The following is a 69,645-nucleotide window of genomic DNA, read 5'->3' on the forward strand; positions in this document are numbered from 1 at the left end:
AGTGTCTGTTTTAAGGCATGAGCCGCAGATTAAATAACATAACACTGATTAAGAGCTTGGATGAAGAAGTTGTAGGGTTTTTACAACAGTTTCAAGAATCAGTCTTTATTTATTTATTCTTGAGTAACTTTACTGATTTATAGTGTAGTGCGTAAGGCAATATCTCATTTGAGTGAGGGGCACCAACCCTTCATGCAGGTCACTCTCTGTGAGAATAGTTCATATTTTCCCTCCAGTTTGGAGAAAGATTATTTTATCATATGTTAGTTCAGCAGTGTCAACCAATCCTCTAATTCTAGAGTTATTGAGACGCATTAGCGACACCAGGGGTATTGTTTTTCGCAGCAACGATGATGCATAATACCATGACAAAAGCCATTATTGAAACAAGTAAACTATTAGAAGTGCTAATGGGAAATGTTTTGTGAATATGCATTTATGCCATCAGAAAGCCATACATCATATTATATTTTTGTACGCCTTGTGGGTACATGGAGAATTTATATTTATTTAATGCAACGTTGTGGGATTTCCATGTCCTGTTCATAATACGGTAATCATTACAATATTAATTGAGCATTTTATGCTCAAAGGAGGGAGTGTCATGATTATACAGATATGTTGATTTCAGTGACGTTGTAGTTAATAAATAATAACATGTAGTCAACAATAGGTCATAAAACAACAAGAGGTATGCCGAAGCTTGGGCCTTCTCCAAGGAGGGAGTGGTCCAGTTTTAGATATTAGACAAATAGAAGTGGATGAATATGTCAGAACTCTGAGTAATATTATGCAAGTTTTGTCTACACAGCAGGCTAGGAAAACTACAGAGATACCAGACGAGAAACCAGAAGAGACTCCTGTTCGGCCAGGTGATTGGGTGAGGGTGAAGTTCACAAAAGACAGTGGGCTTATCCCCGGTGGACGGAAGCGTGAAAAGTTGTAACAAACTTCACACGCGCTCCGGTTTAAAAGGTAAAGAAAAAGGAGCAAATTGACACCACCTCACACATTGTCACCCTTCACTTCCAGAACATTATTGGGAGTTAGGACTGATTTGGCAGAGCTGGAACAAAACAATAAATAGAAATAAGATAAAGATAGAAACAGCTCAAAAGACAAATTGTCTATAGATTGTACATTAATGTGAAAACCTATTTTTTTGTTTTACATCTGAAAAAGAGTCCAATTTTTTGTATGTTATTTTTGGACTCATTATTTAAATTCTGTAACTGACACAACCAGGGATAAAATAGAGATGATGACGAGAACAAAGCCAAACCAATTGTGGGGTCCCCTAGGGATAAGAGTCGGAATAGCATTGTTGATTGTGCTCATTACACTTGGCACCTTGTTGGTTGGATGGGGAGTACAATATCAAGTAAAACATGGAACCATTAGTTCACTCATAGAGAATGCCCACATCACTAACAAGACTCCAGCTGTGTTTCACAGACTTTCACTTATCCCCAGAGCCAAAAGATCAGCTGAGCAACAAGAGGAGGAGTTAGAAATACTCGTTCCCAAACAAGAGGCGATTATAATCAAGATGATTCACCCCCCCCCTATATGCAGTTCTTGTATCAAATGATGAGATGGGTTTAAGTGATCGGGATATGTAAGTGATGGGGATTTACAGATTAGGGGAATCTCTAAATACACTGGATCCATGTTTTAGTCTGTACCAGAAACACCCCCTGTTAAGTTTATGAACAACCGACCGGTGACCTGAGTAGAATTATTGAAAATGATAACAGTTGAAACAGGCTACTAACCCAAAAGTACAGCTTTGTACGTACAAACTCTATGAACCAAATTTCCTAGCAGACAGTGGCGACATTGCAGATATGTCCAGTCACCAAAGTTACTTATGTTCTAAATAACAGTGAGATTTAAGTGATGGAGAAAATATGGAGACGTTCTTTTATAGTGTGTGAAATATGTGGTGCTTGAAGCATCTAGGTATTTAAATTTATGGAAGAAAGTGGTTTCCTGAAAGAGTTAATTGGAGTAAACATGTTACAGTGGGTGAAAACAATGTTTAGGGATATGGTACAATTATTAGAAAACATAAACTGGGCTTAGATGACATTTAACATCAAAGAAAGATAGTATGGTTAGGAAAATGGAGTGGGAAAGATTGGATTTATTTTTACCTCAGTGTGTTAGAATTAACTATAGATAATGCGTCCCGAGATCTCTCTCTCTCTATCTCTCCGCCTGTCAGACCGCTACGACCCCATCGTCCAAGCAGACAAAAGACCTCACCACGGAAGACTCCTCCTCCTCCATCGAACAGACAGAGAAGCAGAGCTGAACCAACAATGACAAGACTTTATCCAGAACCATCTCCACCTGAGGAATCCAGAGGTGACATAAAAAGGCACACTCTCATCGGTCCCCCACAGGACATGAAGTTCCAAGCTGAGCCACAAGATTTGGACACAAGAGCAGAGTGTGGGACATGAGAGCAGAATACGCCCTCCATGCAACAAAGTAGAGACTGTAAAGGAGGAGATGAAAAGCAAAGCAGATGGGACACTGAAGAGAGTTACAGCGGAAGGATCCAAGAGCGGATGGACTGAGGAGAAGGTGGACGGAGGAGAGGAAAGGACGGAGGAGTTGGCATGGTCCTGCAGAACGTGAGGGGGTCGTGGCTTGACAACCAGAGGGGGAGAGAAGGAAAACGGGAGTGAGTGAGTTTACACATAAACACACTTATTCACCAACGAGAAATACGTAAAGAAAAAGGTTTATTATATGAATTAATCAATTGGTGAATTTATAAAGTAAGAAAGAGGAAACTATTAAATAACCCTAAAAACACACTGAGGGTAGAACATATTATTCAATCTTTTCATCGTATGAACAAATTATTCTTTAAGAGTTCTTTTTTATTCATGTGTGAATTTGGGTAAGATTTAATTTGTTACAGTATAGACCTACAGTTTAAAGGGATGGTTTTAGTAACCACTCTATAAAAGCAGACAAATCTTTATTTGTATGGAAAATGTTAAAGGTAGAGCTAGTACCAAGCCAAAGATAGTATTCCAATCTAGAGTATTGATTTCTCCATTGTAGCATGGTTATTACCTCAGGAGGGAAGATTAAGGTGGAAATAACAATTTTTTTTCGTCCAAGATGTAGAGTTTTAAAAAGACAAAAGAGAGATTGCACATTTTAATTAAAAAAAAAACTAATATAATTGGGAGTAATACATGCGGGCCTTGGATCACTCATTGTGATGGTGCATATTTTACAACAAATATCGTTCAGGGAGAAGGGGTCGCTCGACCCACCCTGCAGATGTTTTAAATCTTACTTGCAGCTTCAGAGGGAGCGCACGGCACCAGAGTATGAGTTTTAAAAGACAAGCGCCACCAGCTCCTAAAGGTCATCCATTCAATCAGTGATGACCTGACATTTAGAGATGTTATTTAAAGGAGAAACATATCTGCCATAGGTGTAAATTCCTGAATTGAACTGCAAACCATTAATGAAATGACTTCTGTTTTTAAAGTCCTTGTTAAAGGAGGGAGTAATTATCACATGCTCTAGCACCCAAGGTTCCACACACTGTTAAAGGGGTTAGCATAGCTATTTAAGTAGACAAGAATTGAAAATAAATTAGAATAATGCGTTATTGATATTCCACCGGTTCTCACACCATTTCAGGGACTTTATCACTGCATTAGAACAGACCACCCAAAGGTAATGAGAAGGAACTTTTAAGTGATGAAACTCTACAACTGTTGTAACTGACCAAAATCTTCTCCCAGAAATGACTGTCTAGAATGCCGTACCCCAGAGTAGAACGTACCGATTGATCACGACGGCCCCTTCTAGAGAACATATTACTTTCATACCTTAAATGGTATGAAAGGAGGGAGGGTACATTTCTCATGAGGAGACAGTTACAAATGCTAGCAGAACAAGACGAACAACCCCCGTATTCAGATGTTGATGACAATGATGAGTTAGTTTAAATGATATGGATGTTCGGAGATGAGGTTGATCAAAGAATGTCCAGCTGATGTGATTCTTTACATTATGAAATCATGTGAAGAAGTGAGCAAAATAAAATGCTAAAATGGAGTGAATCCATTTCAATTTACTTTACACTATTCCAAGATAGTTTATTTTTATTTTTCAATTTACTTTGCCAATCCAAGATATTTTATTTTATTCTTTATTACTTTATACTATTCTCATATGGTGGATCTCATGTTGTAAAAATCATTGCTATTCTAAAATGGTTTGTTTCTTTTCACTTTGTAAAAACAAGTGCCTTAACACTGAGCGTGGTATGAGAACGGTTTCTGTGAAAGGAGGGACGAAGAAATGTTCTGATACCAAGCCATTGCTGCTATTTTGAAGAATGATATTGAATGTAAACACTAGAAGTTATGCACAAGGGAAAACTTTTATATTTGAACACAGACAAGAATTTATTTTGTATTTTTGTAAAGCCGGCTGTACAACCATTCCATTAGATTGTATGTTTGTTAATATGAGATATGTAATATGCAAAGTTCAGATGAATAACTCATTGATTTCAGTATTATACACACCTTTTAGGTGTGTAAGGAGGGACTGTTAGAAATTAAAATCAATGTTTTAATGGGGAAATGTAGTTTAAACATGCCGTCAGTTTTAATGCTCTTTTATACTGAAAAACCAGAAATTCTTGTGCACAAGCAGTTAAGCTTTTATTCTGAAAATCCTTCATCTACGGTTAGCATTTAGCATGTGGCTAATATACGATTTCCTGAAGAGGTGAATTTAGTACCGAAATGATATGGAGTGGTGCAAACCGAAGCCTACTGATTTAACACTACAACTACAGATGTCGAGATACTACCATGCTGAATATTAAATGAAGGTACAGTTTATTTGAATACATTATTGTTTACAGACGAGAGTAGCATGTGACAACATCCGGAATGACCGGAAACCAAACGAGCCGAGAAGTATTTTTTAGAGTATTGATTACAGCGTTTAGAATGTGTTAAATGAAAAGTGATGAAAGAGAATATGAGGAGAAAAGGCGTGTTAAGCATATATTGAATGTGAAAAGAACCAATCCTCTGTTTAAATGCAACAACGGACGAGGCGAGCCGGCTGGCGGGGAGGAGCCAGCAGAACAGCACCGGAGGAGAGATCCAGGCTCTTCTCTTCCCTATCAAGGAGCGGATCACAGCTGTTTGTCTGACTGAACAATATCATGCTTGGGACCAACCCGCGCCTTTTTTAATTAAAGTACCCAATTGAACTTTCACAGAGACTCCATTTAGTCTCCTTTTAAAGCTTCTCTCCTGGACGGGAGAATAACGAACACAGTTAACACTGCCTATCTTTAGTATCTGTATATCTATATCTGACCATTAGAATCTGTATTTTTGAAATTGTCGTTTTTAACACCGTAGTTTTACAAATGATAGAATAATTAATTACCAGTGTTTTCCAATTTTACCCGGCAGTTCGTTTCGTTGGCTAACGTTAGCTAAAGCTAGCGATACTAGTTAACTACGCAATGGTTTGTGCTGCTTTGCTCCGGGTTGCAGCCACAGGTCTTCGCATGAAACGTGCTTGTTCTATCGTTTCCCGGCCAATGTTTTCCAAAGGAGAGTCTGGATTCGTGCCATGAGGTAAGCTGACGTTACATTTTTGTCCATGTCACGGTGAAATGTAAATAATGGGTAGTGACTGTATCGCCGTTATAGAGATGGCGCTGCTGAAAAGACCGCAACATAAGTAAAGATAATGAATACATCCTATTAAAACCTGTGTGGCTTATATGATAAGTCTTATTAGTACAAGCAGCATAACGTTTCACCATGTAACTAAAGATTGTAGTCAGGGAAATCAGTTTGACATATTGAACTAATAACAAATCACCTCTGGCTGGCAGAGAACTCTCTGCTCCATAGCTTCTCTTGGACGTAAAATCACATGTACATTTTAAATTTATATTCAATTTAATATTCCATCCCTCACATACTTTTTGTATATATAATAACTTATATTTTGTTTTTCTTGTTATGCTGCTGGAACACAAACATTTCCCAAATTGGGATCAATACAGTAATATCTTATCTTAATTAATTAAGAAATATAACTATTATAATTATTGTAGCAGCTGACACCTATTTTCAACATGGATTAATCTACCATTTATTTATTTAGTTCAATTTTCATCTATAAAAAATTCAAAATAATGAAAATGTTCACGAGACTTATCAAAGTGCAAGGTTATATCTTTAGATGTTTTGTTTTAGCCTATGTACTGTATGTCTTAATGCTCTTACAGTATGTATATACTGACGTATATATATAGTATATGTGACGGCGTGACTTCCATGAAACTAATATTTTATATCTTCCCAACAGACGAGCTGACAGGAAACCTAACACTCTAACAACCACAACATTGCAAAGGCGAGTAAATGTAAATTAAAAACAATTCACAATTTTTTTATTTCTTCTTCTTTCTTGCAGTGAGGTGAAGCTGACCTTGCACTTGGTGCCAGTAAGGATGTTCCTCACGCAGGCTGAATGTTTCTCCTTCCTTACTGACACAGAAGCCCTTGATTTGCAATGCTTCACTAATTGTCATTTCCCTGGCTCCGTAGGGACACTTTACCTCCAGCACAGCGGAAGACCCTACCAGACCATCTGGAGATGCCCCCAACAATCCTGATAGGGAGAGCCACAAATCTGACTCATGGACCTGCATCTGAGTTGCAGTGGTGAATGCCCTGACGCCCTCACATTCATTCATAGTCCCCCACTGTACAGACAAAACACCATCAAGGGCCTGTTGTTGCCCTAGCACCCTGGCAATAAAGGAAGCAGTCACACGTTTTGACCTCAGGACAGCTCCAAAGTTGCTGGCAGTCAACCTTCCTTTCCTGAACAAATGCCAGTTTGGGTTGGTTCGCTGACCAGTGGGAGCCACCTGAATTGCCCTCTGTTGCTCTTCAGACAATGCCATGCTTGCCACAATTGCCTCAGGTCCCTGATGCCCAACAGATTTGATAATTTCAGGAACAGTAAGTGTTTCCAAGCTGTAGTGTTCCTCTTCTGGCTCGGGGGAGAGAAGCCAAGAAATAACTGAGAACCTGCCCCCGAGTCTGTCCCTCAGCCAGTCACGATCTTCGGAGGTGGGCTCTCTTGTCAGCGGGTTAAATTAGTTATTGGTTTCAACAGTCACATTAAAACAGTTACTAAATCAGCTTACTATCACCTAAAGAACATATCTAGGATTAAAAGACTAATGTCACAGCAGGATTTGGGAAAACGTGTCCATGCTTTTATCTTCAGTAGACTGGACTACTGCAATGGTGTCTTCACAGGTCTCACTAAAAAATCTATTAGAAAGCTGCAGCAAGTGGCGGCTGGTGGAAAATATTTTTGGTGGGGCTGTTGACATAGTGAGTAAAAAAATGTTTGTCGGTTACGGAGTAGTGTAACGGAGTAGTGTAACGCGCTACTTTTATAATTCAGTAACCACACTACAGTTACTAACATTGCCCCGACACGCGTTACTTCCTTACTTACTAAAATCAGGCATAATCAAACCTCAACACACCTGCAAATAACACATGCTAAGGTGAAGCTAACACACACAGATATAAACAAATAGAAAACAACCGAAAAACAGAGAAGAAGAACAGACTACGTGAATCACGTAGTCGGTATTCTTCTCTGTTTTCGGATTGTTGCCTGTTTTGAATGACGAATACACACTACCGCCGCCTGCTGGTAAGGAGAGTTATTGCCACTCACGCATGCGCAGTTCGTACGTGCTCGGCTGAAGTCTTTGCGGTGTGTTCCAGTGCGAAGCTTTATGTAGAGACTAGAGCAGGGGTGCTCAAACTTTTTCAGCATGAGAGCTACTTATAAAATGATCAAGTCAAAATGATCTACCTACTACAAAAAATGCAAAACATATATTTATTTATAAATATATTGAGGATTCTTTATATCGCATGAGCCAATATTGCACAACACAACACAATTAACTATGTACATTTTTTGTCATTACCCGAGTTTACTCTGATGACTTGCACTGAATTGAATCAGCCAGGGATGCATAGTCCGGACGGTAACTGCTGACAGCGAGCCTCAAGCACACTTCCAAATGTTCATCAGTCATGGTGGAACGGTACTTGGACTTGATGATCTTCATGTGGGAAAAGGCTGACTCACATAAATAAGTGGAGCCGAATAATGCTGTCAAGGAGGTAGCACATTTCCTCATGTTGGGGTACTTTACCTCTGTGAGTAAGTTCCAGAACTGTCCATGAGCTCTGGACTTCAGCTCAATGTCAGCTTGTAGTGTCAAAATCTCATCTTCCACTACAGAAGAGTTCAGGTGAAACAGTGTTGCAATTTTTGATGCGAGTGAATCAACCTCAGCATCTTCCCGAAAAGGATAGCACATGAATGTAGCGACTGGCTCGAGCAAAGAAAAGTCTTGAAAGCGTTTGTCAAACTCTGACAGACATTTGTCAATCTGCTCTGTGTAGCGTGCAGTGTCAAGTTGCACACAGGCCTTCCTTTGCATCTCCAGCTCTGACGCCAGGTTCTGGAAGTTTGCCAAATCATGGCGCTGCAGCTTTGAGGAGAGATGTTGCATCTTTCGTTTGAAAGCATTAACCGAGCTGATCATATTGATCACTGTTTTGTCTTTTCCTTGCAGCTGTAGATTAAGGTCATTCAACATGTTGGTCAGATCGGTTAAAAATGCCAAGTCTAACAGCCACTGACCGTCATTTAGTTGCGTGTATTCTGCATGTCCAGCTACACGGAAAAACTCCTTAATCTCCGGACAGAGCTCTCGAAATCTTTGCAGGAATTTCCCTCGACTAAGCCATCTCACGTCAGTGTGTAGCAACAACTCAGAGTGGTCGCAGTCAGCATTCTCCAGATGTGCACGGAATAGCCTTCTTTGAAGAGATCTGGCGCGAATAGAACAGGCGATCTTCGTTGCAACATCCATGATCTCTTTCATGTTGAGCATTTTAGCGCATAACGCTTGTTGGTGGATTATGCAATGGTAATTTAGGAAGTCCGGGAAAGCATCGTCCTGCCTGCACTTTGCAATAAATCCATTCAAGCGGCCAACCATTGCGGGTGCTCCATCCGTGGTGATAGACATCAATTTGTACACTGGGAGCTGAGTTTTCGCGATAAAGTTTTTAAACGACTGAAATATGTCCTCTCCTCGCGTCTGTTCTTTCATGGGCAGTACTGTTAATAGCTCTTCTTTTGTAGTGATATCACTAAACACCATACGAATGAAAATGCACATCTGGGCTGTGTCACTCACGTCCGTTGATTCGTCCAACTGCAGTGAGAAACACTCGCAATCTCCAATGTCCTTCCAAAGTTGCTGGGTTAAATCCTCAGCCATGGCTTCACAGCGCCGTGTAACTGTGCTTCTTGACAGCTGGAGAGCTTTGATCGAAGATAATATTTCTGCCTTATTTTTAAAGTCTCGGAACAATGAGTCAGCTGCTTCAACGAATGCCTCTTTTACCATCTCTCCGTCTTGGAAGGACTTCTTGTTATTGACGATGATGTGACTCACCCGGAACGATGCTTCGGTGGCGGCTTTCGCTTTTGAAGTTTGTTGCGTGAAAAATGACTGCTGTCCGGACAACTGGGATTTCAGTTCCTTCACTTTTCTCTTTCTCAGCTCGCTTTTCGGCGGGAAGTCGGTGTCGTATTTTCCATGAACAGTCCGAAAATGCCGCTCCACATTCCCCTTCTTTGGTATTGCTATGGTAGACTGGCAGATGAGGCAAACGCACTTGGAAAATGTCATCGTGAAAAAAAAGTCCTCCTCCCATTCCGTATGAAAGTTATACGTTTTTTTCTTCTTACTTGGTCCAGCTACCTCACTCATTTTTATACCCTTTCATAGGTTTGAGAGAAAAAACCAAAGGCTGAAAACTGGCCGTAACTCGCTGACAAGCTTGCTAGTTAGTTAGCACTTAGCGCTGTTGTTTGCTCATGCGCAGTGACCTAAGTGTCAGACAAAATTCAGATGTCATCTGACTGGCTGCCCTGTATATCAATCAAAAGACGGGATGGATGATAGGTTGACGTCAATTTTTTTAATGTCACTCGATCTACCAATAATACCTTTGGGATCGACTGGTAGAGATCGCGATCGACGTATTGAACACCCCTGGACTAGAGTAACGAAGTAGTGTAATTTATTACTTTTTTTGTGGAAAATATTATTTATCAACCTGAACATCTACCACTGTACAAGGAATTTGTATTCTCAGACCTGATCTTTGTTTTTCTCTTTCTTAAAACTGTTCATGTTTGACCCAACACCTCCACCAAGTGGCTTTACAGTGCATGTGGGATATAAAAACTTTTGAAAATGTGTTTCTGGTCATTAATAGCATCTTTTCAGTAGCATTAATTATAAATATGTAAGTGGTTGAATACAAATCACTACAGCATTTCAAAATGAACTGTGAATAAATGCAATTTAAAAAAAAAAGTAGAGCTTTACATTTGTATAAGATTTATACAAAAAGAAAAAACACATTAACCAAGGCATGTCATACATTGTGTTTTTTCTTTGTTTCTCTGAGGATTATTTACAAACAGGCTTATTTACATATAGCAATAACTCAGAAATGAAAAAGCTACATCGTCTAACACAAACAACCAGTTAGCATAATGATAATATATTTGTACAATGTAACTGGCAAGGCTAGAGCAAAAAAAAATGTTTAAATAACTTCAAGTATCTGTCTTCAGATTACATGGAGGTTTTAGTCCGATGGGAAGCAGATTTTAAGCGACAGCGAAGATAAACCAAAAATGTGGTGGAGCTGCAAACCGTGTAGTGTTGCTGGGACAGGACAGGAGGAGCTATAACCGTTGGAAAATACATCACAGACAATGCAACAAAGGTGGAGACAGAACAATCACTTCTGTGATAAATGCCCACTTATTAATAAACTTCTAACACAACCATGGGAAACCTCCTCTCTACATATAAAGTGATATCCAGCTTATTGGCCTATAGCACCTTTTTTACTGCTTTGAATAACAAATGTGCAACAGGCAGAAAAAAGACAAAAACAAAAGGAAACAAGAAACGACTTCCTCTGGGGAAAATGAGTCGAACGCAACAGGTTTCCAACAGTCCTAATGTTCCTGTATTTTGTGGTTGGACAAAACATCTTAGGTATCCAAAAGTAACTTCACAACATTCTGCGGCCGTTTAATTGTCTCTCTAATGAAACGCATTGGTTTAAGGGTCGGCCATCTGTGTTTGCTGCGAGTGTGTGTGTGTGTGTGTGTGTGTGTGTGTGTGTGTGTGTGTGTGTGTGTGTGTGTGTGTGTGTGTGTGTGTGTGTGTGTGTGTGTGTGTGTGTGTGTGTGTGTGTGTGTGTGTGTGTGTGTGTGTGTGTGTGTGTGTGTGTCTTTGTAGAGGAATTTTGCCCTTCTCTCCTTCTGAGTGGCAAACTCTGGTCAATGACTCTGGTGTTGAAGTCAGGAATGCTCATAATGAGTTTTTTCTCAATTGACAGCATAGCCAGAGCATTCAGGCGATCCTGTGTCATGCTGTTCCTCAAGAAAGTCTTTATTCTTTTCAGAGTGGAAAAGCACCTCTCTGCCTCAGCCGTAGCCATGGGTGTGGTTACCAGAATCTTCAGAAGACTGACAGTCTCTGTGAATGTCTCCTGGAGATTGTTGTCAATAAAGAACTGGAGCAGAGTAACAGCACCACTGCAAGCCCTGAACTGGTCATTTTCGTAGACGAGGGACAGTTCCGTCTTGAGCTTTGCCCTGTCCAGTCGAGGGTAGGCTTCCACAGTTGTTTCCAGCGCTGCTTAAGGGAATGTTTGGCTGTGCTGCTGGAACAGGTCTCCTTGCAGGAGGGTGGAGCTGATGAGGTGTTTGTTGAAGGAAAATCTCTCCTTTGCGTGACTCAGTATGGTATCACATACCTATGAAATAATGCACAATGAAAAAATCAAGACATAATAAATAACAGAATCACCTTTTCACATCTATCACTCATAATATCATTAGTGTCCCCTCATAAGATTTGTAACAAACAAAGAGCTTTCTTGTGAATGGAACTGAATCAGAATAACAGGACATCTATCTGAGCGTCAACAGAACAATATTACTGTTTAAAATTAAGTCACTACAATATATACATTTAATGGCTATGTTTACACTTCATTCATTCATTGTTGGGCCCTTTCTGTCTACTGTGGTTGCTTCTGGAGGCCTAAACCTTTTCTGATCTGTCTTGATCCCATTTGAAATGTAGACTGTGGGACACTTTTTGCAGTTTAGGCCTTGTTAAGTGTATACAATTCAGAATGTAATAAGCAATAGGCCTTTCCATTTGGATATTTTAACTAGCCTACCTATTTATTGAATTTACAGAAAATGGGCTTTCTTGTGAAATGTATCATTATTGTGACATGAAATTACCTATATATTATGAAAGGAGCTTTTGGTCATAGAACACGTTCATATTACTGCTTACCTCTCTAGCCAACAGCTGTTGCTCTTCATGTCCAAGTCCCCTCCTCTTTGTGGGCAGCTGCTGCACAGATCCACTGTTTTCACCAGAAGGAATGGAGTCCCTGATCCAAACCACAAGTAACCATGTACAATTACTCATTGTGGCAAGAATTGACAAATTAGGTTTGACTATTTGAAATAGTAGTCAGAGATACACCTTTTAAACGTTATATAATATATACATTTCCAGTAAGTATGTATGAGTTGGTCTATTGTGTTCAGCTAAATCACATTTAGGTTTCACAGATTTCCTATAATAAGCACATCTCAGCCATTGTAAATAATGATTTACCTGATTGTTTGTATGCTGCTGGTGAACCTCTTGATGAGTCCTGTGATGTAGACAGAGTCGATGTTCCTCTTCTGCAGTTGGCTAAACAGCATGTCTACATGTGGCATGATCTTGTGGAACAATGTCAGGAAAAAGCTAAAAACTTCATCTTCCATCATTCTCACAAAGCCCCCGGCTTCTCTCACTGTTATGGGATCAAAGTCACCTGAGTCTCTGATTGTCTTGAAACACCTCAGGATGTTCTCCTTGTGCTCATACACAGTGTTAACAGCACGACTGTTAAAGTTCCATCTTGTTGTGGAAGTGCCAGGAAGTCTGTGTGCCACAACTTGATCCAGGATTGCAGTTCGCTTAAATGACCTAGAGAAAAATGCAGCAAATCCACCAAGGTCTGAAAAAAATGTTCTTATCTTGGGGATGTGGGATGTTGCCTGCTGCATAATGAGGTTCAGCTGATGAGCATAGCAGTGGATGTAGTGCGCACTACTGTACACATCCTTCACTTTCCGCTGAACTCCACCTTTAGCTCCCCTCATCACCGCTGCACCGTCATAGGCTTGGGCGATTAGTTTGCCCTGTTGTCCATCGGGGAGGATAGTGCCCAGCCTCTCAATCAGCGCGGTGGCAACTGTGTCAGCATTTGCATTCTGAAGAGGGATGAACTCCAAAAAACGCTCCTGGACGTTGTTATGCGGGTCAATGTAGCGTAGCACAAGCACTAACTGGCAGTGGGTGGAAATGTCAGTTGTCTCATCCGCCTGAATAGATAAATAACTGGCATTTTTTACTTCCTCCAGAATGTAGTCTTTACAAACTGATAACATGCAGTCCAAAAGTCCATTTTGCACCGTCTTTGAGGTGCCTTTGAAAACGGTAGCCGTTTTAAGGTGCTCCTCCAACACGCTATCTAACGAGGCCAGAAGATTAACGAAACCCCGAAAAACGCCGGGGTTGTCGGATGTGTCAGTCTCGTCGTGGCCACGCAAAGCTAGGTCAAAGCCCCCACAAAATGCCACACAATCAATTATTTTAGACAAGACGTGCCTATTCTTGTCCACTTCTTCATTGTGTTTTTTCAATGAGATCTTGTACCCTTGATCTAGCTGCGCGGCTATGTTAGCTTTGCCTAGCATAGCTAGCTTGAAGGTACTTGTCATATGTAACTTTGTGCACTCGTGCTTTTTAATTTTTTCGGACAAATGCTTCATATCGTTCACCCCCTTCACAGTCCACGGGCACATCGTATTTGTCCCCGACTGTTTGAAGAGCAAGCATGGGAAACAAAAGACAGCATTCACCTGTTTGCATCCAGTTAGCCATGCCTTTCTGGTGTACCAGCTACGTGAGAAGCCTCGTTGATAGGTTTTGTTTTTTTCACGAGCTTGCTGCGATATATTCAAATCAGGTTGGTCCGGTCCAAGATCTTTTAGCAACTGTTTATCTCCCAAACTTCTCCTTTCGAAAGGATTGGAGATTAGCTCTTGAACTGAATTGGGTGGGGACAGAGGTCCGGAGACTCCACCTGCACACGAAGCCATCCTCTGCTCTAGTGCGTCACCCGGATATGAGTCACTGTCCAAACTACTCACAGATTGGACCAGGCGCTGACATTGGCGCCCGGTCAAAATCAGATTTGACGACGCTGATTGGCTGAAATTATGTTTCGCAACAGTCAGCTGCTAGTGGCTGCTGCTGCACTGGATGAAGGCTGATTTCTTAGCGCCCAGGCGAGAGAGGGTAATGATGTTGATACATGGGCAAGGCCAGGCAGGCAGGAAACATGTGACTTATCAGTAACTTTAGACATCGTAACACAATTTTAAACCAGATTGTATTGTAGATTATACATTTTACCGATACAAATTATATAATATTTACCTTTTTTATTAAAAATTAAATAAAAAAATAAAAAAATATATATATATAGGCTACTATATATATATTTTTTTTATATATTTTTTTATTTTATGTGGGAAGAGGTGGGGCGGCGCCCCTAGCGCCCCTATGGACCGGCCGCCACTGGCTGCAGCTGATTCAGAACACCGCTGCTCGAGTCCTTACCAACACTAAGAAAGTGGATCACATCACTCCTGTTCTGAAGTCTTTACACTGGCTTCCTGTGTGTCAAAGAATAGATTTCAAAATACTGCTGCTGTTTATAAAGCACTGAATGGTTTAGGACCAAAATGCATTTCTGACCTCCTGCTAAATGATGAACCATCAGGATCTCTCAGGTCTTCAGGGACTGGTCAGCTTTCTGTCCCCAGAGTCAGAACTAAACATGGTAAAGCAGCGTACAGTTATTATGCTCCAAATATCTGGAACAAACTCCCAGAAACCTGCAGGTCCGCTGCAACTCTTACTACTTTTAAATCCAGGCTGAGGACTTTTCTTTTTGTCGTTGCTTTTAATTGAACTATTCATATCTTAGACTGCACTGTAACTTTTATCCATGTATTTTTTTCTTTTAATGTTTATTTTATTAGCTTTTCTTTTTAATGACTGATTTTAAATGCCATTTTCTTAATGTCTTTCATTTTTTGTAAAGCACTTTGAATTGCCTTGTGTTGAAAAGTGCTATATAAATAAACTTGCCTTGCCTTGCCTTGCCTAATAAAGATTTCATGTGACACATACAATTGATTTGTTGATGTGAATTAATGTGAATAAATTAACTCTAGGTTAAAGGTACTTTTGCTATCACTACTCACCTATAAACCTTGTCCCTCGTGCTAGCCCTGACAACACCGGTAAGCACACCTTCATCTAGGCTGCACTGTAACGTGTCCTGACTTGTAGTGGTTCTCTCCTCTATCTACACTCTTCTTGTCATCTTTGTAAAACGATATCAGACTGGTAATTGACACAGCCATGACTTCTAGTTAAATTCAGTGTAGCTAAAATGAAAAGCTTTGTTAAAATATGCAAGCACGCGAAAGTCAAATTCAGCTTTATTGTTAAAAATTCTACATGTGTTATACATCCAGAAATATCGAAATATCGTTTCCCACAGTGTGACATGTATACATAAATCAAAAAGGGCCTAGATAAACGTGGTATACATTCAACAAAACGGGCCTAGATAACCGGGGTATACAGTTTAAAATGTTAATATTTAAAGTGTTCAAAGTGCAGTTTCAGTGCAAGTCAGTTGAAACGATCTTAAGTTGGCGTGACGTTGAAGTTTTAAGACCCTGCTGCTGTACTGGCTTGTAGTTCGTTTATAGCATAACGTTAGCATTTCGCTTTTGGCGACTAGATTTATGATTCAAAAATTATAAAACTAGGGTTGACATGTGGAGATTATCCGGCTGAACAAAACGTGATCTCTCTCTTAAATGTGTGTCAACCACAGACCTTATTTCGAGTTATTTTCCAAAATCCTATGGAGAATTTGCATTGGTTTTTCGGGAAGGAACCGGAAGAAGTTTACTTCCGGGTTTTACGACGCGTCACTGCGGTTCTCTATAGAGGTTTCTCAATACTCAAATTTCCCCTCCTCGACTCCTATCCCTATCCTATCCCTCCTATAGAGAGGCGAAGTCCCTCCCCTTCCGGGAGCCTCCATGGGACCCCGGAAGCGGAAAATTATACATTGAAGTCAATGGAGAGAGAAAAGTTATCTTTTGATCCCGTTTGAATTTTGCCACGAATGACACATATGATTTTTATCAATCTTAAACAATCATTTCCATGTAAAAAAAGTCACAGTTTGTCATAAAACTGTTGAAATATAAGACTATGAAAAATATGCAACTAGAAAGACAACAAATCCCAAATGCATTCTGGGTCGCGTAAGTGATGTCATAGGCGATAATGCTCCAAGACTGGTTGCGACTCGCAAAGCAAAGAAGAAGAAGATCTCGCAATTAAAGCAAAGAAGAAGAAGAAGAAGAAGAAGACTGATGTATTCCCTCCAATAAATAGGAGAGATTGCTAGTGATGGCAAAATGAAGCTTTGAATGAAGCGTCGAACCACTTGGACAATTGTGTCGGAAATAGGTTCATTTCTCGAAGCTTCAGTTACAGCGACCTCTCCTGGCGAAGTGCAAGGCTGCAGTGGGTTTAACGTATCTTTGCCTTGAAAAATATTCGATGCACACACACACACACACACACACACACACACACACACACACACACACACACACTAAGACTGAATATCATGTTCTATTTGCAATTAAAGATTGATAATAGTGTGCATTGGGTTATTGAGAAGAGACTAGAGAGTGCTTGACATTTTTTTGGGCGGAGAGGGCCTTTTATCAGTTATTAAAGTATTAAAGTTGAAAAGCAATGATTACAAGTTTAACTATTCCGAGCTTTGAACCAGCTGCGCGGAGGATATCCCCGCATCCTGGCCGCCAGCTCTATCCACTGGGCTATCAATTCCTTAGACCACCGAAGTGTTTTTATATTACTCATAGTCTTTTTGTTCACAACTTCTCCACATTTCGAAGTGTTTCACGAGCCAGAACGACCTATTTTTCTTCCTGGCGTGCTCTATAATGATCCAATTCAAATGCAATGCCAACAACAACTCAACAGCAACAATGCAAACTACGACAACAACCCACACATTGCGCATTGTTTAGAGCGGTTATAAAGTGTTGAAGCGCTCAAATTTGAAACTGTTTCAACCTGTCACCTGTCAGAATCGAGACGAGGCAGTGCATTGAATCACCTGATTGGACGGCGAACCAGTGAGTTGATTCATTCAGGAAATGAAGCAGTTGCTGGTTCGGACGTCACATGTCACGTGATTTGAAGCAGTTGCTGCTTCGGACGTCACATGTCACGTGATTTGAAGCAAGCTTCGAAGCACTGCTTCTATGGAATAGGAAGTCCAGGGTTGAAGCTCCGTTCGAAGCTTCAGTGTCAAACTGCCATCACTAGAGATTGCTCCAATAAATTCACTTTTAAAAGATGCATGTGTGCTTTGTACCAGGTTGTAATCACAAAAGTGATCATACCACTTGCTCATTCTATCGCTTCCCGTCTGATGAAAGGACCAGGAGTCGTTGGACCAAACATATCAGGTAATATACATGTTTTGCATGGAACATAGTCAAGTTAGCTACCTAGCTAGTAGCGAGCATGTTAGTTAGCATTACATTACTTAGCCATGTCATTTGTATTAGCCTTAACATGAAGTAAACCAAAATGTTAAACAGTAAGAGTAGTCATGATGGTAAGTATTTTGTGAAACATTTGAAGAGTAGCCTATCGCCCCCTCCACCAGGTGCTAAGGGGGCGGGAGGTAGGCTAACGCTACATTAGCATCAGCGATCTTTTCTACTTCATGCTATCTGCAAAAATGGTTAACATTGAACATTAAAATATCAGGCAGTTCAGGGAGAGTCGAAGGAAGGAAGGCAGGCAGCTTTGCATGACATTCTTCTGGACGTGTTTCATTGTGATGATAGTGAGAGTGAGTCAATCTGTTTGTTGGAAAAACAGTAGTTGAGTGATTACTGAGAGAAAATTATTAAAAGAGATAATTATTCAGTGTTGTTACTTTAAAGTGTTGTTACTGACCTTTTTCTCTTTTATTTTCTTTACTTCACCTGTAACTGCTGAGACCCTGAGGAACATGCACACTGGACTGACCTGCTCTGGCAACCTGATTTCCACTGTACGTAATAGTATTTGGTTATGGTATATTATTTATATACATCAAAGGCACAATGCACCCCCCAGAGACACACATGTATTGAGTGTGATATTTTGCATTGGTCATGTGAAATCATCTTTACATACTAGAAAACTGTAGGAGCGGCAACTTGTTTTGAAATAGAATTTTTAATATCCGATAATAAAGTTGATCTGTTTTCTTTATTCTTCTCTCTTCCCAGCTCCATCCATCACCATTCTCTGTTCCTGCAGGTCCTGCTTGCTAATCAATGCTCATATTTTTTTACACAATTAGAAATAAAGTCAATGTATTGTATCACATGAAGTTGTGCTTCATTCTGAGTCAATAATACATTCATTCTGCCTTCAACTGAAAAATTATTGTGGACTGCACCGATATCCATCTAGCTGCCCCCCAGTAAGATGAACCAAGCAAAGCTGACATACTCAACATACAGCTGTGCTCTTAAAGAGCCTGTGACACGAACCCAACAACTGTTGTGCAATGAAATAGTGGGCTACTAGTAATCTCGAACAGTCAGTTTAAAAAAGAAAAAGCGATACCGTTCCGATAAATATCAATAATTTCGAACATCGCGGGAAAATTCCTTCGACTCATTTTGAGGTTTTGGGGGAAGCCGGAAGTGACGTCAATGCGGGAACGCTTCACTGTGCGGCGAGAGAGCCAAACACGGACAAAGTGTGTTGTCATGCGTAGAAATTGTGAATTACTGAGTTTAGGCACGTTAATAACGTTTTAATGAAGTTGACTACAGTATATTCATATTTGTCAGTGGTTTCATGTCAATTCCGCGAACATAAACATAAATGATCGTGGTGAAGATGATGATTAAATTAGGATAAAAAATCGGTAGTGAGAGCTGCTGAATTTCCTCCCGTGGATGTGATATCAAATCGATTATTTTTGTAGTTGTAAACTCAAGTAGATGAAACTACATTTATTAGTGCTTTCATGTCAACTCGGCGAACATATGACACATTAAATGATCGTAAGGATGATGATTTAAAAATCTTTTGTTTGAGCCGGTCTGCATTTCCTGATGAGAAAACAAACCTTAGCTTTTTGTAGTTGCAGTCAGTGGTGTAGTGGGCGTTGGACACGGGGGTACCCCCACTTATTTGAAGCATGATTTCTTTTTTTAATAGTCTAATACAGGGGTCGGCAACCCCTGGCACGCGTGCCAGCATTGGCACGCGGCACCCTAACCAGTGGCACACTAGGAATAAGTGGAATAAGTGTGCAAAAATATTTAAATTGTATTTTCGGATCCTGAACGACACCGCCGCCAGAGCGCGTCTCCCCGTTACCTGCAGAAGGAAGCCATGCACGCAACGCAGCCCCGCCCTCTTTATCTCCAGGTGACTTTCTGCCGCTTTCCTCCGTGGTGCAGTGCTGATTGTTTCACCACGGAGGAAAGCACTTCACAAATTGCAGTACCCATAAGGAGCTGTATAAATCCCGCAGTTGTTGCGTGGCTGTGTGTGTCTTTGGTTGAATGCACAGTGGCGATCTGCTCATCTCTCATCGAAATAATATGCTACAAAGGGGCGGACTGGCCATCTGTGTGTTGAACGTTCCTGTCGGCTCCCAAACCGTAGTCGAGGAGGGCAGAAGCAACAAGCTTCAGGTTCAATAACCCACTTTAGCTTAAATGACTGGAGAGAGGCGAGCTCTTCTTGGGAGGCCGTTGCATTTATTTAGCTGTTCTTCTGTTTCACAAAATACATCACAGACCTCTGTTTTTCTGCTGCCTCGTTTCACTTCCAGAAATAACATACACACGTTCCCTCACTGTCGCTCTACCATCCACAAACACACATGCACAAGCCACACCTCTCTCTCTCTCTCTCTCTCTCTCTCTCTCTCTCTCTCTCTCTCTCTCTCTCTCTCTCTCTCTCTCTCTTAAAGGGCCAACGATCTCATCTCATTCTGCATGACCCTAATATCATAACATGTGTGCTCTGGAGAATCACAGAACGGACGATCGTCCTTATTATTATGCCGTTTAAACCAATGATTTAAATGTATTCATTAAATTCGGCATCATGTAAGTTGCGCTGACAGGTCCACACACACTGCTTCCCCGCAGCGAGGCTCCCCCGCCCTCAAAAACATCCGCACTACACCAGTGGTTGTAGTAGTAGCCTACACCAACATGGATTAAACGTGTGGTTTTTTTTACCACAATGTTGGGGAAATTAATGGATAAAATGCACGGATTATTATTATTATTATTATTATTCCCACTCCGATCGGGACACTAGGTCCACCGTTTCCCCGCAGCGAGGCTCCCCCCGTTGACAGTTTACGTGGGCTGGACTGGGTGCAGTGGCGGACTGGCCATCGGGACGAATCCCGATGGGCCGGTACCGAAGTGGGCCGGTCGGATAAGTCACTAGCACATCCCCCACTCCCCCCGTTGACAATTTACTAGTGGTACCGAAGTGGGCCGGTCGGATAAGTCACTAGCACATCCCCCACTCCCCCCGTTGACAATTTACTAGTGGTACTGAAGTGGGCCGGTCGAGAGTCCCGGGCTGATTTTTAGTCCCAGTCCACCACTGGCCACATGACTGTATGATCGCCCATATTGACGCACCTAATTCCTAAACTTCTAACAGATACAAAATAAACCGATCCTTCAGCCTCATATGAGCTCTCAGACACGTTCAAAATTAAACTGTCATCGCTGTCTGAGCTTGCTGCTGTGTGCGCCATCGTGCGTTTACATGCAGAGGCTGGGATCCTGAACGGTGCAGCTGGAGCGCTGTGCCCGCAATGACGTCACACATGATTTGGCGGGACTTGAAGAATCCCCGAGAAGATCTAGAAAATTGTTAACATTGAAGGGCAGATTAATGGTTATCAAAGTACAAATATCCAAAATCCGTTCAGTAACGGTTTTCAAGGGGACAATATTTACTCAAATTGATGGGTTTGGATGATGGGGGAAACTCGTGTCACAGGCCCTTTAAGTTTACATGAAGAATTTGTGAAATATTGTTAATAACAGGTTTAAATGATTATTAGTAATTAATTATATAATTGTCTCATTGTAGACGAGCAGACAGGGAGCCAGATGAGAAAAGCAGAATATGCAGCTGCCATTTTCCACATGGAAAAGAGAAAGGGCCAAGTGTATTTGAGTGGACAAAAGAGAAATCCCAAATACGAAAAATAAAATTATACAATTTACAGATATGTATACAAATATATATATATATATATATATATCCTATATACACCATCATGTATAATGATGGTGTATGATGTAGAAGGAAGTGTGGTAGATAAGTAAATATAGAGTTACATAAAGATCCATGTTACAGCAAAAGATGGAATAACTAAGAAGCACGCAGTATAATAATAATTACATGCAACAATTAAATAACTGCTCAGCATCTCCACCCCAATCCCAATCTGCTGTGTCCTGTTTTCCTCCCCTCTGCATAACACCCCATCACACATATGAAACACAACGCAGAGTCCGAGGGTGTTAAGAGTATGTTTATTTAAATGTCCTCCTCTCTACTGGCCAACACAGGGAGCATATGCTGGGTGTAGAATTGTTCCAGGAGGAGGAGATTTCCATGCCATGCAGGGTCTTTGGGGATGGGGATGATGATCGCCTCCTTCGTGGTCCACAGTAGCAGAGACTCCGGTCTGTGATGTGCAGCTGTTATATAATATACAATACATTTTTGAAAAACATTTGATCAACAAAAAAGGATTTGGTCAGGATCTAGAGTCAGTGTGTAGTTTATTAATTAATCAATGCTCTTTACATTAGGAAAACACATACCAGTGTACCAGAGGGAGTCACACACAGCTGTGCCTAGATAACCAAACAAATTGACAACAGGGATGCAAACTCATCAGGTATGAAAAAGGTGACAAGGATCCGAGCCCCCCGACCCCACAGAATATCGGCTTTAAAATTAGGAATAACAGAGGATTTTAGCAGTCAGAACAACTAAAGCAGCATTGTTAATATTAACAGAAACGCCAAAGAGTCACATCTAATAGAAATATATAAAAGCATTTATTTTAATCGTGTAGCAGCCAGTTTATAATTTTGGCAGCACTGTTGAGCATTTTGAAAATTCATTTGCATGCCTCTGTGCAAGGCTTAGTCTTTCTATCTTTAAAGCCACTGGTGTAAAGTAACTAAGTTCATAAACTCAACAAGTACTATAATTGGGCACAATTTTGAGATACTTGTACTTTACTTAAGTATTTCAATGTTTTGCTACTTTGTACTTCTACTCCACTACAGTTCAGAGGTACATGGTGTACTTTTACTCCACTACATGTATTTAATCCCTTTAGTTACTTTACAGATGTGGATGAATGATGTGAAATATAATCAAGTCTAAAATCAGACTTTAGTTCCACCTGGAGTAAATCCACAAGCTACCCTGCAGTATACAAAGTCATTCAAACTAGCTGCACCTTTACCAGCTTTGGGAACACTTTAATGATCAATCATTATAAAACATATCATATTATTCTGAAATGGACCAATCTGCAAAATCACTACTTTTACTGTCGCTACTTTCACTATATTTTGATAATAATACTTTTCTACTTTTACTTGAGGAACATTTGGAATGCAGGACTTTTACTGTAACAGAATATTCCTACACTCTGATACTTCTACTTTTACTCAAGTAGCCTACACAGAGCAATGGTCAGCTGGAATTCGTTACCGGTCCATATCATTCAAGACAACTCAAACATACATTTCAAACATTTGCTAAAACAATATCTGAGAACTACAAATTAAATTTGAACTGTACTTGTGGGTCAATTAGTAATTAGTAATTAGTATTATCATGTAAATTATATTGTTGGTAAAATTTTGTTTAGGTTTTGACTTGATGATGGCTAAAATGTGATGACTATTTTTTTCTGTTTTGTTTTTGCTTTCACTTCCTTACCATGCACTTTTCATGAAATGATGAGTTGTTCCGTTCTGGTTTGTATTATGTATGTTTTGTGTGGGTGAGGACCCCAGGAAGAATAGCCAATGCTCATGCTAGTGCTAATGGGGATCCTAATAAAAACTAAACTAAACTACACGATCTGAGTACTTCTACTTTTAGTCAAGTACAAGATCTGAGTACTTCTACTTTTACTCAAGTACAAGAACTGAGTACTTCTACTTTTAATTAAGTACAAGATATATACTTATACCACCTCTGTTTATAGCCTATGAAAAAAACGATTAGAAAACGAAGGCTAAAGCTAACGTTAGCAGATAGTGACAATGTATGCTAGTTAGGTAGCTCAACGATAATATTGCGACGGAAAAAAAACCTTTTCAGTGCACATCACGCTCTGCTGCTCCGACAGGGAGCTCTGCTCTGAACACATGAACGGCCCGTTCTAACAGCTTTTCACCAGCGGTCCAGTCTGTGCCACAGTGACTCCGAACCACACAGTTAGTATTAACGAACGCACCGTAGGTAATGTAGCTGCTGAAGCTAGACCATCATCATCGCCGAGCAGCAGAGCCTTATTATACATCATGAGCAGAGCCGACAGGCAGGAAGACTCGAGCACACAGCTCGCGCTTCATTACAATATATAAAAAAAGCTTGCGGCCGCACATTAATCCGGAGAGACAGCAAGCGCATTTCGTGGCATTTGCGGGCAGTGGCAAGTACTTCCGGCATCTGCCACAGAGGCCGCTACTCCGTGGTATCTGTGACAAGTATATGCCACAGATGTGGTATCTGTGGCAAGTATATGCCACAGATCCCACAACTTGCCGTGGCAAGTATATGCCACAACCATGCCACAACTTGCCGTGGCAAGTATATGCCACAACTTATATATGCCACAACTTGCCGTGGCAAGTATATGCCACAACTTGCTGTGGCAAGTAAATGCCACAAGTTAAGAGTTAAGAGAAGGTTTACGGTAGCTGCCACTCGCCTTCCGTGGCAAATGCTGATATTTAAATGTCGCTGTTTTGGCATGACTTTATTGGACTGATCTGTACACAAGACTGATGATCTGTTACTGATGGTCCAATCATATTTTTCAGAAAGATTAAACATTATATGTTCTATAGATTTTACTTGGAGAACGTGGTTTGTTAAAATAAATAAACATGCTATTTTTATGATAATACTCAAGATATATTATTAGTAAGTTGACATAAAGATCTAACATTGTTGACCAGAGGTGGGAAATAGGCTAACTTGTATACCCAAGTACTGTATTTGTGATTTAGAAATAGCCTACTTGTACTTTAGTTGAGTATGTAAATGGTATGTTACGTAGTAGGCTACTTACCCCACTACAATTCAGAGGTAAATTGTGTAATTGTAGCCTACTCCCCTACATTTATTTAATACGCTACCTTTAGTTACTTACTACAGATTCTGATTAATGATGATACATATAATCAAGTCTTAAATCAGACGTTATAGTTACTCCTGGAGTAAATTCACAAGATACCCTACTACAGTATACAAAGTCATTAAAATTAGCTGCACCTTTACCAGCTTTGAGAACACTTTCATGATCAATCATTATAATGAAAACATGTATTATGCACTTTAAGTATATTGTTATGCTAATCATTTTGCGCTTTTACTTGAGTAACATCTTAATGCATGACTTTTACTTGTAACAGAGTATTCCAACATTTAGGTTGGCTACTTCTACTTTTACTTCACACTAGAACCGCCAGGGGTCGCTGTATAGCCTACCTAAAACCATCAACGTGTCAAATGAACGAATGCATTGATTTTCAAGGTACAATATTATTTTATTTATCATACTAAAACACAATGAGTGTCGCCATTACTCGCCGTGGCATGTGCCTTGGCATTTGTGGCATCTCCCACAGAAGCCACTACTCTGTGGCATCTGTGGCAAGTATATGCCACAGATGCCACAACTTGCCGTGGCAAGTATATGCCACAACTTGCCGTGGCAAGTAAATGCCACAGATGCCACAACTTGCCGTGGCATTTGCGCATGCTGAACGGGAGTTGCCACAAGATGCCAGAGTTAAGAGAAGTTTTACAGTAGCTGCCACTCGCCTTCCGTGGCAAATGCTGATATTTAAACTCGTATTTATCGTGTAAAATGTCGTTGTTTAGGCATGACTTTATCGGACTGATCTGTACACAGGACTGATGTGCGATCTCTATTTTTCAAAAATAAATTATCATTTATATTCAATTTTACTTGGAATAGCCTACGTTGTTTGCTAAAATAAACAAACGTGCTATATCTAAGATAGTAGACTAAACATAGGCCTATATTGTAATAAAAAAAGAAATATTGGCAAGTGAGCGTTGCAACGCAAGCCCTTGGCAATTGTCGCTTGTTGAGGGGAGTTTCCACTGCTTGCTACGATAACCAGGTGTATTGTTACTAGTAAAGACAAATAATTAAAAAATAAATATCTGTATTGACACAGCAACGTGTACAATGGTGTTATTAGACTTGGCTACAGACTTAGGGCAGCACCATGAGAATGATAAATACTTAAATAAACATGAAGAATGTTCTCTTAAGCATGATACTCCAAGCAATCCTCATTTAACCGTATAAAGTTGATTTAATATGTTGAGGAAAGAGGGTTACAATGTAATATAATTACACCCTTGTTAAAACTTTTTTTGTGCATCAGTAAAAAGGTTATATGTCATGCATGCAAATATCAAATCATTGTGTTGCTAATTAACATAAACAGATTTTGATATGATACGTTGTATTTACTTTATTTATCTAAAATGTTGAAATCTTTGCGTTACAGCAGTGATAAGGGATAGGAAACATAAAATAATAATAATAAAAAGAAACAGGAAATAATTTACACATTATTAGTAGATATTTATCTACAGAGTATCTAAAGAATAAACAATATAGCCTACTGAATATGTAAGAATACACTATAATAAACCATCTTACTAAAACCAATAGAAACATATATTTGTCTTTCTTAACCCTTTCATGCATGAATTATGAAAGCCTCACTCAGGATCTTTTTACCAGGTGTTTTTATTGCTCTTGGGGCATGAAAAACAAGATTTTAACTTTAGTTTATTTTTATCTAGTTTTTTCAAATTTAGAACATTTAAAAATACATTTAAAAAAAGAATTTTAAGGATGATGTTTTATAATAATATATCTTGAGTATTATCATAAAAATAGCACGTTTATTTATTTTAACAAACCACGTTCTCCAAGTAAAATCTATAGAACATATAATGTTTAATCTTTTTGAAAAATAGAGATCGGACCATCAGTAACAGATCATCAGTCTTGTGTACAGATCAGTCCTATAAAGTCATGCCAAAACAGCGACATTTTACGCGATAAATACGGGTTTAAATATCAGCATTTGCCACGGAAGGCGAGTGGCAGCTACCGTAAACCTTCTCTTAACTCTTAACTTGTGGCATTTACTTGCCACGGCAAGTTGTGGCATATACTTGCCACGGCAAGTTGTGGCATATATAAGTTGTGGCATATACTTGCCACGGCAAGTTGTGGCATCTGTGGCATATACTTGCCACAGATACCACGGAGTAGCGGCCTCTGTGGCAGATGCCGGAAGTACTTGCCACTGCCTGCAGATGCCACGAAATGAGCCAGGCCCTACTGTTAATCCGGGTCCCAGACCCCCTCCCATACCCCAAAATATTTTTATTGCAGATCTACATGAATCACACAAACGACCTATTTTGGATTGAAAACGGCGAATTTCGCCGAAAGGTGACAAGTTTGCACAACCAAAATCCTTGAATCTACACACAGCAAATAAACTCAAATGACACAACGAGATGTAAAAAGGAGATCACACATATAGTCGATATAGAACTGGCCGTTTCAATCTGAAGAGCAAATAAAACAAAACACGGGAGTGTAGCTTGTTCTTGTGAACATTAATGTTATCCACAGCATACACAGAGACCACAAAGTTCTTAAGGAGAAAACTAGTTGCTAAAACAAAACACGTTAGTGTACCTTGTTAGCTAATGTTAGCTAGCTGACATGAACCTTAAACATTGCACTCATATTACTCATTGAAATCTTGTAAAGCCGGTCCCGCATGCTGGCTCTTACAGAACTGACTAACTCCCCTTTCGTGTATGTACAGCTCTCAACATGCCCAGACTTGTAGTGATTTTCACCTTGTTTTATACTTTTTCGCCTCATTCTGAAAGAAACAGGTGAAATTTGCTAACGTGACAGCCATCTTTGTGATGGTGACGTGTATTGTGCGAGACCAGAGACCTGTAGTTCACTGAACGGTTTCACACAAAAAAATGTGTAACTTCACAGTTTTACGACACATTTTAATTTTTTTGACTTGCAAAATGTGCTTTTAATTTGACAAACATCATATGTGTCATTCGTGGCACAATTCAAACGGGATCGAAAGATGACTTTTCTCTCTCCATTGACGTCAATGTATAATTTTCCGCTTCCGGGGTCCCATGGGTCGGAAGTAGATGGGCGGGACTTCGCCTCTCTATAGAGAACCGCAGTGACGCGTCGTAAAACCCGGAAGTAAGTTAGCATTTTTATCACTTCCGGTTCCTTCCTCAAAAAGCAATGCATTTTTTCCATAGGGTTTTGGAAAATAGCTCGAAATAAGGTCTGTGGTTGACACAAATTTAAGAGATAAATCACGTTTTGTTCTACGACATTAAATACATCAGCAGTTACCCCACTGGGGATTTTTGAAGAGTTTACGTGTCTGAAAAACGATGGTTGTTACCGAGTGGCTGAATAGGACTACAGAAATTGTCGAGGCCATTGTACGTCATTACGCCGAACACGTAAACACTCCCGCTGAGTTTGTTTTCCCCTGTGTTCTGCTGGAAAGCAAGTACCTGCCTATCTTTAGTATCTGTATATCTATATCTGACCATTAGAATCTGTATTTTTGAAATTGTCGTTTTTAACACCGTAGTTTTACAAATTATAGAATAATTAATTACCAGTGTTTTCCAATTTTACTCGGCAGTTCGTTTCATTAGCTAACGTTAGCAATGGTTTGTTGCTTTGCTCGGGTTGCAGCCACAGGTCTTCGCATGAAACGTGTTTGTTCTATCGTTTCCCGGCCAATGTTTTCCAAAGGAGAGTCTGGATTCGTGCCATGAGGTAAGCTGACGTTACATTTTTGTCCATGTCACGGTGAAATGTAAATGATGGGTAGTGACTGTATCGCCGTTTTAGAGATGGCGCTGCTGAAAAGACCGCAACATAAGTAAAGATAATGAATACATCCTATTAAAACCTGTGTGGCTTATATGATAAGTCTAATTAGTACAAGCAGCATAACGTTTCACCATGTAACTAAAGATTGTAGTCAGGGAAATTAGTTTGACATATTAAATTAATAACAAATCACCTCTGGCTGGCAGAGAACTCTCTGCTCCATAGCTTCTATTGGACGTAAAATCACATGTACATTTTACATTTATATTCAATTTAATATTCCATCCCTCACATACTTTTGTATATATAATAACTTATATTTTGTTTTTCTTGTTATGCTGCTGCAACACAAACATTTCCCAAATTGGGATCAATACAGTAATATCTTATCTTAATTAATTAAGAAATATAACTATTATAATTAGTAGGGATGCACCGAATATTCGGCCACCGAAAATTATCGGCCGAAAATGGTTAAAAAGGCCGTTTCGGCTTTCGACCGAAAGGGTTTTAGCACCGAAAAAATATCACCGAATGTCAGGGAACAGGGTTACGTTGGTAAGCTAACGTGTTGTTGTGATGACGTAATCAAAAGGCGGCGACAAGACGGCGCGCGACCATGCTCGCGGCTGGCTCACAGCCAACATGTCTGGCGCTCGGAGATATTTAAAAATATCAGAGAAAGAGGCGCAGATTGCGATTTGTAAAACGTGTTCAGCTGACATTTCTCGAGGGGGTGTAACTGCAAAGACTTTCACCACTTCGGGATTACTCCACCACTTGAAATCAAAACACCCGGACAAATATGCGGAGTAAGATCAAATCACAAGCATTGACAGCGAGAGACTGTTCAGCGCTGCCTCTCATGTGCTTGATGAGAAGAGGAACAGACTTATGGCTGATAAAGCAGAGAAGCTACTGTTCATTAAAAATAACCTCTCACTTTTCCTTAATAAGTAGACCAGGCTGGCTTATCATAAGCTTATCTAGTTCTACATGTCTACTCTATACCCACTTTCCTGAACAATTTTCATTGTGAGTTATAATTCACCATCTCAGGTTATCATTAGGGGGAAATGACAGCAGCACAGTGTTCAATATATTGTACTTTCGGTATCTAAATGATACAATGTTGTTTACATTGCTCATGAGGACAGACCACCTTATTTGCAGATTCTTGAAATTGTAATTTAATTTGTAATTGATTGTGGATTTTGTATCCAGTTTTCACTTTATGTATCTTTATACAATGTTTACTACTTTGCTTATGAAATTGAATTGTAATTTCATTTGTAAATAGTTACATTCATGTGGATTTATCCAGTTTGCACATTTGTATGCATGCACTTATAGGTGCATTTGTTGTTGTTGAAGGCCTGGCTGTTACAGTCTTTATTTACACTATTTTGTTGTAGGCCTACTGGCCTAGATGTTTATGCAGTTTTAAAGCACCTTGGCTTTGTTCTGAATGCACTTTGTTGTAGTTATCCTACAGAGAAAAGAAAATGCACTTGACTTGGAATTAATGTACTGTATGCATTCAAAAGTGCTGAATAAATGTTTTATGGACCCATAATAGTGATTATTATTTAAGTTAAGTTTTGCCATTATCATGTATTTTTCCATAATCAGGTAGCTGAACAACATTGGTAAAAACTGTATACATTATATATATATATATATTTATATTAATCATTTTCGGCCTTTTGGCTTTCGGCCAACTGTTTCCTATTTTCGGTATCGGTTTCGGCAAAGAATTTCCCATTCGGTGCACCCCTAATAATTAGTGTAGCAGCTGACACCTATTTTCAATATGGATTAATCTACCATTTATTTCTTTAGTTCAATTTTCATCTATAAAAATGTCAAAATAGTGAAAATGTTCACGAGACTTAAAAAAGTGCAAGGTTATATCATTAGATGTTTTGTTTTAGCCTATGTACTGTATGTCTTAATGCTCTTACAGTATATGTGACGGTGTGACTTCCATGAAACTATATTTTATATCTTCCCAACAGACGAGCTGACAGAAAACCTAACACTCTAACAACCACAACATTGCAAAGGCGAGTAAATGTAAATTAAAAACAATTCACAATTGTATTATTTCTTCTTCTTTCTTGCAGTGAGGTGAAGCTGACCTTGCACTTGGTGCCCGTAAGGATGTTCCTCACGCAGGCTGAATGTTTCTCCTTCCTTACTGACAAAGAAGTCCTTGATTTGCAATGCTTCACTAATTGTCATTTCCCTTGCTCCGTAGGGACACTTTACCTCAAGCACAGCGGAAGACCCTACCAGACCATCTGGAGATGCCCCCAACATTCCTGATTGGGAGAGCCACAAATCTGACTCATGGACCTGCATCTGAGTTGCAGTGGTGAATGCCCTGACGCCCTCACATTCATTCATAGTCCCCCACTGTACAGACAAAACACCATCAAGGGCCTGTTGTTGCCCTAGCACCCTGGCAATAAAGGAAGCAGTCACACGCTTTGACCTCAGGACAGCTCCAAAGTTGCTGGCAGTCAACCTTCCTTTCCTGAACAAATGCCAGTTTGGGCTGGTTCGCTGACCAGTAGTAGCCACCTGAATTGCCCTCGGTTGCTCTTCAGACAATGCCATGCTTGCCACAATTGCCTCAGGTCCCTGATGCCCAACAGATTTGATAATTTCAGGAACAGTAAGTGTTTCCAAGCTGTAGTGTTCCTCTTCTGGCTCGGGGGAGAGAAGCCAAGAAATTCCTGAGAACCTGCCCCCGAGTCTGTCCCTCAGCCAGTCATGATCTTCGGAGGTGGGCTCTCTTGTCAGCGGGTTAAATTAGTTATTGGTTTCAACAGTCACATTAAAACAGTTACTAAATCAGCTTGCTATCACCTAAAGAACATATCTAGGATTAAAAGACTAAAGTCACAGCAGGATTTGGAAAAACGTGTCCATGCTTTTATCTTCAGTAGACTGGACTACTGCAATGGTGTCTTCACAGGTCTCACTAAAAAATCTATTAGAAAGCTGCAGCTGATTCAGAACACTGCTGCTCGAGTCTTCACTAACACTAAGAAAGTGGATCACATCGCTCCAGTTCTGAAGTCTTTACACTGGCTTCCTGTGTGTCAAAGAATAGATTTCAAAATACTGCTGCTGTTTATAAAGCACTGAATGGTTTAGGACCAAAATGCATTTCTGACTAAATGATGAACCATCAAGATCTCTCAGGTCTTCAGGGACTGGTCAGCTTTCTGTCCCCAGAGTCAGAACTAAACATGTTAAAGCAGCGTTCAGTTATTATGCTCCAAATATCTGGAACAAACTCCCAGAAACCTGCAGGTCCGCTGCAACTTACTACTTTTAAATCCAGGCTGAAGACTTTTCTTTTTGTCGCTGCTCTTAATTGAACTATTATTATCTTAGACTGCACTGTAACTTTTATCCATGTATTTTTTCTTTAAATGTTTATTTTATTAGCTTTTCTTTTTAATGACTGATTTTAAATGCCATTTTCTTAATGTCTTTCATTTTTTGTAAAGCACTTTGAATTGCCTTGTGTTGAAAAGTGCTATATAAATAAACTTGCCTTGCTTAATAAAGATTTCATGTGACACATAAAATGTATTTGTTGATGGGAATTAATGTGAATAAATTAACTCGGTCTTAAAAGGTTAACGGTACTCTTGCTATCACTACTCAACGACACTATAAACCTTGTCCCTCATGCTAGCCCTGACAACACCGGTAAGCACACCTTCATCTAGGCTGCACTGTAACGTGTCCTGACTTGTAGTGGTTCTCTCCTCTGTCTACACTCTTCTTGTCATCTTTGTAAAACGATATCAGACTGGTAATTGACACAGCCATGACTTCTAGTTAAATTCAGTGTGGCTAAAATGAAAAGCTTTGTTAAAATATGCAAGCACGCGAAAGTCAAATTCAGCTTTATTGTTAAAAATTCTACATGTGTTATACATCCAGAAATATCGAAATATCGTTTCCCACAGTGTGACATGTAGGCCTATACATAAAACAAAAAGGGCCTAGATAAATGTGGTATACATTAAACAAAACGGGCCTAGATAACCGGGGTATACAGTTTAAAGTGTTAATATATTTAAAGTTTTCAAAGTGCAGTTTCAGTGCAAGTCAGTTGAAACGATCTTAAGTTGGCGTGACGTTGAAGTCGTGCGACCCTGCTGCTGTACTGGCTTGTAGTTTGTTTATAGCATAACGTTAGCATTTTGCTTCTGCCGACTAGATTTATTATTCAAAAATTATAAAAGTAGGGTTGACATGTGGATATTATCCGGCTGAACAAAACGTGATCCATCTCTTAAATGTGTGTCAACCACAGACCTTATTTCGAGCTATTTTCCAAAATCCTATGGAGAAATTGCATTGCGTTTTAGACGAAGGAACCGGAAGAAGTTTACTTCCGGGTTTAAGGACGCGTGTCGCAGTGACGCGTCGTAAAACCCGGAAGTAAGTTAGCATTTTTAGCACTTCCAGTTCCTTCCTCAAAAAGCAATGCATTTTTTCCATTGGGTTTTGGAAAATAGCTCGAAATAAGATCGGTGGTTGACACAAATTTAAGAGGTAATTGACGTTTTGTTCTACGACATTAAATACATCAGCAGTGACCCCACTGGGGATTTTTGAAGAGTTTACGTGTCTGAAAAACGATGGTTGTTACCGAATGGCTGAATAGGACTACAGAAATTGTCGAGGCCATTGTACGTCATTACGCCGAACACGTAAACACTCCCGCTAAGTTTGTTTTCCCCTGTGTTCTGCTTAAAAGCAAGTACCTGCCTATCTTTAGTATCTGTAGGCCTATATCTATATCTGACCATTAGAATCTGTATTTTTGAAATTGTCGTTTTTAACACAGTAGTTTTAGAAATTATAGAATAATTAATTACCAGTGTTGTCCAATTTTACTCTGCAGTTCGTTTCGTTAGCTAACGTTAGCTAAAGCTAGCGCTACTAGTTAGCTACGCAATGGTTTGTTGCTTTGCTCCGGGTTGCAGCCACAGGTCTTCGCATGAAACGTGCTTGTTCTATCGTTTCCCGGCCAATGTTTTCCAAAGGAGAGTCTGGATTCGTGCCATGAGGTAAGCTGACGTTACATTTTTGTCCATGTCACGGTGAAATGTAAATAATGGGTAGTGACTGTATCGCCGTTATAGAGATGGCGCTGCTGAAAAGACCGCAACACAAGTAAAGATAATGAATACATCCTATTAAAACCTGTGTGCCTTATATGATAAGTCTTATTAGTACAAGCAGCATAACGTTTCACCATGTAACTAAAGATTGTAGTCAGGGAAATAAGTTTGACATATTGAACTAATAACAAATCACCTCTGGCTGGCAGAGAACTCTCTGCTCCATAGCTTCTCTTGGACGTAAAATCACATGTACATTTTACATTTATATTCAATTTAATATTCCATCCCTCACATACTTTTGTATATATAATAACTTATATTTTGTTTTTCTTGTTATGCTGCTGCAACACAAACATTTCCCAAATTGGGATCAATCCAGTAATATCTTATCTTAATTAATTAAGAAATATAACTATTATAATTAGTGTAGCAGCTGACACCTATTTTCAATATGGATTAATCTACCATTTATTTCTTTAGTTCAATTTTCATCTATAAAAATGTCAAAATAGTGAAAATGTTCACGAGACTTATCAAAGTGCAAGGTTATATCTTTAGATGTTTTGTTTTAGCCTATGAACTGTATGTCTTAATGCTCTTACAGTATATGTGACGGTGTGACTTCCATGAAACTATATTTTATATCTTCCCAACAGACGAGCTGACAGAAAACCTAACACTCTAACAACCACAACATTGCAAAGGCGAGTAAATGTAAATTAAAAACAATTCACAATTTTATTATTTCTTCTTCTTCCTTGCAGTGAGGTGAAGCTGACCTTGCACTTGGTGCCAGTAAGGATGTTCCTCACGCAGGCTGAATGTTTCTCCTTCCTTACTGACACAGAAGCCCTTGATTTGCAATGCTTCACTAATTGTCATTTCCCTGGCTCCGTAGGGACACTTTACCTCCAGCACAGCGGAAGACCCTACCAGACCATCTGGAGATGCCCCCAACAATCCTGATAGGGAGAGCTACAAATCTGACTCATGGACCTGCATCTGATTGGCAGTGGTGAATGCCCTGACGCCCTCACATTCATTCATAGTCCCCCACTGTACAGACAAAACACCATCAAGGGCCTGTTGTTGCCTTAGCACCCTGGCAATAAAGGAAGCAGTCACACGCTTTGACCTCAGGACAGCTCCAAAGTTGCTGGCAGTCAACCTTCCTTTCCTGAACAAATGCCAGTTTGGGTTGGTTCGCTGACCAGTGGTAGCCACCTGAATTGCCCTCTGTTGCTCTTCAGACAATGCCATGCTTGCCACAATTGCCTCAGGTCCCTGATGCCCAACAGATTTGATAATTTCAGGAACAGTAAGTGTTTCCAAGCTGTAGTGTTCCTCTTCTGGCTCGGGGGAGAGAAGCCAAGAAATTCCTGAGAACCTGCCCCCGAGTCTGTCCCTCAGCCAGTCACGATCTTCGGAGGTGGGCTCTCTTGTCAGCGGGTTAAATTAGTTATTGGTTTCAACAGTCACATTAAAACAGTTACTAAATCAGCTTACTATCACCTAAAGAACATATCTAGGATTAAAAGACTAAAGTCACAGCAGGATTTGGAAAAACGTGTCCATGCTTTTATCTTCAGTAGACTGGACTACTGCAATGGTGTCTTCACAGGTCTCACTAAAAAATCTATTAGAAAGCTGCAGCTGATTCAGAACACCGCTGCTCGAGTCCTCACTAACACTAAGAAAGTGGATCACATCCCTCCTGTTCTGAAGTCTTTACACTGGCTTCCTGTGTGTCAAAAAATAGATTTCAAAATACTGCTGCTGTTTATAAAGCACTGAATGGTTTAGGACCAAAATGCATTTCTGACCTCCTGCTAAATGATGAACCATCAAGATCTCTCAGGTCTTCAGGGACTGGTCAGCTTTCTGTCCCCAGAGCCAGAACTAAACATGGTAAAGCAGCGTACAGTTATTATGCTCCAAATATCTGGAACAAACTCCCAGAAACCTGCAGGTCCGCTGCAACTTACTACTTTTAAATCCAGGCTGAAGACTTTTCTTTTTGTCGCTGCTCTTAATTGAACTATTCATATCTTAGACTGCACTGTAACTTTTATCCATGTATTTTTCTTTTAATGTTTATTTTATTAGCTTTTCTTTTTAATGACTGATTTTAAATGCCATTTTCTTAATGTCTTTCATTTTTTGTAAAGCACTTTGAATTGCCTTGTGTTGAAAAGTGCTATATAAATAAACTTGCCTTGCTTAATAAAGATTTCATGTGACACATAAAATTGATTTGTTGATGGGAATTAATGTGAATAAATTAACTCGGTCTTAAAAGGTTAACGGTACTCTTGCTATCACTACTCAACGACACTATAAACCTTGTCCCTCATGCTAGCCCTGACAACACCGGTAAGCACACCTTCATCTAGGCTGCACTGTAACGTGTCCTGACTTGTAGTGGTTCTCTCCTCTGTCTACACTCTTCTTGTCATCTTTGTAAAACGATATCAGACTGGTAATTGACACAGCCATGACTTCTAGTTAAATTCAGTGTGGCTAAAATGAAAAGCTTTGTTAAAATATGCAAGCACGCGAAAGTCAAATTCAGCTTTATTGTCAAAAATTCCTCTTATATCTGGCCAGACATCTGTCACTACGTCACTACCTGCAGTGCGCATGTGCGAGATGGTCCGCCATATTGGACAACTGCGGACGGCAACTCAAGTAGGACACTTGACACAGTGGCTTTTGGCAAAGCTCAAAAAGAAAACTCGAGAGATGAGTTATTGTGACTTCACTATTATTTAACAACTCTTTTTATTGGGTTCTTTTATTTGGGGTTAAGTACATTGTCAGAATAAGTGAGAAATGGATTTAACCTCTGTTAGACAGCTATATGCCATACATTTTTGCATATATTCACAGTAAATATTTATTCAGTATGATAGCTGTCTAACAGAAGTTAAATTAATTTCTCACTTATTCCGACAATGTACATAACCCCAAATAAAATAACTAAATGAAAAGAGCTGTTAAATAATAGTGAAGTCACGTTGTAATAACAATAACTAATCTCTCTCGAGTTTTTTTTTTCAGCTTTGCTAAAAGCCACTGTGTCAAGGGTCCTACTTGGGTTGCCGTCCGGAGTTGTCCAATATGGCGGACCATCTCGCACATGCGCACTGCAGATCGGGCAGAGCTGTAGATCGGGTAGTGACATCCCGTCTCAGGTTGATTAAATGGAATCCTTGCGTCCCTCACTTGCGTCGTTTCCCTGCGTTTAGTCCCTCCCACCAGGGAAGCATGGAGAGACGCAAGGAAACCACGAGAAGCAGGGAAATTAGTTTTAAGAGAAATAGGCTCTGTGCACAAGATGGCGTCTATCAACTTCCGGCAGCTTGGCGTGAGGCAGAGTACTTCCAGTTTGATTGCAGAGTTTTGACAGCTTGACAGTTTATTATGACACACCGAGAGCAAGAATGAGCGGATTTCGGGGTAAAGAAAAGCGATTGGCCTTCCAGCGTGTAAGAAAGTCGGCACAACATTGCTGTGTGCCCCTTCAAATTCGTCCCGTTATCAGAATCAGAATACCTTTATTAGTCCCACAGAGGGGACATTTGCAGCGTTAAAGCAGTAAAGAGCCACAGACAGCTTAGTGTTGCATATCTTACATGCATATCTTACATGAGTTAAAAAGTACTAAGTTATAATATAATAAACAATATGCTAAAAAAAAAGTACTAAGTTATAATATAATAAACAATATGCTAAAAAAAAAGAAAGATAAAAAGTTACTTAATTTTCAAAAATACAGATCAAAAACAAATCAAATCTACAAATCAAATCCTGTAGCAGTTCTTAGGATTTAGCAGCCCGGTATATATTACAGTTATTAAAGATGGCATATGTATATAAAGTATATATTGCACATAAAGCACATAGTTTGACGGTATTTAACAGCAGCAAGTTACACAATGTTATTATCGGGAGATAAGTTTCCATTCATTTCGGCCAGCCTGGGCAACAATGATTAAAAGATTTCTTGTTCCCAAACCAATTGTGTATTTCATTACAAAAAGCAGTTATACCATACTATGTTTAGGTACTAATGAATTATATCCTCAAAACAAACGCACACATAAATAACATAGGAAAATACATAATTTATTAAATCCACAATATGATAACATTTTACAGATTAATTTAATACACTTTTACAAAACATAGGTTGATGTTATATCGGGGGGGAAATACATATTTAAACATTTCAATTAGTCTCTGCATATTTAAGTAATGCTAGTTTATATAACAGATGAACAGATGTACAATATCCAGAAAGTAGATGCAAAAACAGGGTTCCTGCAGGTTTCGCCAACTCAAATTTAAGACTTTTTAAGACCTTTTTAAGACCACTTTGAATAGAATTTAAGACCTATTTCACGGCAAGAAAGTATGAAGGAAAATTGCTATGAAAGAAGAAATACGTCCCATAATTACTTACAAAGTAAATGTATTCATGTTCAACATAAGAACAATGACTGAACATAACACCTTAACAGTACACAGAACTGTGTTAGCGTGTTAGACAAAAAGTGTGTATGTGTGTGTGTCTGTGTGTGTCTGTGTGTGTCTGTGTGTGTGTGAGAGAGAGAGAGAGAGAGAGAGAGAGAGAGAGAGAGAGAGAGAGAGAGAGAGAGAGAGAGAGAGAGAGAGAGAGAGAGAGAGAGAGAGAGAGAGAGAGAGAGAGAGACAGACAGACAGACAGACAGACAGACAGACAGACAGACAGACAGACAGACAGACAGAGAGACAGAGAGACAAGAGCTAAATTCAGAGCTCTGCTGCCTTGGTTAAAATCTTCCATCGTTGCTGTTGTATGATTGGTGTTTAGCTACGGTATTTAGCGTCCACAGCACCTCCGCTTTTAGGGTTGACGTAGACCCAAACGTCGCCTGGAGGTCCCCCGGTGTTGTTGCGGGAGCTGCTGTACTAGCTAACGCTGCACTAGCTAACGCTACATTAGCTAAACAAACGCTAATTTATTTTTGCAAAAGGTGCAGCAGGCTTCAAACACGTTCCCTCCACTGGTTTCAACCAAGCACTAAATTAGATGTTTTCCAACCAAATACGGTTGAACTTACACTTGGTTAATAGCTGGGTGTTCTCCAATAAGGGGCCGGGGGAAACAAAGTTAGTGATTACTGGTTCCATGTTGATTTAATTCAATACAAATTGTTGGGGGGAACTGAAAGGCTATTACCGTACTGGCTACTTTACATCCCGGACATTTCCCCCAAAACACATTTAGAAACGATCGCAACACAGAAGTACCTTTCAAATCCGATCATTTTTAAGACCTTCTAAATCATATTTAAGACCTTTCTTTTATTTTTTGTCATATTTAAGACCTTTTTAAGGCCTTAAATTCAGATTGTCAAATTTAAGACTTTTTAAGACCCCGCGGGAACCCTGAAAAATATATATAATGTGTGCATTTCCAACATTTCCTCTGAAAGAGTGTTATATCAATGCAAGATAAGTTAGTTAGCATCCACAACCTTTGTTAATGGATAACTATTGAGTAAGTTGAGTAGTGAGCCATTCCTTTTTTTTTTTCGTGGTGCGATGTCTGCTGAGAAGTCCTTGTATGCCTCGCTGACTTTGAGGACATCTGGGTCTGGCAGCTCCCCCCGCACGGCCTTGTAACGTGTACTCCTTTGAACATGTTTATATGATAATTAGGACTTTAAGAACAATTTTACACTCAGACAACAATCACAAAGTTGTTAGATATTACCTTACACCGTCATCAACTGTAAACTGCTTTGGCTTAGTGGAAATGAACACCATGTCACTCACTCTGCCTGGTTTCACACCCTAATTAATTAATTACACAAACGAATTGTAAGATCAATTGAAAAGGTCGTTGATGCAACATACTAAATCAGCTCTTGGCACAAAGGAAATACTCATTAAACCGTGGATTGGTTGTGAACACATACTGTACTTACCATGGTTCTTGGCTTGTGCCATCGCTGCTCTGTTTCAGTGCAGCTAAGGACAGGGGGTACAGCAGCCAGGTTGAGTGTGGAGTAGTGTGTGGTCTGGAACAGCTTTTCCAGCTACACAGGAACACTTTACCGCTGCAATCTCCACAGGTGAGCACTTCTCACAGACAATCTACACATTAAAACAAAATGTCAGTAATTTTACATTTATGACACTGCTTCAATACAACACAGAAAAAGAAGAAAGCTGAGAGCAGGCTGATCAGTAGTAGTAGGTGTGGGAAAAGGCTAAACCATGTCAGGTTGTCAGTCACATCACATACACAGAAGTTCTACTGTTTGGAATACTGTAATTTAAGGACATTCAAACAGATAAGCTTGTATAGCCTGTCTCAGCTCTCTCAATGTATTATCTTATATTATAACTACATAAAATAGTCTTTGTAGAACGTTGAACAGCTTAACATAGATGTAGGGTACAAAACCAGCACTTACCTAACACTGGCCAATACAAATAATTGGACCCTACATGGATTATACTAACCATTCAGTAAAGAACAGCAGCTGTCACAACCAGTTTCTGGGGTTTCCATGAAAGCAGAGGCGGTTTTAAACCTCTCATTAAGAATCTTTGATGAAAGCTAATTTTGGGTTTAGCTCATGTATTTATCATTTTACACGAGAGGGTTACAAAACGAAAATAAATATGTAGTCCCTTCATACTACACACACATAGCTAGCTACCAGTTGATGCGAGCAAATGTATTATTTTCCTCCCTACCGAGATCGTGAGGCTTTTCATGCTTTCTCATGGACCTGTAACAGCTAGCCCTGATGCTCACTCTCCCTGAAGGTAGACCTTTGTTTGAAACTGTGGGGAATTGGTTATCATTCATGTCATCCAAAACACGTAATAGTACAGCATTAAAACGCTTTATACTGTATCAAGACTTTCAAGTTGTCCAAGTTAGCCAGTAACTACAGCTTTGTTTGTCACTTACCTTCATAATTGTCGATGTAACTGGATATGTACATCTTGAACCTCTTTTGCTCCTCGGGCTGAGCCTGCCGCTTGTACCGGCCGATGTACATCACTGATGTTAACCTTCGATAGGTCTTGGAGGCATCGAGTGTAAAATGGTGCCTATATCATATCTATACGCTATCTATACGCTATCTCTCTCGCTATCTATTGCTATCTATTGCTATCTATTGCTATCTATACGCTATCTATCGCTCTTCCCTCTACCGCTCTACCGTAGACCTGAAGTTTACAAGCGGACTCAATGAACGGGAAATCGAAATACGTCACCCCGTGCAACTAGCCTATCGGACGTCCTTTCCGGTTATGGCTAGAAAGGATCCGTCTAGTGTAAATATGACGATATGACGTCAAGTTCTCGTTGTAACTCTCGTTGTAATCGGAGCGGCTCGGAAACAAATCTACAGCAGTAACATGATGCAACATACACATTAATGCAGCAGCAATATTAATAGAGAAACATCAGACTTAATAGTAAAACACTGCAAGGGAACATTTTATTGCACCAGGACCTATCTTGGGACTTTTACTGCGACAACGTTGACTTGCCTGTGAATAAAAAATAAACCATAGCGTTGGTGATCTACAGTGTTGTCATTCTTCTTTGAACACCAACAAGACCGCTAACACCCTATTTCAATAATCACACTCCCTGTCATTTTTCATAATTAATAGATAGTTTAGCTTCTCACCATCATTTGCTCTGGCCAACTGATGTTAACGATCGTAACTGAAAGGCTGCCTGCCAAACGTAAACATTCAGCCACGTGACATTCAGCCAAACTCTCGCGAGAGTTTTACACAAGACGGATCCTTTCTAGCCATAACCGTCCTTTCCTCCGGAGCGTCACTTGAAGCGGCGTCCGTTTGTGATGACGCCGAACAGCTGTTCGTCTGACAGCAGCACTGTCCCCGTTGTTTTCACAAACACCCCCGCCTCTGTTAGTACACATTTACTGACACAAACATTTGTATCATCTGTTGTAGACCCAAATACATTAAATAAAATAAGAACTCATTCTCAAAAAAGATAAACGCCATTCTTAAAATGTATAAACGAACAATAGTTTGATTAATATTGATTAGAGTGCACAATATAAATAAAATAATTGCGAGAAGAAAAAGAGATATATTATCTATCAAAACCCAGTTAGATTAGCATTAATTGAATTGCACACTTTGTTTGTTTGTGTGGATATGTAGCACATTAACATTTTAAATAGCACTTAATGACTGACTGAATGGAAATGACAATAAATGAAAATGTAAAACGAAAAAAGCGATCATGAAAATGTTTCCAATAAATGAATAAAATTATTTTTGACCACTTTGTTGTTCAGATATATCACATATTTGTAACTGAATGATACATTAATTGCAGTGACGTGCGGTGAGGTTCATGGCTGGTGAGGCACTGACTCTTTTAGAGTCAGATTTACAAATATTATATTTTGACCTTAATCAAAATATTCGGTTATTTTCAAAAGCTTTTTTAGTCTGATGCTTCGATTCATTTTAAACAGACTGTTCAACAGAAAGATACCCAAAATCTAAATATTGGATTGTTCTTTCTTAGTAAGATCCCATTTTCATTACAATTGTGTTCTTACCTTGACTTGAAGATTAAGTCCATGCTCTCCTTCTGGACAACAATCTCTATTAGTTTTTTGTAAAACTCCTCCTTATCTGAGAGACAGCAAGCGCATTTCGTGGCATCTGCAGGCAGTGGCAAGTACTTCCGGCATCTGCCACAGAGGCCGGCAGCATCTACTCCGTGGTATCTGTGCAAGTATATGCCAGAGATGCCACAACTTGCCGTGGCAAGTAAATGCCACAACTTGCCGTGGCATTTGCGCATGCTGAACGGGAGTTGCCACAAGATGCCAGAGTTAAGAGAAGGTTTACGGTAGCTGCCACTCGCCTTCCGTGGCAAATGCTGATATTTAAACCCGTATTTATCGCGTAAAATGTCGCTGTTTTGGCATGACTTTATCGGACTGATCTGTACACGAGACTGATGATCTGATGGTTCGATCTCTATTTTTCAAAAAGATTAAACATGATATGTTCTCTAGATTTTACTTGGAGAACGTGGTTTGTTAAAATAAATAAACGTGCTATTTTTATGATAATACTCAAGATATATTATTAGTAAGTTGACATAAAGATCTAACATTGTTGACCAGAGGTGGGAAATAGGCTAACTTGTATACTCAAACTGTACTTGTGATTTAGAAATAGCCTACTTGTGCTTCAGTTGAGTATCTAAATGGTATGTTACTTAATACTTACCCTACTACAATTCAGAGGTAAATTGTGTAATTGTAGCCTACTCCCCTACATTTATTTAATACGCTGCCTTTAGTTACTTACAGATTCTGATTAATGATGATAAATATAATCAAGTCTTAAATCAGACTTTATAGTTACTCCTGGAGTAAATTCACAAGCTACCCTACAGTATACAAAGTCATTAAAACTAGCTACACCTTTACCAGCTTTGATAACACTTTAATGATCAATCATTATAATGAAAACATGTAATATGCACTTTAAGTATATTGTTATGCTAATCATTTTGCGCTTTTACTTGAGTAACATTTTAATGCAGGACTTTTACTTGTAACAGAGTATTCCAACATTTAGGTTGGCTACTTCTACTTTTACTTCACACTAGAACCGCCAGGGGTCGCTGTATAGCCTACCTAAAACCACCAACGTGTCAAATGAACGAATGCATTGATTTTCAAGGTACAATGTTATTTTATTTATCATACTAGAACACAATGAGTGTTGCCACTACTCGCCGTGGCATGTGCCTTGGCATTTGGCATCTCTGGCATTGGTGACCTAAGAGGTTTCTCAATACTCAAATTTCCCCTCCTCGACTCCTCTCCTCGAGACTTGGTGCTGCCCACAGGAGATGCGAACGGAGGACTGAGAAGGGGAACCGAGGAGAGAGGAGTGGAAGCAGCAGGCGGTTAGAGAAATGAGAAATCCTCTCCTCTGAGCGGTCATTTTAAAGAGACGTCCATTAATGATGACAGGAAGCACAGCAGCACTCTGATGAACAGATGTGTTCATGACAACTTATATATATTTACTTTTAATTCATTGACAGTGCGGTATAATGAGACAATAACAGGCTACACACACACACAAATATATACAATCAAACAAGTATGAGAGCACTCTCATAATAACGTAACACAATCAGAGACTGGATATATCCCCCCCCCCCCTCTCTCTGGTCACTGAAATGGGGAATTGAAATTACGGGCCAAAAGTTGTACAAGTATTAAAAGTAAGCATAGGACACCAAACCAACTGAGACCCGTCTGTCCGCCGCATCTACGCACTGTACAACACACACCTACACACTGTACCACTATACTTGCCAACCCTCCCGATTTCACTGCCGTCTCCCGGTTTCCTGCTGGGGTAGTATTTCTCCCGCATTCCCCCCCCCCCCCGGTTTTGAAATGCTCCCGATTTCTGAGGTCTCAAAACACCTACACACTGTACCACACACACCTACTGCTCCTAAAGCATAATCAGGCTACAGCCGTTGTGTATTTTATTATGTGAATCACTAAATGGTCTTAGAAAAATATCGACTCTTTGTTTGTAGATATCTACTAAACTACAGCATACAAATACAGAAAGTAATGTAGTAGGCCTGTTATACTGAGTGATATATATTGTACACACTGCTCTGCTTTCTGCAAAGACCTCACAGCTGTCCTCACTGTAAACATCGCGTTGCGATGAAAGCAGTTACTAATATAATATCCAAGGGATGCATGCAGAGCTGTCATTGGCTGAGATAAGTCCGGCCATGCGCACGCCTCCAACGTTCCCGGAAATGCATCCGTGGAGGAGCCATCAGTGTCTCCTCGGTTAGAGCTCCTCCAGAGAGCCTCCTCGATGCTCGATGCTCGGTCCTCGAAGTGCATTTAGAGAAATGAGATGTCCTTCAAAATGGCGCGCTGAAATTCATTTCCGGGTCACTACCGGAGGACCGAGGAGTCGAGTAGTCGAGGAGGGGAAATTTGAGTATTGAGAAACCTCTCTACAGTGAGATGGTAACAGGCATGCGCTTAGGGCCCGCTTTCCAGCCAGTTTCTGTGGGGTGACACATTCTGAGGTGAGGCAGAGCTTATCTGTGCCTCAACTCACCCCACAGTAACTGGCTTGAGCGCGCTCACAAAATAAGTGCCAGCGCTAAATTAGTGCCCGTGCTTACGAGAGGCAGAGCCCGTCCCTGCCTCACTTCTCATCGCTACCCGTAGTTGTAGCAGAGCTCGGCAAATTTGCTGATTTTGACTTTAATAGCGATTGGAATCATACATAAATCACACTTACATCCAGTGGCGGCCGGCCCATAGGGGCGCTAGGGGCGCCGACCCACCTCTTCCCACATACAAAACATTTAAAAAAAAAAAAAATTTAATTAAAAAATATATATTTTAAAAAATATATATTTAAAAAATATATATATTTTATATTTTTTATTTTTAATGAACAAAGTAAATATCATACAATTGGTATCAGTAAAATGTATAATCTACAATAAAATCTCGTTTAAAATGGTGCTACGATGTCTAAAGTTACTGATAAGTCACATGTTTCCTGCCTGGCCTTGCCCTTGGCATTAGTTTATCATTACGGGGCGCTGCCCCCGAGCCAAACAGCAGCAACCAGCACGTTGCAAAAGTGTCAATAGTAAACTGTGCCGCCGAAACATAATTTCAGCCAATCAGCGCCGTCAAATATTTTGGTCACTTGGGCGCTCACTCGGCGCCCACGTTGCTTACGTGCGTTGACGTGAGTTGTTTTTTAGACTCGTGAGGAACTGGGGTAGTATCTATAGTAACGCAGTGTAGGCGGAGCCGTGACGTCATCTTCAATGAGCTCCCCAGAAAAACAACACAGCCGTTAGCTCTTAGCACTCAGAGCTCACAGCTCTTCATATCTGTTCAGAAACTAGACAAAAGTTAAACAAGTACAAACCACATACTGTCTATGTCATGGCGAATACAGTCGCTGGTTTATTTATGTCTGTATAGGCCGTTGTTGTGAGTGTGGACGGTCGGAGCATTTACAACGTTAGCTTAGCCAAATCTCCATTAGAAAACACGCATTTTAAAAGGTTTTTCACCTGCCGTCTGTCTGCAGACTTGTCAAAGCCTTAATTCATGGTTTTTACTATCCGGTATCAGTATGTTGTTACTTCGGCATCATTTTGAAACGTGTATTACAATTAAATCACGGTCAAATATGTTCATCTTGTTGTAGTTGTAGCCCCCTTGACAGCGATTCTCTCTAGTTTAGACTGCGGTCAAGCCAGCCTCCACTCGGAAAAACCTAGTCAAGCCAGCCCTCACGTGATATTGCGGTGCGCGAATATCCTATGCATTACGGTAGAGTAAAAAAAATCCTCCCTCTGTGTTTAGATGAGAATAAAACAAAACCTGTCCAGTATCATAGATCCATCTCACTCCAGGTTGATAGCAGGACACCCCATCTAGTCACTCAGAAAAAATCAGGACATTCTGATGTACAGTTTCAAAATAAAAGACCTTTGAAATCTCATATATGAGCTATCATCCCTGTTTTTAGATGAGAATAAAACAAAAACTGTCCAGTATAATATATTCATCTCACTCCAGGGTGATAGCAGGACACCCCATGTAGTCACTCAGAAAAAAATCAGGACATTCTATTGTACAGTTTCAAAATAAAAGACCTTTGGGGACAGGGATGATAGCTCATATATGAGACTTCAAAGGTCTTTTATTTTGAAACTGTACATCAGAATGTCCTGATTTTTTCTGAGTGACGACATGGGGTGTCCTGCTATCACCCTGGAGTGAGATGGATCTATGATACAGGACAGTCTTTGTTTTATTCTCATCCAAAAACAGTGATGATGGCTCATATATGAGACTGACTTCAAAGGTATTTTATTTTGAAACTGTACATCAGAATGTCCTGATTTTTTCTGAGTGACTACATGGGGTGTCCTGCTATCACCCTGGAGTGAGATGGATCTATGATACTGGACAGTTTTTGTTTTATTCTCATCTAAAAACAGGGATGATAGCTCATATATGAGGCTTCAAAGGTCTTTTATTTTGAAACTGTACATCAGAATGTCCTGATTCTTTCTGAGTGACTACATGGGGTGTCCTGCTATCACCCTGGAGTGAGATGGATCTATGATACTGGACGGTTTTGGTTTTATTCTCATCTAAAAACAGGGATGATAGCTCATACAATAGAGATTTCAAAGGTCTTTTATTTTGAAATCCTATATCAGAATGTCCTGATTTTTTCTGAGTGACTAGATGGGATGTCCTGCTATCACCCTGAAGTGAAATGAGTATTTGATACTGGACAGTTTTTGTTTTATTCTCATCTAAACACAGAGGGATGATTTTTTTTTTGACTCTACCGTAATGCATGGGATATTCGCGCACCGCAATATCACGTGAGGGCTGGCTTGACTAGGTTTTCCCGAGTGGAGGCTGGCTTGACCGCAGTTAGTTTAGCATACTCAGCCCGACTCAGCCTGGTTGTTCCTGGCCCTAGAACCACGATTTTATGGGGCCATTACATCACCAGAAGTACCAATTTAAGGGGTCATTTCTCCCAACAAAAAATGTTTTTACTCACTATATCAACAGCCCCACCAAAAATATTTTCCACCAGCCGCCATTGCTTACATCATGATCAGTGGAGACATTTTATTATTATTACTATTTAGTTTTTCTTTAGTTGTTTTTCCGTTACATTGGAGTATGACAGGTGAGGCTCTGCCTCCCCTGCCTCCCCTGACTGCACGTCGCAACAAAACACAGTATAGACTGAGGAGTGACTCTCGTGAGTTTCATGTATTTTCCTCACTCCGCTGGGGTACTGCTCTCATGTCAAGAAGCAACAGATCAGTGCATGCACTTCATCGTCCAATAAGTGAGCGATAGACAGTAAGGGGGCGAGGCGAGTGTCTGAGGATTTCACCGGATGGTCTGGTGGTTCCCATGGTGGTTCCTCGGTTATCGCTCCTCCGTTATCACTCCTCCGTTATCACTCCTCGATCCTCTGGGATGTTACTCAAGACGGCGCAGACAAATCAACTTCCGGTGATAGAGAGCGAGGAAATGAAAAATAACCGAAGTGAGACGCAGCCTCAGTCAGCTGTGTTGACACATTTTGTGGCTGCAGTGCATTCTGGTTAAACTTTCTCGTTTGGATAATTCTGTAACCATTTCTCCTCATCTTTCTCACCTCACTTTCAGCTGATCAGTTGACGGCTGGTGGTTCTTCACATCAGACGTCTTTTCACTCACTTATTGACTCGGCGAGGACAAAGTTATTATTACTGAAAGACATGTTTGTAAAATCTCTCACACTATGACCCCATGTAGTTGGAAAAATGTTCTAAACTCAAGGCACATTTAGAAGTTCCTTATTCCTCAGACTCCCTGTGGCTACATGAGGAGTGATAACTCAGTTATGATATCAGGAGGAGTTAGGATTACACACACACACACACACACACACACACACACACACACACACACACACACACACACACACACACACACACACACACACACACACACACACACACACACACACACACACACACACACACACACACACACACACACACACACACACACACACACACACACACACACACACACTGCATTTCTTTATTCATAGCTTGGTCAGTCTAACAGGAGCCCAGAGACTCTGTATGTGTCTGAGGCAACACTACACATGACTGCAAGCTGGAGCCACAGCGACAAACGTAGCCACACGGATTTCTCATATTTACACACTATTATTAAGCACTCTATCCCTGAGCTACACTTCCGCTCCTTGGCTGTGTTAGGGAGTGGAGCTTCTCTCTGAAATGCAGCTGGATTTGCCAGCACAAAGCATTGCTTCTTCTTTGTTATCTGCTGAGGGAAGGCAGACAACAGCAGCTGGAGGCTGAGGCTCTGAGAGGACAGAACAGAGTCTGTGCACACTTCTCCTGCCACTGAGTCTAATGTGCTATTTTCCCTTGGCTTGGAGAGCATGTTCCAGAAGTCCTGGAATGGAAGTTTATGATAAGACAAGAGCTGGTGGCAGGAAGTGATCTGGCTGGCTGTCTTTTAAAGAACCACGACGTGGACAGATTTGGGGAGTGGAGTAGTGGGGGACACAGCAAAGCATGGAGGGGTCACACCTGTCCAAACTCTCCTCCGACTGTGAACCCCGCACTTCCTCCTGCCTGCACTTCACTGTCCGAGCCGCTGCTGACAGCTGCCAAACCGCCGCAGCACCCCCAACAGGTCCTCGTAGGAGACGTCTCTGTGGGAGGGCAGGGAGCTGAGGACAGAGCAGGACAAATCAACCAACATTCAGAGAAACACACTGCCATCTTCTTTTCATGTTCAATATACCCATTTTACAAAAAGACCCCCTGAAGCTTCCATCTATAACTGTCATGGCTGTATTTAGGGGACGCAGCTCACATGAACTCTGTGAGTCTGATGTGCCAGGGCAGGAAGCCCAGCGTGCTGTTCACCGGGCCAAACTTCACCACCAGCTCAGGGTCTGGGACGCGCTTGGATTCTGAAACAAGCACAGCATGTCATCAGCAAAACACAGTTACCCCGGGAACCATGTACGTGAAGCCTGCTTCATTTAAGTACGTCTCCTCAGGAAATGATGAAGAGGGGCTTTTATTAATATGTGTGCAGACATAGAGCTCAGGATTCAGATATGTTCCCTACACTAGCATCACAAGCATATATTTGTGAATAAGTGTATTGTAGAGCACAGCCACACAATAATAAACATGCTATAATAATATATTAATAATAGAAATGTTATAACCCCAGCCTGCGGGGAGTGATCAGAAGTGTTGCAGCTGGCGAGGAACCTCTTCCTTAATGGACATTGGACCCTTTATCTATCATTGAGTAAACTGAGGACCCTTGACTAATGTGACATATTATATTTTGGGCATTAAAATAACCGTAAAGAAAGACTGAGAAATTGTCAAATTAAACCTAATAATGAGTGCAATAGCTGAAAATAGTTTATATGAGACGACTGATTTGAATTCATTCCGAGCAGATTATTTCCTGTCAATATTAAATCAACTCTTTTTTTATTTTATGTTTGTATTATATTATATATTATTAATTTTAACATGGAGCAATCTTAAAAGGCTTATTTTTCTGTCAATTTCAGTGGTTTCTTCTCCCAATATGTTCTATTGATCTTTGGTGGTTCTCACTGCATCCTTCTCTAATTCTGCAGAGGAAAGGCGCTGGGAATCGTATCCTTATTGAAAACAATTCATCTTAAATAATGATTCAACCCGACTTTATGCTGATGAGGAATCTTGCCTGACCATAAGAATTCATCCCGATCATGTCAAATACATATTTTTCCAACACTGGACAATGCATATTCCATCAATGAGGACTAGATGAGTGTCTTGCCAAACGTTACGGCTGGTCTGGCAGCATACAATTCCTTCATCTGTTCAACTGGTCAGTCTTCATCACTTTTATTTTTCTGTACATAAACCCCTTTATAATGCAGCGATACTGTTCCCATCATGGAGGGTTTCCCACTCAATGACTTCTGAGTAAAGACTCAAGTCCATATAGGGCTGCACTATACGAGTAAAATATGTCATAATGATATTTTTCATTTGTTTTGAGTGTAGGTTGTCATATCAAGATCTGCATAATATTGTACTGTTTTCATACCATAAATAACTCGAAACACAGGAAGCTGAGAGACGTCCATACACAGGACACATTCACGGAGAGGGACACATAAAGACTGCAAATACAGGAAGAGAAGACTCTAGGTGCAGGAAGTGTCCCAGGGACAGTGATGCAGTACCTCGGAGCAGCAGGTCCAGCATGGAGACGCTGATGTCTCTGGAGCTCCTCTCTCTGTTCTCCACAGAGCGACACAGCTGCTGCGCCGCCTGCACGATGCTCTGCTTCCCGTCCTCTGGAGACAGCACCTTCACTGAGGGCCGGCAGGACACCACTGCACGGACACACAAGCATGATGTCACAAAGTCAAATCTTAGTCTGTCTCTGGCATCCGGACTCCAGGGTTTGCTGCTTATATGTGTATTCCGCTTTCTCATGTGAAATACATTGGAATAAAAATAAGAAACGTGCCCTCTACCTTAAAAGTGCCATAACACATGAGCTAGATATATCTTTAAGAAGGAAGTCTACTAATGAACCTGATACTAATAAATGAAGGAATCAAGCTTGGATGAAATAGGCATTTTATGGAGTCAAAGGTGGAGAATACATTCTAAAATGAAGCTAGATATAACCATTAGCCTCTTCATTGGAACAGATTTGTTCCTACATGTTTACTCTGGTTTGATGAACAGAATAACCAACATGCAGGAGATAGAGCCCCCAAAGCTGTCCAATGAGACGGTAAAGACCCTAAAGATTTATGTTATAGAGAAGACAATGGGGCTTTGCCCACTATCAGTCGAGCAGCAGAACTCTGGGGATTACGAGTAAATGATGCTTTAACTAAGGCTGTTAACATAAATGAGTCAAATTAATGAACGAAATAATCACATTACCAACTCACACCATTGTGCAGGGCAATGCAAAGGCAAAGAAATTAAGTGGAGACCGCTGGACCGTAGTAGTAGTAGTAGTAGTAGGAACACGTGATCCATGACTCATGTACTGCTCTCCTTCACTTCAGGCAGGGGGGTAGGAGGTAAGACACTCTGCCCAGTTTCTTGAATTTACGCAGGAATGTGACATTCAGCACTGCAGGAACGGATAGGGCTGCAGTGTGATAGCAGTGTTGGAGCTGTATGAGAACAGGAAGTACTGTATCTCTCTGAGTTATATGGAGTGGGTCCAGACAGCCCTGTGAAAGGGGGCCCAGTTATGGGCTCACCACCCAAATGAATGAATAATGTACAGGAGACACTGGACCACAGGCTAGAGGAAGGACACTATAAACCTGCTCCACCTTACCCTGACCGTCAGAACACACTACCCCAATGCAATACAACTGAAAAACTTTGATGAATCATCCAGATACCATTTTATGGATGACATTTAACTAAACTAGTTATATGAAACCTATGGATCTGGCAGTGTCAGTTTCTGTCCTTGGTGTCATGGCAGAAAATCCTGGAAAATGAGTCTAAGAGGAAAGCAATACTCTTGTCCCGGTATTTATCCTATAGAATGACAGTGTCATTGAAAACTGGGCCTGTAGTTTGTGTTTCCATCACGTTCTTCTCATTGTACATTCTAACAATCTCCCTACACATGAAATACAGCTGGGGTCACTTAGTTCCAAATGTTTGAAGAGGTGGTATCAAACAGTCAGACAGTTTATTCAAGCCTGCACTTTGCTCTTTAAATGTTGTGGCAGTTGTATGCGTATGCGTGCAATGAAAAGGATCTCTTTAGCCCAGAGTCTGCTCAGAAGACCTTCGTATCACACTGGAGCTTTTCAGATGAACGAGACCGTGCAAGCTTCTGAAACAGACCTTTAAAAAGCCGACATTCTGCCGGTTAACAGACAAGTTTACCATATTCTTAAGTATTTTTTCTTTATTCTTTTCCAAAGACAAATACAATCACATTTAAAGCATGTCCAGTTGCATTTTAAGATGTTCCAGCTTACAGCTCTGGTAAATGACAGATGTATACATACAGGGCTGATTATTGCAATTTCGATGTTATTGTGATATGACCAATACAAATGATGTTTCATTGCCTAATGCAAAAGAAGGGTGGCACATTTAAGCTTCATGTTTCAAAATCTGTCACTTGTTTGTAAGTGGACTTAGTATCTTATACACTCTAGGTGCAGTTTCAAGCACTTTATCTAAAATCCAAACCTTTGAATCCAGCACCCATGGGAATCCTCTCATGATCCTTTATCATGAAAGAGAGAAATAACCCAGGCTTCAAGACTGTAAAGATACATTTAATGTAGTGCCGGGGCGCGCACCCCACTCTGAGAAACACTGCTTTAGGGGCTCCGAACGATGCGGACGATTCTGCATCGATGCAGGAACATAATCGATTATAATAATAATAATAATAATAATGCATTTGATTTATATAGTGCTTTTCACGACTCAAAGACGCTTAATTATTATCATAGGGTAGTAATGTTGCTTCCTGATTTTCCGGCCGCAGCTTTACAATAAAGTTTTTTTTTCTGTCACTTTAATATCTAATCGGTCGGTGACGCAGAGATCAGGGAACAGACGTGACAGCGGCACAGCGACTCCAAACACGGAGCAGTCTGCTTTATCAACCAACACCAGCAACACCAGTCCAGAACCAACATCAGAAGGACCCGCTCTGAATCAGTCCGTGTAGCTGCGGCTCAGACACATAGGGATTTCTGTTTTTAAAAAATACTTGCATTACAATCATGTCAGGTTTTTGGTGGATTTAATTAAGTCTTGGATTGCAGAGTATGTTCCTCCAAACCCCGCCCCCTCCCTGAAAATAATGAGTGACAGGCTGATAGTAACCTGATAGAAACTTTATTATTCACTTAATCACTGATTGAGATATGATGAAGCTAACTTCATCTCATACAATCATGGGATTTATGTGACAGTACGACAGAGAATGTAAGTGTGCAACCACATGCAGTATTTTGGTTTTATATGCTGTTGTAAATACTCCTGTTGTCTGCTGTGTTCAGACTCAAGTCCTGTGTGTGATGCCACATTCAGGACATTCAGTATCCTTTCTTTAACAGAAGACTGTTGCTAGAAGCTGCAGCTAGACTGCAGAAGCATTAGTTTTTTGTTTTGAGGATGGAACAATTTCACACACAGATACTGTATAGGGAGGCTAGAGCTATACAATTGATTTATTTTGGTTTATGAATTAATGTCAAGACATTTATGTTATTGTTTTCTGAAGCACTTTCTAAATAATAAAAAAAAACAGTTCATATGTATTTACTGTATGTATTCATTGATGACAAAGATATAATACATATTAAATCAATTATATATATATATATCATTTATTATGATTTATATATATATATATATATATATAAAAATCTCTGGCCCCGAAAGTGTCTCTTGGATTAATTTTGGCCCTTGGACCAATGCAGTTGGTGACCCCTGCTCTACGCTAAAAGGTGTCCTCTATGTCAGTGTCAAGTAAATAAAGCCTAATTAGGTACCAAGGTTATTGGCTGCATTTCTGCACACATCGTTGAGCATTTTAAGTTTATGTTGGGAAAATAATGAATGTACTCTTCTAATATCAGAGTAGCACGCAATAACAAAAGCCCTATGTAGCTGTGTACGGAACCAGATGTATGATAACTAGGGGTGCAACGGTTCACAAACATTTCGTTTGCTTTACGTACCTCGGTTTTTAGGTCATGGTTCGGTACAGCAGAAAAAATTATCACAAAACATAAAATATATATATATATATTTTTTGTATTATTATTAAACTGTGAATAATGTATTCACTCAAATAAATACAAAATATAATAAAATAAACATTAAAGTGCAGAATTTCGATGAACTGAAATAATCTGTATTTGAACTTTACCGTACTAGTAGCTACTCACAAAACATAAACTATTAGTTTTGGGTTTTTAATTATTATTAAACTGTGAATATTCACTCAAATAAATACAAAATATAATAAAACATTAAGGTGCAACATTTCGATGAACTGAAATAATCTGTATTTGAACTGTACTGTACTAGTACATAGCCTCGAAGTGGATGTTTTATAGACAGGTCCCTTGTATATAGTTAAACATAACTAAAATAAAGACAAAGTTGCTTATCAAGACAAGGCAAGTAACATTTACTTGAATCAAGTCAACAGATCTTCCATAGAAAGCACTAGATAAGCCATTTAAACTCAAATCAAGACAAACTAGATTTAGAATCTAAATATAAGATTATTACACTTGGTTAGATCTGCAGTTTTTGCAGTGTAAGCAGCCAGTTTGACATTATGACTTGCTTGTCATTGTATTTTCATGTTTTTTTAAAGAAAAATTTACTTGTCCATATTGCTTGCCAAAAGGGCAGATCAGCTGGCACTAACAATGTCTCCTGCTGTGGAGAACACCCTCTCGCTAGGGACAGAGGTAGCAGATACAACCAGGTAGCGCTTTGCTAACATGGCAACAAAAGGATATTTGGCGTTTGTAATAGCTTTGGCTCGGTCTGAACTTTTTGCGAGTGGCTTAAATGCTAGTCGGAGTGGGGTTTGCACTTCAGTCTTTTTTCTTTTGGTACCGGTGATATTCACGTTCGGGTGATGCCTTTTCAAATGAGTGTGCAAGTTTGATGTATTGCCAGCCGCGTAACCAATTTTAGTTGAACAATGCCGACAAACAGCTTTGGTTCGGTCCACCTGTCTTTGTCCGTCATCCTTGTACGTAACTGCGAAACCAAAATGTTCCCAAACCGGAGACTTCAATGATGCTGGAGGATTTGAGCTAAACTTTATCTGCGTTCGCCATTTCGACAGTTCCTCAAATTACTGACTACATTTGAACGCATCCCTGTGAGCAGCTCTCATAGTATGCCTTTCGTCCAATGAAATGACTTGGTCGCTCTATGACGCGTTGAACCCAATGTGAGCAAATTACTCTGAATGCTGCGACGCAGCACCTGAGATTACTTCCAATAAGTTGTTCACGTTCTCAATTTTTTACGTTTAACGTTATATTCGTTCGGTACACTTCGGTACACACGTGTACCGTTACACCCCTAATGATAACCTAGAAGAGCATCAGGACTGTTTTAGGCATATGATAGCTATGTGATTAACATGATGATTCTTGACATTTTACTTAAGAACATATACTTTTAAACGTACTGAGTGAAAAAGGAGAGTCCTTACCATGGTGCTGGTGTTTGTCACTTCCCTGGCTAAGAAACTCCACATCGCATTTGGATCCGTCGACACCCATCAAGTCCTGCTGCTGCCTTACTATCTCCTCCAACAGACGAGAGTTGTTCTTCTGAAAAATGCCTGAGTGAAGAAACCAATGTGGCTGATAAGTACATCATTCAAACCAGGGTGAAAAAAACAAGGAATGTTCGTATTACAATTGGAGTGGAGAAAGAGACATTTGAGCTTTGACTCTAGCTGCTGTTTTATTTCTTTCATAATGTAACAAATCTTAGTAACAGCTCCTATAAAATCATTTAAGTGCTTAACTTAATGTTCATCTCCTGTGCATCTGAAATCAGAAAAAAAAGGGCTTAAAATGTGCAAAACTGACTCCAAGTCTCCAGGACTTGTACCTTGTTCAGATTTGGTTCCCTGAGAGAGATGCATCAGTGTGAAAAGATAAGACAGCGACAGAACAGGGCTATGTTTCAGAGTAATAAAAAAAAGTAATAAAGCGGGAGTTTACATGATCAATGTGCATCATTTGCTCTCAGAATATAAACCAGTGTAATAAGTGTGTGGTTATTAGTGTGTTTTCAGTGTTAGCCCAGCTGATTGAGCAACACTGTTGAAGTTCAAACTGGGATAATGTCCTGACAGCTAGAAGGGTTGGAATAACACCGGGTTCCAGATTTAACCAAGATAAAATATGACCGGAAAAAACGAGTATCATATTTCAAGCAGAATTGGCCAAATAATACACAGTGTCATCCATGTTTTCTCAGAGACTAAATAATGAATGAGAAAAGTCTCAGCCTAACTTTAGAACTGAAAGGGCATAATGTGGAACATTCCAATATAACCATACAGTCACATGACAGGGGTGAAATGAGACTGGGAAGTGAGGACCTTTAATCCACTTGAATAAAATATTGTCAGTTGAAATATGATTTACGTATTCAATCAAAATTTAAGTTAAGGGGATGGAAAGTGAGTGTGACATCTCCTGCATCAGTCAAAATATACATATGTATTTTTGAATGGTAAATTAAATAGCGTTGAGCCTTTATTAGGCCAGCCATCAGAGACAGCGACAGAGGCGGTTAGTATGGGGTGAAGCGTTCAGGGTTTTTACCGTGGTTATCATAGACGCTGACATAAGATATCCCGACAGCCATGCACCACACTGCCAGGTTTGCTATGTCCGTGTAGCTGGGCTCTTCTTCCGCCACCAACAGGCCGATGTGGACCGGCAGATTCTCCAGAGACCTGCCGTCAGACAGCCAGCGGGACCGACGCCCGGCATTGCGGTTTCCAGTTACCGGGTTAGCGTTAGCATCAGGGTCCTGGTTTACCTTCCTCTGGGGGTCGGGGACCCCGGCCAGGGCTACCGGCAGGAGCAAAGCAGCCATCGCCCGCTCCCAAAGCCGACCCTTCCAGCTCCGAAGCCGGACACGGAGCCAGGAGACCAGCGCCCTGTTTATGTGGACCAGAAAGAGCAAGAGCCTCCATAACAAGCCATACAGCAGCGCCATTAGTGTGCGTGTTCCCTGAAAGTGACGTCTTAAAGGCGCCCTACTCTTCGATATTATCTGACTGCTAAACCTGTTCCGTCGCTGCCTGCGGCCGCCATCTTCCTCTTTCGTTGGAAGGAGGAAATTAAACCCATGACCTGTGAACCCTCCGCGTTCTGATACACGGAGCTCGCTGATTTGACTAGATAAGAGTGACGCACAAGAACGGCCTCCTTTGATGCGAGTTCTTCAGGAGCTTTCAGTAACTCTTTTTTTTTAATAACATACCCTACAGGAAATGAGGACTGGGTCAGCAAAAACACAGTCATTGTAAACCAAAATAATAGTAAAGTACAGTACAGTTCACGATATGCAAAGTTCAGTTCAAAGAAAAGATAATTGTTAAGATCCCAGATGTTTGTAGCAATCACATTTTTATGGTGGCCGGCAGGTGCAAACGCGGAAAACGGCCAAAAACGCATACATTAGCAGGAAACAGCTGCAAATCCTGAAATGAAAAACAAACAAATCCTGAAAACAAATACAACCAAAAAACGCTGCATTTACAGAAATGATGCAAACTAAATACAACACACGAACCCCGAAAAAAAACGTAACAAAAAAACGCTGCAAATACCAAAACGATATGCAAAGTCCAAAGCACATACAAATCCCAAAACACACACCAAAAAAAACATTCCGGAAGTGCTCCAGGCCTCTAGGGGGTGCGCTACGTGGAACAGATTGATTGATGTTGTCACTGTCACTACCCAGCGCCATATAGATAGAAGAGTTAAGACATCTCCGTTCACTCCAATGGACCAGTTTTTTTACAGCAATTGCGGATCGTGGAGCTCTCAATAGTTCCCCGGAAGTTAGCTTGCCGCTGACTTGCGGGGCTATCTGCGGCTAGCAGCGCAGTAGAGTTGCATCATAATAGACCATTCGTGTTGAACTTTTAAAGGTAAGAAGACGTTTAAAGATTTATATTGCGGATATTATCAGCACATCTGAGTCAAATTAACATGTGTATTAAAGGATGTTAGTGGATTCCGTGAAGATTATCCCTAAATCAGTAGATTTAGGGAACGTTTACAGATAACAGATTAGGCTAGGATTCCGGATAAAGTCAGCAACACACGTTAACCACGAACAGCCTATTAATACGTTCTCCTAATGTTATTTCAACCCAACGTTGTGGAATTAGAGAAAAGGGGCTTCTTAACGTGCTTTTATCCGGGGTGGAGGGAGTTAAATATTAGTTAAATATAACATTGGGGCGTGTGTGATTGTAGTGGGTGGAGATGATGAAATGAGGATATCCATTTTAGAATTCAAGCTAGTATAATATAGTTCACGTTACACAATAATAAGGAAGAGAGCTATTTGTTTGATACATCGCTATTGATATGGATTTATCATACACGTGCATATTTGAGACCTCCAAACAGTAAACAAAAACGTAATTTATGGGTGAGTGTTTTCAGCAGAGCCATATGATGTCCTTGGGATTCTGTTGATTATTAACTGTCTGTATTATGTTGTAGCTCAGCTGATTTTGGATTGATGGCAAAGGGAGAGGGACTTAAGTGAGAGTGAAAACACAAGGTAAGTTTCAAATACTGTAGTTCAGCAATTTCCCATCCTATACTGTAGGTTGCTAGATGTATTTAACCCTTTCTCCTGTCTCCCTCTCTCAGCACAAGAACACCAGGGGGATTCAACGGAGCCTGAAGACCTGCAATGAGACCCTCACCCTGCACCTGAGTCTCAACTCCCAGAGTTTTGCAAGCCTCTCCCTGTTCCTTATTTTGATTAAACAGACGTTAAGCTTCCCAATGGTGTGGTCTTCGTTTTGTGAAAAATATGATTACCTCACATATGTTGTTGCTGTTGTTGTCTTTTGTGATGGTTAAATTGCTCCTGCTGACTTGAGCCAGCCATTCTTTCCTCCTCTATGTGTCAGTGGGGAAACTTTACATGTGTACTCCTTTCTCTGAGCGCTTGGAGCATCCCCAGGCAGCACAGCAAACCATGGGGGAGACGATATGCCAGGACAACACAGAGGAACAGGCACAGACAAAACAAGCACGATATGCTATGTTTATTGAATTCCATTTATTTACAATTGATGTTCCTAAAACAACACATTTAACATCAACATCATGCTGCTGCTAGTGCTTTGACTCAGTTGACAATCATTGATAGGCACCTGTGGGTCTCCTGTCCTTTCTGAAAGTCATAAAGATTACATTAGTACTTTAGATTACTTGTGTCCTCAATAACCAGGGGATTACTGAAACCACCATGAATTAAAGAAATGGTAAAAATGTATCTAATCTGAATTTTGAAGGATTCCTTCCCATCCCCTCCCTCTAAATATATCAATAAACATTAGGATGTGATGCTCCTGACTACCATACAGGTTTAAGAAGATAATATTTGTTTTAAAGAATTCAAAGCAATAAACAACAGGCTCTTTAACCAAGGCAACGTTAGCCTAACATGTTGTTAACAGGTAAGATAGCTGTTCACACTATGTATATTTTTCTACTTTTTGTAATGCTATTTTATTTCTATTTAAGATGTTTACATTTTTTATTGTTTAATTATAGTCTTTTAACTGTCTAATGTACGATGCCTTGTCTTTTGCTGCTGCAGCGTAAACATTTCTCCAATTGGTATCAATAAAGTACTTCTTATTTTATCTTAATCCTCAAATATTAGCAAATGTTACTTAAAAAAACAACAACATTGATATAACTATATACACATATCGATATGTTGTATAAATATTGCAAATCAAAACCTTTATTGACCACTAATGACCAAGAATTGCATTTCTATCCTGGTATTAATGCATTCAAATCGTGATTCAAATGGCCCGCCACGAACTTCCGGGGAACTATTGAGTCTCCCTGAACCACGTGACGATCAAGCATTTTGGACCTCCGTTGCCAATAGCCGCTTTCACACCGCAGGACTTGCCGTACTTTAGTGCCGGTGTCGGTACCAGATGTGTTCGGGGTACCAGATGTGTTCGGGGGCCGTCTCTTACCAATGACGTCACGCATTGTACGCATTTTGATTGGCTGTACGGTAATTTACCCAGGGATGCTCGGGGGAAATCACATCTACAGATCATGACGAACCGAATTGAAGTATTCCTATACTCCTAGCGTGTGAAAATGTTTGAGAAAAACATGTTAAAAAAACATGAAAACGGAGCAATGGCTGTACGCCATTGGCTGTACGGCAACTCAAGAGGACCATCATACACGGTCAAATTCCGAACATTTAAACATAGCCTACACTTCATTCTTTACTTTGTCCGTTATTATATGTAGAAGATATTACTTTTTTCTCCGTGATGTTGTTTCCATAGAATCCTTTTCCGTTTCACAGAACACAAATTGGGTTATTTACATAATTATGTTTACACTACTACTCCCATACTCCTAGCGTGTGAAAATGTTTGTGAATAACGTGTGCAAAGTCTCCGAAAACGGAGCAGTGGCTGCGATGCTAGCTTTGCGGCTAGCGGTTAGCATTTTCAATGGAAATATACATCGAAACATCATGTTTCAGTAAAAAAAAGGCACCACTTGAGTTTCTAGCACTAGGGAAAGTGGACAAAAGTGCCCCAGATCAGCCTCTTAATTTACCCAGGGCCTAGTGCTTGGCTTTGGGCATGAAAATTCAGGAAACTCCCCTGAGTATTTTATTAACCCTTTCATGCCTGAATTATGAAAGCCTCAGTCAGGATTTTTTTACCAAGTGTTATAATTGCTCTTGGGGCATGAAAAACAAGATTTGAATTATTATCTTTATCTTTATTTATCTAGTTTTTTCAAAGACATTTTTATATGTCCACTCAGGTGGACACTATGCGTTCAGGGTTTGAACTGAAGAGATGTACATTTTGAAAAAATGATAAAGATGTGCAAACTTAAAATTACATTATAATAACATAAGTATATTGATTTATGGCCCAAAAAGATATTGCAGATGAAGTATTTTCAAGAATAACCAGGGCCAGGGACCAATTTGAGGCCCCACGCACAGTTATTTGATGAGTGCTAGTGGAGCCTCGCAGCAGCGAAACCGTGCCGCGCCACCCTAATTGCGCCACATAAGCGCATAGATGCGCCTCAGATGAGGCTCCCCTCCGCAAGGGGTCCTTTACTTCCAAACTATCCGTAATGAGCTACCTCCGTGCATTACCACAGCATCTGGCTCTATATCGGACAGGACCACCATACTAAATTGTTTTAATGAGCATTTTGTGTCCTGTGGCTCTCTGTTTGATTCTGTTTCTCATTCTGCTTCTGTGAACACTGCAGTCTGTGACTCTGAACAATGTGGTCTGGAAAACCCTTTCAGTTTTACTCCTTTTACTGTTGATGTTGTTCATGAAGCATTAACCAAGTTAGATCCTAAAAAGCCGGCTGTTCCGGACAATGTAGAACCTTTCTTTGCAAAGATAGCTGCAGATATTATTGCTCCACCTCTCACTACTCTTTTTAACCTCTCTCTCAGCACGAACAAAATCCCAAAAGTATGGAAGTCAGCTTATGTCCTGCCACTACTAAAAGGAGGGGAGGCCAGCTTATTAAACAATAATAGACCAATCTCTAAATTGTCAGTTCTGGCCAAGGTTCTTGAACGCCTATGAGTGAGCAGGTAAAGGTGTTTTTATGTACAAATGACATCCTGTCTAAACATCAGTCAGGCTTCAGAAAGCAACATAGCACCATCACTGCCACAATGAAAGTGGTGAATGATGTGGCGAGTATTTTAGACAATAAGTAGAGTTGTGCAGCTCTATTTATTGACCTTTCCAAAGCGTTTGATCCCGTCGATCATCGCATCTGGAAGCAGAGGCCAGTCAGTATTGGCTTATCCTGCCATGCAGTAGGGTGGTTTGTGAACTACCTCTCTGAAAGGTCTCAATGTGTTCATTTTGATGGGCTGTCTTCTGAGTGGTTAAACATCACTGATGATTTTCTGACTTCTTTGGATATATAATTACACCACAATAAGGTTTTACTATCACAGTGCACTGAGATTTGTGACAAACTGTAAAGCTCTTACGCATCACTGTACACTGTAAACCAAGGCGGTTTTGCCATCACTTACTGTACTGAGGCTCAGTCACTGGTACATTTTCATTTACAAAGCCATGTTGGATAAAGTACCATCTTATATCTGCTCCCTGATCTCTCGGCAAATTGAAAGTACTTATTGCCTGAGATCTCATGCTGTGGTTTTATTAAATGTGCCAAGTGCTAGGACTGTCTTAGGGAAGAAAGCTTTTAGATGTGCAGCTCCACTAACTTGGAACAGTCTGCAAAAAGAATGTATACCAAGCTGGTACCACTACATGTTTTTAAAGCTCGGTTGGATGCTCCACAATCAGATGCTGTTGGTACCTGTACATGTGGATAGATATGTAAATTGTAATCCCTGTAATTTTTGCTGTATGAAGTCCTTTTGTTGTTCTGTTGTTTATGTTTTTATGTCTTCATGTGGAACCTACTGCTGCAGGTCTCCCTTGAAAAATAGATCATTGATATCAATGGGATTTTACATGGATAAATAAAGGTTTTGAATTGAATGTCGAGCATTAACTGCAAGTCACTCAAATGCATAAACTGGAGAATAATTATGTTACAAGTGTTACAGAAAACATATCCAAGTGTAACAAACATCCAGTATTAACCTTACTGTTTTTTACTAACAGTAACTGTTGGAGATTTGAGAGGATGTTTAAAACCAACCTCGTCTCCGCGTGTCGTTTGATAAGCTGGGTAAATTCGTAAAAAGGAAGGGATTAAGAAACACCAGAATACAAGTTAAACAATAATCTTGCTTTAATGATAAAAAGTAACAATACAAATACAAAGGAATCATGAAGCACTCTGCAGAGTACTCCGGGCTCAGGTTCTACCACGTGTGAGACAGGTCTCAGGAACGGCCGGTCAAAAACAAGAGCGCGAACCAAAGGAAAACACAGGCTTTCATACTAAAACACAGGAGGAGGTGTGTGCGTGCTTTCCCCCAGAGGTCATCTTATTGGGAGAGACCAACACATGGCCTGTCGCACCCAATCAGTGCGACACAGCAGAAGAAACCCGGAAACAAAAAGTCTCTTTCAGTTTGACGAAGACCAGAAACCTTTTGGTGTCTGGTACGAACCTGCTCTAAACAACAAGTTTCCTTATCTTATTTCACATCTTGCAGCCAGCACACACACATCCCCTTTATGGCCCTTTGTCCCTGAGTCCATCTTCCCCCCTTCAGGTTACCACACACAAGTTAAAAGTATGTTTTAAGATATAGTTGTTATAGTTGGCTAAATATACCTAATACATGTAAATCACTTTCATATCAATAATAACGAGGAACACATTACCTATGCTCTTAAGCAGTATTAGAGATGTTTTTCAAATAGTCAAACTTCACACAGGCCTAATATAGAGAACACACTCATTTGTCCTACAGCCTTTCCATTTGTTTGAGCTATCGTTCACATCTTTACTTCAAATAAAAGGTTTCACATTGTATATTTCCAGCTTCCTTTACACATACTGTTATTATTAATACAAAGTAATTAACCACACACGTCTATTGAAAACAAGTAGATTTCCCTGATAATTGACATGCTGAAAATGCTCTCTCGTCCCTATCATAAAAAACTGCTTCCATTTCATATAGAGTAATAAAACATGTTTAAGCTAATTTCTCCACAATGTTTGTAGCCATTTAGTACCCACACATGAAAGAATAAGAACAGAGGTATAGTTGAACAGTAATCATGTAGCACATATATTTACTGCAATGAAAACACACATATTTGCCCCAAGCATGTGTAACGCACCCCCTTCTTTTACGAGGGAAACATTCCAGAGTCTTGGAGCTATCCCCAAATTAGGATGTCCCCTGCTCCCATCCTTCTCTAAACACAAAGACTTCACCTCAATATATTGGGGAGGGAAAATATACTTTGTCCCTTCAAATCTAACACACATGAATATATATAAGGTGACATTAAAATGAATATACCAGATTTAACTTTCCTGCCATAACACGTTACTTTAATCCTTCAATTAATTCAAATAATCCTTCAATAACCAACTAATAATTTTCATAAAGTGCATATTTATTCCAAACTCACAATATATATATATGTAATAAAACATAATGCACAATGGTACACAGTATCCACTCTTTAGGCACTGGTCAGAGGCATTCATGTAAAGCAGATCACCAGAATCCAATACTGGTAAAAATGTTGCAGAGATCAAATGTTTCCTTGTCTGAAAGGAGAAACCTAATTTTAAAACAACATTTTCAGGGTGTGACTTGAAAGATAAGTTCTGATCAATAATAAAACCTAGATATATGTATGTGGTGACCCTTTCAATGTCAATCCCTTGAAACCTTTTGCCATTTGAGAATATCATGAGTTTGGAGTTGTCTGCATTTAATACTAACTTGATTTGAGATAAATGGGATGGAATAACATCAAAGGCAGACTGGAGGAAATCAAGACTTTGCTCTATAGAAGAGGATGAACACTAAATAACAGTATCATCTGCATAAAAATGGAAAGCAGTCTTTGAAAAATTATTAAAGATTATTTACATATATGTTGAAATTATTGGTCCTAATATGGAACCTTGGCGCACACCCTTTCAAATCAAATCAATCAAATCAAGTTTTATTTATATAGCACATTTATAAACGATTTTTGGTCAAGCCAAAGTGCTGTACAAATAATAAAAATACCCTACAGTAAAGACATTTTACAGCTAATACAACAGAAGTTTGTTCAGAATATCAGTATGAGAAGAAAACGACACCCTCTGTCCTTAGACCCTCACATCGTACAAGGAAAAACTTCCAGAGAAAACCCACAGTTTAAAGGGGAAAATGGGAGAAACCTCGGGGAGAGCAACAGAGGAGGGATCCCTCTCCCAGGAAGGACAGACGTGTTATAGATGCCGTGTGTAAATTGAAAAGATAATACATTTTACAGCATAGGTTGAACAAATGTTAGGAAATGCATGTGTCTGTAATAAGAAGATGAATCCACGAAGATGTCAACAATCCTGTGGGAGCCTTCAGGGAGGCAGCACGACGAGACCCAGGCAGGACCGCAGAGACAGGTTTAGCCACGACCCGAAGTCCACGACTTAATCCAGAACTCAGGATAGAGGATCCAGGATGCGGGACCACAGCAAGAGAATCAGCCTCGACTCAAGATCCAGGCGTCGATATAGACACAAAAGAAGAACAATTTGGCAACATGAGAATACACAGATACAGACAGACAGAAGGAAGAACAAGCACTCCCTTTGGAGTGATTTTTTTTAAATATTGAAGTTAAATGCATCAATCTGGTGCACTTTGAGAGCAAAATGAAGAGATATATGGATACCTCTCAACATCCATATGAAACAACTGTAAACAGATTTACTTTGTCTTTATGGATATAAAATAAACTAAAGCCTGACTCCTACTGGTGGCTGGTTAAATGACTCCTCGTCCCTGAGTACACTCACCATCTTTCAGCAGGAAAGGAGAGAGGGAATCAATGGAGCTGCCAGGGAGGAGACAGGGGAATCCAGACGGTGGTCTATGGGATGATGTAGACGTAGCACTTTTTATGGACACCTGAGAGAAAGAGAGAGAGAAACATTATATACTGTATGTGTACATTATATCTACTTTTTCAATATTATTATGTATTGTTTTATACTCACATTGTTAAAAAAGGCTCCAGGCAGGACCGCTGAGACAGGTTCAGCCACGACCGGAATCCAGACGGTGGTCTATGGGATGATGTAGACGTAGCACTTTTTATGGACACCTGAGAGAAAGAGAGAGAGAAACATTATATACTGTATGTATCATTATATCTACTTTTTCAATATTATTATGTATTGTTTTATACTCACATTGTTAAAAAAGGTTCCAGAAGGCCTTGGGGACAGCAGTATCAGGGACTGGAGCTGGACAGGCTTTCATCAGCACTTCTCATTCTTGAAATGCTTAACTAAAACATGACATTTACAATGGGTTCTGCTTTCATGAAAAATGTTCATATTCCCTCTGGAACATCACCATGCCATGATGAGACAGTATCATTCCATTTGGCTTGATACCTACAAGGAGAACCTACACGTTCTTTAGTGAGCTGCGTGGGTTTCTGCCAGAGAAAACGCTGGCGATCTGGAACATCACCATGCGGGACGCGAGGGTGCCTCCCAAACTGGGCAAAATAGGGCGTGCACTTGGTTGACCTCTGAAAACATAAAAATTCCTTTTAGTATCTCTGTTGAGCATTGTTCCCATCTGCATTTGTTACAACATTGTACCTGCTTTGAGGTGTTAATGCTGGCCACAATGCCCCTCAAGTGTTCATCCCAGTCATTCTGGTCCTCACCGCAGTACTTGGCAAGTGCTTTTTTGATGGTTTGGTTGGTACGCTGAAGGATTATTTGAATTATTTGAAGTATTAAAGTAACGTGTTATGGCAGGAAAGTTAAATCTGGTATATTCATTTTAATGTCACCTTATATATATATTCATGTGTGTTAAATTTGAAGGGACAAAGTATATTTTCCCTCCCCAATATATTGAGGTGAAGTCTTTGTGTTTAGAGAGGGATGCAAGCAGGGGACATCCTAATTTGGGGATAGCTCCAAAACTCTGGAATGTTTCCCTCATAAAAGAAGAGGGTGCGTTACACATGCTTGGGGCAAATGTGTGTGTTTTCATTGCAGTAAATATATGTGCTGCATGATTACTGTTCAACTATACCTCTGTTTTTATTCTTTCATGTGCAGGTACTAAATGGTTACAAACATTGTGGAGAAATTAGCTTAAACATGTTTTATTACTCTATATGAAATGGAAGCAGCTTTTATGACAGGGACGAGAGAGCTGGGGAAGGGGACATTCTTCCTAAGATTTTCAGCATGTCAATTATCAGGGAAATCTACTTGTTTTCAATAGATGTGTGTGGTTAATTACTTTGTATTAATAATAACAGTATGTGTAAAGGAAGCTGGAAATATACAATGTGAAACCTTTTATTTGAAGTAAAGATGTGAACAATAGCTCAAATGGCGAGAGGGGCTGTAGGACAAATGAGTGTGTTCTCTATATTGGACCTGTGTGAAGTTTGACTATTTGAAAAGCATCTCTAATACTGCTTAAGAGCATAGGTAATGTGTTCCTCGTTATTATTGATATGAAAGTGATTTACATGTATTACGTATATTTAGCCAACTATAACAACTATATCTTAAAACATACTTTTAACTTGTGTGTGGTAACCTGAGGGGGGGAAGATGGACACAGGGACAAAGGGCCATAAAGGGGATGTGTGTGTGCTGGCTGCAAGATGTGAAATAAGATAAGGAAACTTGTTGTTTAGAGCAGGTTCGTACCAGACACCAAAAGGTGTCTGGTCTTCGTCAAACTGAAAGAGACTTTTTGTTTCCTGGTTTCTTCTGCTGTGTCGCACTGATTGGGTGCGACAGGCCATGTGTTGGTCTCTCCCAATAAGATGACCTCTGGGGGAAAGCACGCACACACCTCCTCCTGTGTTTTAGTATGAAAGCCTGTGTTTTCCTTTGGTTCGCGCTCTTGTTTTTGACCGGCCGTTCCTGAGACCTGTCTCACACGTGGTAGAACCTGAGCCCGGAGTACTCTGCAGAGTGCTTCGTGATTCCTTTGTATTTGTATTGTTACCTTGTATCATTAAAACAAGATTATTGTTTCACTTGCATTCTGGTGTTTCTTAATCCCTTCCTTTTTACGAATTTACCCAGCTTATCAAACGACACGCTTAGACGAGGTTGGTTTTAAACATCCTCCAAATCTCCAACAAAGCTCATCTTGGCCATTGCACTGGGGATGGTAGGCTGAAGTGATGCAGTGCTTTCCACCCAGTGCATCGAAAACACCACGGTTGACCTGCAGGTGGTTTAGTGTACACCAATTACCCTGATCGTATTACATTGTTACACATAACACATACATATATTAGATAGATTATTGTGCCTCATTCACAAATTCCCGTCCTTGGTCGGTAATGATCTCCTCGACAAGCCCGAAATCGAGAAGAATGTTGATGATCTTTTTTGAGACCTCAGCAGCTGTTTGCTGGTAGAGAGTTTTTGCTACCACCCACTTCGTGAATAAATCGGTCGCTGTTAGAATGTATCTGCAATATGAAATGCAGAATGTTGTAAATACATACAGAATCACTGTCAATTATTTCCTTTCTTTTTAAACCAGAATCTTCACGTTTAGAACCTTTAAAGGAGGTTACACATGCTTCAGCCCATCATGATAGTACCTTTTGCCCTTAGCAGTGGTGGGAAGTGGGCCAATGAATTCCACATCAAGCACAGTCCATGCCTCGGGAACATGAATCGGATGCAGTACGGGTGCAACCGTTTTAATGGCCTCGTGTTGCTGGCAGCGGGGACACTCATAAACCTTCGCATATATCATACATTTTCAATCAGCAAAACAAACTTTAGGTATAAAGATGATAGAACAGAGAAAACTTTCAGAGGAGACAGAATTAAACTGTTCAAGTTCTGAAATATTTTTCTGGACAGCTCTGATGGAGCTCAAACTGTCTCACTCTGTTTCAATGTACACATACAACACATTTCTGTAGATCAATAATCAGTCAGTCAAAAACTCCCACCCATTTCTTCACGTCTTCCCGCATAGTGGACCAGTGGTACGTTGCCAAAACCTTCTCGGTGGTGCGCCTTCTCCCTGCATGACATCCGGAACCCAGGTTATCAAGGCACTCCTTCAGGACATCGATAATTTGGTCCTTGGTGCACACAACCATCCTCTCATTGTCCTTGTAAGTGTAGTACAAATCTCCAGCTGGCACATCAGGAACAAAAAAACAATCATTTAGACATGGGTAGAGGTGACATTATGACTAAAAGCTGTTCAAGAAATCCAGTGGCAAATGGGGTTTAGACGTAACAACTACAGTAATAGTGTGTATACTAATAAAAAGAAAAAGGAGAAACAAGCTGTGGAGTCCTTGCGATTTACTGAAAAATGTTGGAATATGATAAACCATTAGAGGTATGATCAATTTTGCACCAAAAAACACCATTAGATAAATAAATAGATAGATATATACTTTATTGAGCCCTAAAAGTAAAGGGATGTGAGGTTTATACCTCATAATAAAAACGTATGTTCATGACTTAACCATGGTCTTATTCTGTTACTTACCTTTGATCAGGTATTG

The 69,645-nt window shown here is 40.1% G+C and overlaps 2 protein-coding genes and 4 long non-coding RNA genes across 9 annotated transcripts; 3 read left to right on the forward strand and 3 right to left on the reverse strand.

The window, feature by feature from the left end:
• The first annotated feature begins 2,750 nt into the window (after positions 1-2,750).
• Positions 2,751-11,936, forward strand: LOC307017401. Its single transcript, XR_013802174.1, has 2 exons — positions 2,751-5,648; positions 6,391-11,936. It is a non-coding gene; the product is annotated as an uncharacterized lncRNA (long non-coding RNA).
• On the reverse strand, positions 6,191-15,641 carry LOC307017399 (general transcription factor II-I repeat domain-containing protein 2-like). Of its 3 annotated transcripts, XM_079646988.1 has the most exons (4): positions 15,071-15,641; positions 12,872-14,988; positions 12,542-12,641; positions 6,191-11,987 (listed from the first exon to the last, which is right to left on the reverse strand). In XM_079646988.1, the coding sequence occupies exon 4, from the start codon at positions 9,911-9,913 to the stop codon at positions 8,054-8,056; it is 1,860 nt and encodes a 619-aa protein (XP_079503114.1). In that variant the 5' UTR covers positions 9,914-11,987; positions 12,542-12,641; positions 12,872-14,988; positions 15,071-15,641; the 3' UTR covers positions 6,191-8,053. The 3 variants fall into 3 exon arrangements, with proteins under 3 accessions (XP_079503114.1, XP_079503113.1, XP_079503115.1); XM_079646989.1 differs by having other exon boundaries at positions 10,510-11,987; positions 12,872-15,640; XM_079646987.1 differs by having other exon boundaries at positions 12,542-15,641.
• Positions 15,642-17,911: 2,270 nt separating this feature from the next.
• On the forward strand, positions 17,912-22,221 carry LOC307017402. Its single transcript, XR_013802175.1, has 2 exons — positions 17,912-18,506; positions 18,727-22,221. It is a non-coding gene; the product is annotated as an uncharacterized lncRNA (long non-coding RNA).
• Positions 22,222-27,112: 4,891 nt separating this feature from the next.
• LOC307017400 lies at positions 27,113-36,563 on the forward strand. The gene is made up of 3 exons (XR_013802173.1): positions 27,113-28,664; positions 30,740-33,823; positions 34,537-36,563. It is a non-coding gene; the product is annotated as an uncharacterized lncRNA (long non-coding RNA).
• A 1,424-nt stretch (positions 36,564-37,987) lies between these two features.
• LOC307014092 lies at positions 37,988-41,983 on the reverse strand. 2 transcript variants are annotated; one of them, XR_013801148.1, is made up of 5 exons: positions 41,587-41,983; positions 40,854-41,443; positions 39,856-40,024; positions 39,642-39,721; positions 37,988-39,559 (listed from the first exon to the last, which is right to left on the reverse strand). It is a non-coding gene; the product is annotated as an uncharacterized lncRNA (long non-coding RNA). The 2 variants fall into 2 exon arrangements; XR_013801149.1 differs by having other exon boundaries at positions 40,854-41,921.
• Positions 41,984-48,508: 6,525 nt separating this feature from the next.
• Positions 48,509-57,503, reverse strand: nus1 (NUS1 dehydrodolichyl diphosphate synthase subunit). The gene is made up of 5 exons (XM_079642048.1): positions 56,963-57,503; positions 55,834-55,965; positions 50,816-50,968; positions 49,426-49,525; positions 48,509-49,279 (listed from the first exon to the last, which is right to left on the reverse strand). Exons 1-5 carry the CDS (start codon positions 57,360-57,362, stop codon positions 49,189-49,191), a joined length of 876 nt encoding a protein of 291 aa, XP_079498174.1. The 5' UTR covers positions 57,363-57,503; the 3' UTR covers positions 48,509-49,188.
• Between the last annotated feature and the right edge of the window lie 12,142 nt (positions 57,504-69,645).

This window comes from Notothenia rossii, assembly GCF_949606895.1.
Source record: "Notothenia rossii genome assembly, chromosome: 8".
Taxonomy (NCBI): domain Eukaryota; kingdom Metazoa; phylum Chordata; class Actinopteri; order Perciformes; family Nototheniidae; genus Notothenia; species Notothenia rossii.

Bases quoted from the DNA above. Each gene is read 5' to 3' on its own strand.
- nus1 (XM_079642048.1), bottom strand. From the start codon at position 57,362: ATGGCGCTGCTGTATGGCTTGTTATGGAGGCTCTTGCTCTTTCTGGTC. The intron at 49,526-50,815 runs GTACTGCATCAC...TGCTTGTTTCAG, and splicing joins GCTGGACCTGCTGCTCCGAG to AATCCAAGCGCGTCCCAGAC. The intron at 49,280-49,425 runs GTGAGCTGCGTC...CTCTGTCCTCAG, and splicing joins ATCAGACTCACAGAGTTCAT to CTCCCTGCCCTCCCACAGAG.
- LOC307017399 (XM_079646988.1), bottom strand. From the start codon at position 9,913: ATGAGTGAGGTAGCTGGACCAAGTAAGAAGAAAAAAACGTATAACTTT.